Source organism: Ptychodera flava, chromosome 21 (genome assembly GCF_041260155.1).
Source record: "Ptychodera flava strain L36383 chromosome 21, AS_Pfla_20210202, whole genome shotgun sequence".
In the NCBI taxonomy this organism is placed as follows: Eukaryota; Metazoa; Hemichordata; class Enteropneusta; family Ptychoderidae; genus Ptychodera; species Ptychodera flava.
In genome coordinates, this window is record NC_091948.1 from 31,893,286 (window position 1) to 31,954,233 (window position 60,948).

Here is a 60,948-nt window from a genome sequence, read left to right on the forward strand (position 1 = left end):
TTTGTGTACCTTTACAGTACATAAACAGAATCATGTAGCTGGGGTACCTTATTATATCTCGTACTCTCAGGGATATGTGTACTCCAATATGTGAGTAAGCAATACTTGTTCGTATAGAACACAATTGGAACTAATTTGGGATAATTGGATTTTCATATTTTGCAAATTTCTCAAAAGTGTTAGGTGCCATATAGCTAAATGTTGCAATATCGCAAATTACTCATAAAAACAAGTGTGTAATATAAAAAGAAAAGCAGATGAGATTATATTTGTAGATTAAATCGACATTACTTCACCATCCAACTATCTCAAATTAGTTCCAATCGTGTTATAGATTAAATCCACAAAAGCTGCAAATTTCATGCATTATTTTCATGATTTTATTTTCAAACCAAAGTTGGTTCATGTAAATGTGCTAATTGAAGCTTGCTGATTTTGACCATGCCTACACTTTTTAACAGGTTAAATGATAAAGGGTGCCACACTTGTAAAATGGAACACCTTGGAAAAGTACAAAAATGCAGTATTTCATGCACATACAGATCGTGATGATTCAAGAAACAAGCATTATGCCATTTACTTGAATTGAAATGTAAGAAAAATTGATAACAGGACAACATTCAGGTAACAGAATGCCATTCTCATTGAAATGCAAATGACAGAATATGTACATGATTTCACACTTAGTACGGATGTTTATTTTTATGTTGAAATGTGGGAAATAAATAAAGGTCATGATGTTAGGGTAGACAACTTCATCAGATGAACAGCAAAAGTGTACTTCCGAATTGTTTTAGCTCTGAAGTCAGTGATGTGAACCTTATTATCGGATGGGCTAATTGCCTGTTATCTTCTGTCTGTCCGTCCATCCATCCATCTGTCCATCCATGGTCCACCGACATTTGCTTCATTCTGACATTTGGTCAGCTAACCCCAATATCTGGTCCCCAAGTGCTACCGACACAAAAACTAAGCAGTCAGAAATTGTGAAAGTGATGGGAAGAAAGTAGAAATTTATATTATTTTAACCTTATTAGTTAATGCTGCAAATACAAGGCATCTGTATTTGTACAGCGATTTTGACGTCATCAATTTGTAGGTATACCACTTCTTCAATGATGCTCTTCAAAGTACCTTATTAAGGGGGCGCTGCACCTGATACAGCATATTTTGCTCAAAATTCACTTTTTTGCAAATATTGATTCGATTTTAATTAATTTGTTACCCCAAGATTAAAGTATTGGTTGGGTTCACCTTTTAGCTTGTCAAGCAGTCGTAAGGTGCATGATAAGAGAGTGTTAAATTTATGCAAATATGTGAAAATCACCAAATTTTCTTGCTTCTTTTTCCTCCCAATTTCAAAATTTCCAAAGAATTTAACCTTACTGTGGCTGGGTCAAATTTTCTGAAATTTTCATATGATCTTTTACAAATGCAACAAACAAAAGGACTATTTTGTTTGGCAATAAAATTTTTACACTTTGATTAAAAGGCATTTAATTTTGCTAATCATTATTTTAATCTTTTTTTTTAGTATCAGTCTTTCAACCCTTGCTATTTTAGAATGAGGATAGATAATGCAAAATAAAATAGTCGTTTTTGCTCCATATGCTCTTCTTTCAAATGAAGTATTTCATTTTAGAAAATAGCGTCAAGTTGTTTTTTGTCATTAATACCAAGATTTAGCTTTCTTACCCCAAATATACAACCACTTCATCCTTTGAGTAAACTACTGCTACCATACTATAATTTAGAGTCTCCGCTTTTTGAAAATATAAAGTATAAGGAGGTTTCCTTGTCATCTTTGATGAGAAATATTACTTTGACAAAGACTGGTGGCAACATGTAGCTCCAACTTAAAGCTGCACTTTTCAATCCCAGGTTCTCGCATTAGTGGAGTTCTCCTTCCAGTCAAACGCTTGGCCAGTACGATGTTTGATTTCTATAACATTGATTACATAAACTGATACAGTTTGCTAATCCTGCAAACAGAGATTATGCAAGCTTTTGGTTGACGGTCGGGTTCAAATCGCCACGTTCATTGATTCCCCACCACAAACGCTCAAATTTCCTAAAAAATTGTCTTCTAGTCGCGTTAGACTTTGAATGTAATCACAGAGTTCAATCAGCAGCAACTTTGCGCTGACCGCTTGGCAGTCTGTCTGTGTTTTTGCGGCCGGGGAAAACTAAAAAGTTGCATTTTCTGGAGCGTGTGCCCACATGTTGCCTGTTTGGTGTCCACTTAAACGATGAAGGCCGCCATACCTTGGCGTCCTTTTAAAGGGAGGCTCCGCCTTTAAAAGCCGTAACAACTTTCTTGTGTTTATTGACATTGTACAGATGCATTTGCCTAAGTTTTTGACATTTCGTGGTCAATCGGTGACAAAGTATCGAGTTACTCTAGCACAAGCAAGCGATGTAATCTTTGTATATCAGAAAAGCTGCACATTATCAATGCTGACAAATCTACACTGATAAACAAACGCTCTGAGTTGGTTTCAAAATGTCGCCACCAAAACAAATCTTATTTATCAAAAGTTAACGCCACCTACAAGTATAATGTTTATATATACATATATATATATATATATGTGTGTGTGTGTGTGTGTGTGTGTGTGTGTGTGTGTGTGTGTGTGCGTGTAGGTGTGTGTGTGTATGGGTGTATTGCTTTGAAATTTGATTTGCAGTTCACTTGGGGTAACCTCCCTTAAGTTTGTTCAAATCATGATGAAATTGCTCTTACATTTGTTCACATTGTGGTGAAATTTTGCATATTTGTATTTTTAAGGCAAGTTTTGTCATTTTTTGTCAAAAAGTCTTTCAAAATCTTCCTTTAAACTAGAGGCCAGACAGCTTTGATATTTGGTACATAGGTCCCTCCCTAATGATGATCTATTTCAGATTTATTAAAATTTGGCAGAAATATGCAAATGTGTGTTTTTAAAGCAATTTTTGTCATTTTTGGTCAAAAAATTTGTTTCTTCAAAACCACTTGTTTGACAGCTTTTACATTTGGACAATTTTGTAATTTTGGAGCAATTTTTGCCATTTTTTGTTAAAAAATGTGTTTCCCAAAAATACTGGCCTGATAGCTTTGATATTTTGCATACAGGTTCCTACAGATGATTCAGAAGTGAATTTGATCTATTGAAATTATGATGAAATTTGCAATTTTGTAATTTTTGGGTAATGTTTGCCATTTCTAGTAAAAAATTGTTTCTTAAAATGTTCTGGTCTGATAGCTTTGATATTTAGTATACAGGTTCCTACAGGTGAACTAAATGTGATTTATGATGAAATCTGCAATTTTCTATTTTTGGGGCAATTTTTGCCATATTTTGGTCAAAAAAATGATTCTCAAAAATTTAATCTGATAATATGGTTGACATGTTATTAGGGATGATCTTAATGTGATATGTTCAAATTATTGTGCCGCTATTTTTGCCGTTTTTGTCTCGCCACTGAAATGAGCTATCAAAGATTTTCACCTTCATCAACAAGTGTGTCAAAAATAGTTATCATATACTTACATTCACGTGCCTTTGTAAAGCTATGGGGGAAAGCGCCTTCACATCAGTGCATTTTTGTGTTTATCATATACCTACATTCACGTGCCCGTGTAAACCTATGGGAAAAGGCGATCTTACAGGTGTGTAATAAGTTGCCGTATCACGCCCAGGCACACTTTGCCCAAATAAGGTAGTGTGCGCGCTTTTTCGAACTTTTTCGTTGTCGTTGCTACGCGTGTTGCTATCCACGTACATTCCATTCGAAAGCACGTCAGCGCGAGATTCGAACCCGTTTCTATGCGCTTCGCTCGTAGTTTTGAAGCAAATTGTAGACAGTTCGAATCTTATTCCGATCAAAATTGGTTTAAAAAAGTGCTTGATAGTCTCCTCTCAATGTTTTGCTGAGAAAGTGTATTTTAACGAGCAGGATCAACTAACTACTCATCTGTGTGTTCATTCTGTAGTGACATTGGCGTTTGCATAGAACAAGCTCGTGACGCGTTCCACAACAGAACAAATGACAACATTGTACATATTAATCCGCAAAGTTGCGTGGCTCATGTTTTTTGTACTTTGTGCCCTGTGGGCACAAGGTACTAATGTGATGGCGCGGCCCAATATGGCCAACATAGTGGGCCGTATGCTGTGGACGCAGGTATCTCAGAAACGCTTCAGTAACTTTTTCTGAAATTTGGTCTGGTGGTCACTTGGGCACATATCTCAAACGGTCTTTTTTTCTTTTTTTGATTGAATCATTTTAAAGTCACTTTTTTAGCTTTTTTCTGAAAACCACTATTTTCAATTTTTCCTCAAAACCACTGATTTGATTATTGTGATGTTTGGCATAGGTGTTCGTATAGTTGAAATGCCGTTAGAAATGTTCAAAATTTGGTGATAAATGCCTTGCATTATTTTTAAACAATATTTTTATCCATTTTTATTTTACATTTACTTGATGTTGACTCGCTTTCGCTAAAGCTACCGTCTGCGCATGCGCACAACTGTAGGACAAAATCTGAGTTGAAGAATCAAAACGGACGCCATCTTGTTTCTCGGTATGGGGACATTTTTTACGTTGTGAACGTTTCACTGTGTATTTCAATACGATCTATAGTTATGAAGTTGACAGTGATGCACTTTTGCGGCTGTCGTGTATTTTTTGGTACGAAAGGCGCCTTTGATCGACTGAAGAATGATGGCCTCCGTAGGCGATAAACACCGGTGCTGGCAGGCATATCAGTTCTACTGAGGAAGTAATCCACTGGCCCGTAGAGCATGTATAGGTCAGGGGCTCGCTTAGGGGAGAACCACTTGATTTCTGGGGGGGGGTATGGAGGATTTTGAGGAAAAAAAATTGTCACCAGGTGAAATAAAAGAAAAAAATTAAGCCTGTAATGGCTTGAGAAAAAAAAATTCTCATAACAGACAGAAATAAAAAAGGAATTGTCACAACGCTGTTGAAATGAGCAAAATTTTGGAAACTTCATTCTCATGTATTCTTTGCTGGCATGCTGCCAAAGGCACGCAAATGTTTTTACCACAAGTAATTCTTATGTGTTTTTTTTTTTACAGCACTTATGAAATAAGCATTCACTACTTTACACCTCAGTGCACTCGATGTTTTCCTTCCCTTTTCTGACCCAAGAAATCATATTTCAGGATTTCTGTTGCAATATCTCAATGGTATAGGCAATATCTAGATGGGACTATTTGACTTCTGTAGATTGTGAAAATTTAAAACACAAGATAGGAGTCAATAAACTAGTGTTAAAACCAATACATTATTCTCTCAATATAAATATGTTAGAAAGATTACAAGTTGACAATGAAAATTGAGGAACAACAAATATAATGAAATACAATGTGTGAGCCTTGTTTCACTGACCACAAAAGATAACATCTCCCCTGAGAACTTAAAAGGAATTGACTGTTTTAAAGAAAAGCAGGTATAGTACTGATCACAGTTGATTTGCCAAAAAAGTGTTCTATAATTTAAAGTTGTATATATAATAGACTTTCCATTTTGTTTGTCATTTGTTGGAATGTAAAATGAATAAATAAGAACATCCTGCAATATGTGAAACACTGGCTTAAATTTGAAAAATTGCACTGCTACTCCATTTGAAAAAAAAATTGATGCAGGTCTGACTGTAGAAATAAAAACATGCTGTCTCTCTAACAAAAAAAAGTTCCCATACCCACTTCCTGCATACCCCCCCCCCGAAATCAAATGGGTCTCCCCTTAATATGCGCATGCGCATATAACAAGTTAGCGTTGTTTTTCAAGGACGTTGAAAAATCAAACCGACACCATCTTGTTTCTCGGTCAGGTGCGAATTTTGACGGTTTAGCGTGTATTTGATGATGTTTTTGACGGTTTAGCGTGTATTTGATGATGTTTTGTAAATATGAAGTTCACCGTGATGGTACTTTTGTTGCTGTCATGTATTTTTTGGCACGAAACGCTCCTTCGATAGACTGAAGAATGATGGCCTCCGTACTCGATACTCCCCAGTACCGGCGAATCCATTGCTTTAGCGAGGCAATCCCACCGGCGGCCCGTACTATATTAGCTGGGTGAGAGCGAGGGAATGCTCTGTCCTTCTACCTCCGGCCTCCATGTCATAACAAACTAGCGTCGTTTTATGTTGATGTACTGTCCTTTCGACACAGCGATAACTTTTAGTTTTCTGTTGCTTATTTTGGGTAATTTCGACAGTTGTGAATTGATTTTGACATCATTTTTGACTTCGATCGCTAAAGTGTGTGCTTATGTTGACCGTTTTACTAAGGAAGTTAGCTCTGCATGGCAGGGCTGTGTGTTACTACACTGTGTGTTACCGTGTAACGCCGGTAACACACAGCCCTGCCATGCAGAGCTATAAGGAAGTAGGCGCACTTCCGAATCACGGCATAATCGGACATGGTAATTTGGCGTGATCATCAGATCATACATGATCCGAGATTGCACTTTAGCAAGGTCACGATAACTAATGTTGTTTGTTTCACTGTCGTTTAATACCTATATTTCCACTAAAAGACCATTAGAATTTCCTCCTGGCTACTTTGAAATCGTGCACTGGCATGCATGTTGTTGTCAACATCACTATGCTTGAATGTACTGTAGACTCTCATACTATGAATATATCGACTGTCACTGCATGTGTGCAAGTCACTCCATATCATATCAAAAAATGTAGTATTGCGACGTTTGAGCTGCCAGAAGCCAGAATTTACAGTTTACGAGAAAGTTATCTTACATGTAAAACTCAGTTCTACTGTGAACAAAATGCAAGCTATGTTGTATAACTATCGTGGATTGCATAATATTTTGTACCTATCACCGTGTCAGAAAGTCAGAAGGAAACAACCAGTCAGACCAACTGTGGTCAGGATGATACTGTCCAATTTTAATATTTGTCTCTCGGCACACACCAGATACTCATGACTGTAAAACAACATTTCCATATAATTGTATATTCAGTTTTTATATTTAGTTTGCTTTTCACCATATTGAATGTCCTTCCCTGCACTACATTATTCAAATTTAAATATTGTTTTTGGCCTATACATACTTGAGGGGTAAGCTTATTTAGTCTCATACATTAAAGATGCACTGTTGACCTACAGAGTCAAAACTTTTTATCATTGTATTGTAGATAGGTGTACACTCCAAATACTAAGTACAAGTGTGGTGAGTGTAACAAGCAAATATTTTTTAGTCAATGGCCCAAATTTATTTTCTATTTGATGGACAATAAATACATGTGTAATCAATGCCAACAATCCAGTTTAAGTGATTTGGTTTCGATTAGCCATTGTCCATTATATTACAATAGTTTGTGGCTAAATTTTCTCCCCTTCTGTATTATATAAGTTCACCGTTTTCTGTTTTAGATATTGTTGATCCTATTGAGTCCCATATCTCTTATTCTTAATTCACTTTCACACATATCAAGGTTGTTGATACTTAGAATCCACACTTCAACTTATGCTGAGCAGTAACCAACCAGTTCAAATAACTTTCATTTATGTCCAAACAATTTGACTTTTTGCCAAATTTCACATTTATGGCAATTAATAAACAGTAAGGAGGTACAAAGGACGTCGGTGCCCCCGGGCCCCATGTTTTTTAATTTACGCCCATAACTTTAACTAAATTTTATTGATAAATACTGAAACATATCACAACCGTTCAATAAGGTATATGATAAAACCTTTACTGCCCAGATAGGGTTTTGCGGACCTCGGTCGTACGGCGTACGGGCCCTCGCACGCTCGGGCCCTTCCGCCGTACAACCTCGGTCCGCAAAACCCGTATCAGGGCCGTAAAGATTAGTATCACACCCTGGTCCGGTGCCCAAATACGGGCAATCGCTTGCATTTCTGAACTACCTGTATTCAAATTACTCCGCGCGTTGCTATCTGCAGACCACGGATTAGCATAATTAGTCCTGTCGACTAATTAATTACAAGATGTGTGTATATGAGAGACATGCGTGCTTGTAATGAGGTGTAAAATATAATTAAAGAGTCAAGAGGCTAGGTTAGGCTGTAAAGTTATTTATTTTTATTTACTACGATCAGTCAGGGCATGTAAAAGGAGAAGAACTGATAGAGAAAACTGAGAAAAACTCAATAATAAGCTTATTAATAGTGTTTGGGCCGCCTGTGAGCACACTGTCGTCACCTCGCCGAGGTAACTCACAGAGATAATACTGTTGACACATCGATCGACGGAGACCTCTTTTTGTGCCGCACTCACGATGGCTTGGGCCTGTTCCTCACTTCGTCATCGAGTAGGGCTGCATTTATTGCAACATACCAACGTATGTGAAAATGTAGGACGATATGTACTTGACAACAAAAACCTGTACGATTCCTTATAATAAAACACTGGGAGTACATGAGATCACATAATATTGATTATTTAGTTACATTAGAACTATTTATTAAGCAAGGGAAGGGGCTGGTAAAAAGTTGTGTCTCAATTTTCTGTCATAGTTGTGACAATATACATCTCATCCATTCAGTTGCCACCAACAAACTAAAACAGCAACAGCATGAACATACACCGCCCAACAAATCCAAGGACAAAATAAATTCAACAACCTATACGCAACAGTATTATCAACTAAGATGTGTTCTGGGAAAAAATGTTTTCATTTTGACTGTGTTACTTCCAGTATTATTCATTGAGAAGTGGGTCTTGCTTGAATTATGCTACTCAACATTCCTAAACTATTTCACTGTTTTCTTTGTTGTCTGTTTACAAAAAATAAACATTTACTTCGATGACAGACATTTTGTGCTTTTTATGGTACTGCTTGTCCATTTCCATGCCCCTTCAATAAAAATTCTTCACAAAACCGCACTTCACATTTTGTTACAGAAGAATGCTGACAACAAACGCAAAATTATTGCCAGCTTCATCACATCCTTAGCCAAGGTCTTCATTCAATACTACAACAGCCAGTCGATAACCACAGAGGAAACTTGTGCTTCATCAGTTGGCTAATTGAATTTGGATGACAGTGCGCCAAAATAGCTAATGGCTTTGAAAACTTATCAAAGACATTTCTCATTTGCAATGTTTCTTTAACTTGGTGGCAGTTTGGGACATACAATTATAATATAGGTATGGCAGAAGCATTAACAGTGGAAGCTCTGAAGAATGCCCATTATTGCTTCTTACATTATTCTTTGATTGTGTGACCATAGACCGTAGAGAGACCAAATATTGTCAACATTAATTTCATGCATTACAATATAATAAGGGACACGTTTAGTTTGGTATGGCTGATTTTATCACTAGTTTGATGTACTAGGTTGAATTGTATTGTATAAGTGTGTGTAGTCAAAACGTTGCAAGTTGCAAACCATTTCATACTTCAATGGACAGTGCATCAAAATTTGTTCAAATACATTTGACTATGAATATCACAAGCTAAGGTACATAGAAGCAATTAAATGTTGTGTATACACTCATTCCTGCTTGCCATATGTAACCAAATGTGAGCTAGTGTCATTGACGCTATTTTTTAACTTGGTGGCAGTTTAGGATATACCATTATCATGTAGGTGTGGCAGCATATTACCAGTAGAAGCTCTAAAAAATGCCCATTCTTACATGTTACCTTTAATGGTCTCCCATTGTGCAACCATAGATCTTAGAGAAACGAAATATTGTCTACATTAATTCTATGCAATACAATATTATAAGAGGACACCTTTACTTTCGTATGGCAGATCGTATCACTAATTATGATATACTAGGTCGCATGGTATTGCCTAAGCGTGTGTTATCAACTTTTGCAACAGTTGCCAACCTTTTCATACTTCAAAGGACAGTGCATCAAAACTTTTTCAAATGCACTTGACTATGAATATCACAAGCTAAAGGTCCATAAAAGCTATTAAATATTGTGTATACACGCACTCTAGCTTGCTACGTGTAACCAAATTTGAGCACAGTGTCACTTTGACGCTATCTTTTGAAGAGTTTTCTTTGAATAATATGAGACTGATTAAAGACGAAAAAAGTGTATTACACTGTCATAAGTGTTGAAAGTGACAAGTGCATTTAAAACATTTTAACATCATTTTACATTTCCCGCTATTTTCAAAAGCTGATCATGTGACAGAGAAAATAAGATTTAATCGTGACAAGAAAATGTTGGCCATCGTGTGTTTTGCATCCAAGTAAATGGCATCATGCTTGTTTCTTGTATGATAACGATGTGTATGTGCAGGAAATACTGCATTTTTGTACTCTTTCGTGGGGGTGGCAACTTCTAAATGCGGCACCCGTTTAGTATTTAACCTGTTAAAACATGTAGGTATGGTCCAAATCAGCGAGCAGTGATACTTCTATTTATGTCCCTCAGTTAAAACACTGGCACAAACCAACTTTGGTTTGACAATAAACTCATGGAAATAATGCATAAAATTCGCAGCTATTGTGGCTTAACTTGAATAAGTTGATGATTCATAGTTTTAAAAATTGAATGAAGTATTCTTCAATGTGCCAAATCAAAAATGTCAACTTCGAAACAGAGAAACTTTTGTCACCCACTGAACACTCATTTCCTGTGTGATTTCACATCATTAGCATGTCAAGTTGATTACAATGCAACAATATAATTGTCACCTCTTTATCTTGTTACATAAGTAGAATATGCACAAACTTTAAAAAAAGATTAAGTTTAAAGTTCCTTTTGAAGGTTACATGGCCTCCAGATTTGCAACATATTATACCAACAGCATGGAAAACGTTAAAATACTGTAATTAAATGGGTATAAATGACACCTAAATAACATGCATAACGCCAACTTAGGTGTTAGTTGATGTTTATCCATATCAAGTTCTGTCACAGAGAAACCGGTGGCGTTTCCGGATGGAGAGAGTGTGGTAAGACAGTGTTTCGATCCATATTTGGAGGGACCGTGTTTGATATAATACTGAACGTGACAACTGAGAGAATTACATTGACGGAACCATGCTTATTCTGATTGTGGTATCTTTGGGCTTTCAATTTGATTCTTGTTGAAACCGATGCATCTTTTATGACATGTCAGGAACTTGTTGCACAAATCACCGACAGTATCAACTGGACGAATGCTGAACAGTCTTTCGAAAGTCTTTTCGAATGCAAATTAACACTCATGATGCACTACAAAGTGATACTTCTATTAATGTCCATCAGTTAAAACATTTACACAAACCAACTTTGGTTTGAAAATAAAATCATGAAAATAATGCATAAAATTCGCAGCTATTGTGGCTTAACTTTAATAAATCGGTGATTTATAGTTTTAAAAACGGACTAAAGTATTCTTTAATGTGCCAAATCAGACGGTCTGACGTAGTCTAAACAACACCAACACATATGTCGAAGCACTGTCCAAGTCTTATCACTTGCTTTCAGTTGTAGCTGTTTGACTACATCTGACCTGCTGCAAGACAATGTTTCAACTTTGGCAGAGTTGACTTATATGTGGTCGACTGGAATTAGGCCATCTGCTCAGCTGTTAATTACACCTGACAGTGTTGGCAACACCTCAATTTAGGGAGCCGTCATTATTTATGGCCTGTGGGTCGGAGGAATTGCTTTCGAAACACCAAGATTTCGAGTAACCTCCCTGCCAACCTTGACGTGTTTGAGTATCCCCCTCTCTGCTACAGAAATTTTGAGTGAACTCCCCCCCCCCCAAAAAAAAAAAATAAAAAAAATAAAATTGGGAAAGTTAAATATCTATACAGTGAAATGGATTGGTGCTGCGACAGGCCCTGTAGAGACCCCGATTAAACCCTGTGGTACAGATCTGTGTCGGAAAGAGGTTCCATTGCTGTGACAGGGGCTGATGAACAGGTCTGTATCCAGTGCTCTGATGACATGCAGTGTTCTCCGTAGGATTTTTTTAACAAGAGGGGGAAGATGTGGTGCGAAAGCACCACAAGCGACCGCACAAGCGGTCGTGGGGGGAGGTCAGGAGGGGGTGTCCTCCCTCCTGCCATTGGAGCTTTTGAAAAATAGAGATTAAAAAGGTGTTATTTGGTGGCACTTGGGGAGTATTTTTTCAGATTTTTTTCGTATAAAAAACTCAAAGGAACAGAAATCTGAGACGGTATTCCAAAACTTATATTCCAGTTCACTGATTTCAATTACATTTTTTGAAAACGAAAAAATAGCGACAGACATACATTTATTCACATTTATTATTTATTATTATTTTCCTGCAACAAAAGATGGGTTTGTTGTCAAGGCATTCCACTGGTTTTAAACTTTATTGAATCAGAATTAGCTTGTTTTACACTTTTCTTCCTATCGCCGTATCGGTAACCTATACAATGTAGAATATAGAAAGCAGACGTTTCTCATGAATGATCAGGCAAGTATATCAACAATCTTTAATCAGGAAATACTAAAAAATGTACTCGGTACTAGCCTCTAACATAAGGATTGCCACGTCGAATAGCTGATCATTCTCATCTGAAGATCACAATAACGTGAAACACATAGTGTAATGAGATTTTAGTTTCTACTTGAAACCACCTATATGAATATATATATATATATATATATATATATATATATATATATATATATATATATTATGTGTGTCTGTGTGTCTGTGTCTGTGTGTACACAAATACAAGGTATGAATATACATATCTTTACTATTATTGTTGTATTAATTCGTAACTCCACTAAATGCTTCAGTACATATCAACAAAATACCTGGTATGAATATACATATCTTTACTATTATCCACTAAATGCTTCAGTACATATCAACAAAATTGAGTAGCCCCCCTTCTTGTTCTCCACTTTTGAGCAACCCCCCTTGTAGCTTTCAATTTTTTGAGTGACCCCCCCCCCCTCAGACTCCTCCGACCCCCCCCCCCCCCCACGGCCATAAATAATGTGTCTACTTCCCGTAATGCCAATGCTGGGATTTACTTGCATGTGCAAAATCAACACTTTTCTTCAAGTCTATTTTGTAGCTCAGAGAAGTGTCAATTCAGAAAATTTCATTTAGCTGAGACAAAAGAGCTCGAGAAAGCGGGATTAAAGTTTCATGCTGGAGTGTTTAGCATTTTCTGGTTGACAATATTCATTGTTGTATCGTGTTAAACTTGTTGATAGGGTAGACTGCACTGGCAATGCTACAGACTGCATGCTGAAGAAACTGTTGTCGTGATTGCTGACATCGAGAGGAGAAGAAAAGTTTTTTTTTAAAGAATTTACTTGTTTCTTCATAAAGTTCTCAATTTAAAAGTAAACACCTAAAAGAAAACTGGTGATGTGCATGTAGTGCAGTGTTAAGCTTGTTGTGAGTGACATGCTGAAACGACTGCAATGATCGTGACGAGACAGTGTATGGGAAACGTTTGCCGCGCGCTGTAATCTAACACCAACCAAAGACGAAGACTGAAGGGGGTATACAAAACGAAGACCGAAGATCGAAGACCGAAGACCGAAGATCGAAGACCGAAGACCGAAGACCCCTGAATTTGGATTAAGGCACGATGCACTCTAACCGGCAAGGACGGATCGAACGTTATAGTATTTAGTACGCAGTAATTACGCTGTTTCAGACATGATACACGCCAAATTACCATCACATCGGAGTCAAACTGAAACACTCGCCTGCGCGACTTGATAACGATGGCGGCTAACATTCAAACACAATACACGAAGTTCAACCGAAATTAAGCTAATACGGCGAAATATGGTCCTTAAATACCGGAGATATCACAGTTCTTTGATTTGTACTTTTGACTTTGACAGATACGGCAAGCCGCTAGTATTGGTTTCGGATTGTAATTCTCAAATAGGCGCAACTATTTTAAGTTTTAATGTTTCATATAGCCATTTTTGATATAATTGTGGATGAATAACTCTCACCTTGACCAATTGAAACAATCCCGACGAAATATGGACGATTATTACGAGAGATATGCCAGGGTCTTCGTTTTGTACATTTGGACTTGAAAACCGCCCAAAATTAGTAGGTTTTTTTGAAATTACTCCAAAAATATACGTCCAAATTTTGTTTTTGGCACGGAATTGACTTCCTCCCACTATTCTTCACAAATTAAACCAATACCGACGAAATATGGTCAATAAATACCGGAGATATAAAGGGTCTTCGTTTTGTACTTTTGACTTTGACAGACTCGGATACGGTACTAGCCGCTGGCATTAGTTTCGGATTCTGATTCTCAAATAAATGCAACTATTTTAGGTTTTAATGTTTCATATGGCCATTTTTGATATAGTTGTGGATGAATAACTCTCTCCTTGACCAAATGAAATAATCCCGACGAAAAATGGACGATTTTTACGAGAGATATGCCAGGGTCTTCGTTTTGTACATTTGGACTTGAAAAACGCCGAAAATTAGTAGTTTTTTTGAAATTACTCCAAAAATATACGTCCAAATTTTGTTTTTGGCTCGGGATTGACTTCCTCCCACTATTCGTCACAAATTAAACCAATACCGACGAAATATGGTCAATAAATACCGGAGATATCAAGGGTCTTCGTTTTGTACTTTGACTTTGACATATACGGCTAATCGCTAGTATTCGTTTCTAATTCCGATTCTAAAATAAACGCAATTTTTTTAGGATTTAATGTTCAATATTTCGATTTTTTGATATAGTTGTGGATGAATAAATCTCACCTTGACCAATTGAAACAATCCCGACGAAATATGGACGATTATTACGAGAGATATGCCAGGGTCTTCGTTTGTACATTTGGACTTGAAAAACGCCCAAAATTAGTAGGTTTTTCTTAAATTACTCCAAAAATATACGTCCAAATTTTGTTTTGATACGGAATTGACTTCCTCCCACTATTCACAAATAAACCAATACCGACAATGAATGGTCCTTAAATACCGGAGATATCAAGGGTCTTCGTTTTGTACTTTTGACTTTGACAGATACGGTAGGCCGCTAGTATTGGTTTCGGATTGTAATTCTCAAATAGGCGCAACTATTTTAAGTTTAAATGTTTCATATGGCCATTTTTTATATAGTTGTGGATGAATAACTCTCACCTTGACCAATTGAAACAATCCCGACGAAAAATGGACGATTATTACGAGAGATATGCCAGGGTCTTCGTTTTGTACATTTGGACTTGAAAACCGCCCAAAATTAGTAGTTTTTTTTGAAATTACTCCAAAAATATACGTCCAAATTTTGTTTTTGGCACGGAATTGACTTCCTCCCACTATTCTTCACAAATTAAACCAATACCGACGAAATATGGCTCATAAATACCGGAGATATCAAGGGTCTTCGTTTTGTACTTTTGACTTTGACATATACGGCAAAGCGCTAGTATTCGTTTCGGATTCCGATTCTCAAATAAAACTCAATTTTTTTAGGATTTAATGTTCAATATTTCGATTTTTGATATAGTTGTGGATGAATAAATCTCACCTTGACCAATTGAAAAACATCCTGACGAAAAATGGACGATTATTACAAAGATATGCCAGGGTCTTCGTTTTGTACATTTGGACTTGAAAACCGCCCAAAATTAGTAGGTTTTTCTTAAATTACTCCAAAAATATACGTCCAAATTTTGTTTTTGGCACGGGATTGACTTCCTCCACTATTCTTCACAAAATAAACCAATACCGACAATGAATGGTCCTTAAATACCGGAGATATCAAGGGTCTTCGTTTGTACTTTTGACGTTGACAGGTACGAAAGCATGATCTAGCGTTGATTACAGATTACGAATCTAAAATTCACTGAATTATATTTGTTTTATTTGTTGTGAGGCATTTTTACTACATTTATAATAATAAATGCATAAATGAATATCGAAGAGTTAAATAAATTATTATTTATATTAATTAACATCATACATACATACATACATACATACATACATACATACATACATACATACATACATACATACATACATACATACATGTATACATACATACATACATACAGACATGCAGACAGATAGAGATAGATAGAGAGGTAGATAGATAGATAGATAGATAGATAGATAGATAGATAGATAGATTATATATATTATATATATATATATATATATATATATATATTATATATATATATATATATATATATATATAAAACAAGCTTAATGCTATTTGAAAGTTTTTTTTATTAAAACAAAATGAACTGTCAACTTTACGCTGACCTTACATAGTCCTTTGTAATGGTAAAACATCAAATTTGTAGCAATTCGAACTTCAAGATAACTACTGTATTGTGATCGGTATTATCTTACGAAGGAAAACAATTGCTTAGAACAATTACAGCGAGGGTCATCGGTTTATGATACTGTTGAAACATTTTTACACAAGGTACATGTGAACATGTTGCTTAATAAGTAATAGCATGGGTAGTACGACAGACCCTAACTTGGTGATGTGCATTTTAATAGCCATCCTGACATCGCCGTATAAGTAACTGTGATTCTCCTTTGATACTTGGTATACAGTTTCCAAGGGGCTATTGTAATATATGATATATTGAAATTATGGTGAAATCTGCAATGTTTATTTTTGGGGCAATCTTTACCATTTTTGGTCAGAAAATTTTATTCTCAAAAAACTACTCGTCAGATAGCTTTGGTTGACATGTTCTTAGGGATGATCTGATGAGATATATTCAAATTATGATGAAATTGTGTATTTTTGCAGCTATTTTAGCCACTTTTTTCCGGCTCCTGAATTGAGCTATCAAAGATTTCCACCTTCTTCATCAACATGTGTCAAAAATAGTTATTCTCTACATAAACACAGCGTAGCTATATCTTCCGTTAGGTTGCTTGTCTTTTTAAGTGACAAATGCATTTGTTTTTATGAGTAATTTGTAATATTGCATCATTCCGCTATAGGGCACGTACAATTTTTGAGAAATTTGAAAAATATGAAAATCCCATTATCTCAAATTAGTTCCAATCGTGTTATCAACAAAAACAATCGTCGTCCTACCTAACCAAATTTTCGGAGACATGTTACAAGAAACACATAGTTGTTTAGGTCACGTACTTGGCAATAACAATACAAAAAACGAATTTGTGTAACCACTCAAGCCATTTCAATATATCCACAATACCATGTTAAAGTAAACATTAGTCAATTTTGATGCATGAAACAAATTCCAGTACGACCATTCGATTTATCCACTATGTGCTACTTAAAGAGGCACTCCCACTTGGTAACATTTTTAAAACGTATTTTTTAATGCCAACGGTCGATATTTGACGTGGCGGCTGCGCGCGGATCGCAAGATATCGATAAAAACATGTCCTCAAAAAGTAAAAGTTTGAATTCCGGTGGCCCACCTCAATTCAGCTTCCGAACATCGAACGTTCGGCACTGGGGCCATTGTCAACTAAGCTATGGAGTACGAGTCTACGCTGACGCTGCTGTATGCCACAGTACCACTCGCGTCGGTGATCGGTCATGCGCCATGGGGGAAAGCCGAGTCTTACTGACTCGGAGAAAAGACGGAAAACAAAGTTTGCTGATTCCGCCAGAATTCGCATAGGTGACTAGCACATACGTGCGGTTGATACATAGCGGCCGCCGCGTGGTATGCACGCATACCGCGCGCGGCGGCCGCTATGTATCGAACCACGCGTAACTGTGTGGCAGACGACAAAATGTAGTCATCAGAGGCGGCTAACTAATATTTTACAGGTAAAAACTGATATCTATGTGGTATTGGGTAAAAATATAATAGAACTGACCGAAAATAATGAAAAAGACAAAAACTAAGAAGAAGTTTAAAAAAAAACCTGGCATATCTCTCGTAAAATCGTCCATATTTCGTCGGATTATTTCAATTGGTCAAGAGAGAGTTATTCATCCACAACTATATCAAAAATGGCCATATGAAACATTAAAACCTAAAATCGTTGCGCTATTTGAGAATTACAATCCGAAACCAATACTTGCGGCTTACCGTATCTGTCAAAGTCAAAAGTACAAAACGAAGACCCTGATATCTCCGGTATTTAAGGGCACTTCATTGTCGGTATTGGTTTATTTTGTGAAGATAGTGGGAGGAAGTCAATCCCGTGCCAAAAACAAAATTTGGACGTATATTTTTGGAGTAATTTCAAAAAAACTACTAATTTTCGGCGGTTTTCAAGTCCAAATGTACAAAACGAAGACCCTGGCATATCTTTCGTAATAATCGTTCATATTTCGTCGGGATTGTTTCAATTGTCAAGGAGAGAGTTATTCATCCACAACTATATCAAAAATCGAAATATTGAACATTAAATCCTAAAAAAATGCGTTTATTTGAGAATCGGAATCCGAAACGATACTAGCGATTAGCCGTATATGTCAAAGTCAAAAGTACAAAACGAAGACCCTTGATATCTTCGGTATTTAAGGGCACTTCATTGTCTGTATTGGTTTATTTTGTGACGAATAGTGGGAGGAAGTCAATTCCGTACCAAAAACGAAATTTGGACGTATATTTTTGGAGTAATTTAAGAAAAACCTACTAATTTTGGGCGTTTTTCAAGTCCAAATGTACAAAACGAAGACCCTGGCATATCTTTCGTAAAAATCGTCCATTTTTCGTCGGGATTATTTCAATTGGTCAAGGAGAGAGTTATTCATCCACAACTATATCAAAAATGGCCATATGAAACATTAAAACTTAAAATAGTTGCGCCTATTTGAGAATTACAATCCGAAACCAATACTAGCGGCTTGCCGTATCTGTCAAAGTCAAAAGTACAAATCAAAGAACTGTGATATCTCCGGTATTTAAGGACCATATTTCGCCGTATTAGCTTAATTTCGGTTGAACTTCGTGTATTGTGTTTGAATGTTAGCCGCCATCGTTATCAAGTCGCGCAGGCGAGTGTTTCAGTTTGACTCCGATGTGATGGTAATTTGGCGTGTATCATGTCTGAAACAGCGTAATTACTGCGTACTAAATACTATAACGTTCGATCCGTCCTTGCGGTTAGAGTGCATCGTGCCTTTAATCCAAATTCAGGGGTCTTCGGTCTTCGGTCTTCGATCTTCGGTGTCGGTCTTCGATCTTCGGTCTTCGTTTTGTATACCCCCGAAGACTGAATTTGTTGCAAATGTTTACTTTTCTAATGATAAGCAATATGTAGACTCGTCGAGCTCTGCAAGGCAAACCGGACACTCAATCAAATTCCACTGTAACAAGTAAATTGGCGATCAACTTCACTGGTTGGGTACAGCAATTACAAACACTAAAATCAGCGGGTAATCTCAATCGATGACAATTGTGAATTATTCTTCATTCGATTCAATTTATTTTCTAAGATACACCATGAGAGAAATGTTTTGTACCACTGTGCGATGTTTACGCAGCCTGTAGTATCAGTATCAATTTTCTGGCCAGAGTTGGGCTTTCTGCTGACTTTGGTATTACAATCGCTGTACCAGACCACTGAAGTTGACCACCAATTTACTTGTTATCTGGCCAAATGACTCTCTGTTTTACAAGGCATTTTGCTAAATGGCTTGACGGGTTAATGTGGTGTTCTCTGTAAGAGTTTTTACCACTGACTTAAACAATTTTCATTGCTATGTTGCTGTTTTCACAAGATACTGACCGTTTGATCCTTGAAAGTTGAGTTGCTTTTGCGTGCAGCCAACGCATGCCGGTGCGATGACAGACAGTACACTATGCTATGCTACGCTGTTGATCGGCAGCATACATGATGTCTTCGTTCCTTAGTTTACTTTTTATTTCAAGATGTGAGTCAAACAGGAATTTCACCAAATTGCCACTTCTGTATCTAGGGATTGTGTAATCAGTTTAATTTGAAAAGATTTCGTCAATTAAGAGCGGAAATCGTCGCTGACTTTTGCTATCTTTTGGCTATCGTTGTAGGCCTATATCAATTTTTTTCTGTCCTTTACAATTTCTTTGGATGGGTCGGTGGAGTTAAATGCCGCCGGTACCGTCAAGGGCCGGACGTGTGAAATTGTTCTGTTGTTAACACTATTCATACAAATTGAGAGCAGTAATAACTAGTGACATTGTAAAACCATGGAGGTAGTACCTCCATGGTAAAACAAAGAAGCTACAAATAATCTGTCTTCCTTTCGTGTGATCGCCTGGTGTGATCGTACGGGAGTTGACCAGTCGGTGCCATCGTGAACATTTTGCGGCTGAACCTCATGTAGCGTCGCGGGTAACAATGATAGCGTTGTGGTGAGATCGAAAGCGTCGCGGGCCGCGACGTTGTTTTCGGCTGGGCAGAACCCTGTCTGTAAGAGCTCAGATTAGACATACTGAGGGCCTCTGATATAAACCCCAAATTACCGGCATGGCGAAATATAAGTGCCAGTCACATCAAAATTATATTTTCAGCAGAAAGGGAGATGTATATACATGCTGGTCTTGTGAGTCTCCTGTGAAATTTGTTTTGTGTTGGCCAAAAATTTTGCTGAGGATTGGGAACAGAGGTATATCCAATCAAGAAAACATTATTCGTACTAATCATAAATGAATTGTGGGCTTACGTAAAGTCCAACCTGATCAAAATTCAAGTTTGAAAAATTCAATGGCTAAAAAAGTTTAGTATCAAGTTAGTTTCCTGTCCGCCTTTATTTTCACACAATCAGCCCTAAGGGTGATAACTTTTGGAATTCATAAAGAAATTAAGTTCTTTGTTGACCGATAAGCATCAGACAATAAGGCTTTGTTTGTCGATTTTGTGTTATAACACGACTCCCTACAGTACCACTTATGTATTCACACAGCGAGGCCAAGGCATGGTGGGAAAGAATAACCGTAGTTTCTGCGAAAGTTTTGGGTGGACATCGGACGAAGAGATAGGTTTAAATCTCTGCTGCAATAGATCTAAGGCCCGATAGTCTCAAAGCCGGCCATTTCACGCTGACCATTGTTTAATTTGCTGTTCGGAAGGCGATCGCGCTCACGCTTACTTCCTCAAATCAGGCAGCCACTGCAGCTATGCTAATTACGCTACACCATGGAGGTAAATGGTTGCATTATGTCGGATTTCCCAACTGCAAATGATGTTATCTCCTACGGTTTTATCACCCGTTCATCGGTAAATACTGATGGTGACAATCCTACGTTACAAAGTGTAATACCAAACAACTAGGTGTTAGGTGTTAGTTGATGTCATATTCATATCATTTCTAGATCTGTCACAGAGAAACCAGTGGCGTTTCTTGATGGAGAGATTGTGGTAAGACAGTGTTTCGATCCATATATGGAGGGACCGTGTTTGATATAATGCTGAACGTGACAACTGAGAGAAATACTGTATAAATTAAAGTCTTTATCGATTATTAGAATATTTCCTGTATTGTAACTCTAGTCACAAGGAAAAGCACGAATTTCACACGATTCTTGGATGATATCTCAGGTATGTGAGAGGTTTTGTATTGGTACTCTGTGCTAACGTACGTACGCTGATACAGAACCTCTCACATATATCTGTAGCATTTCCAATGAAGAACTGTATCTTTATGTTTTCTATCAATCGTACACTAAAATAATATCGCAACATGTTGACTGACTCATAATAGCTTGAAGTAGCTCATTAGGCGATGTTTATCGACTAACTGGTGTGACTGTGTGTAGTTACGTGTCAAAGATTGCGATAGAAGTGCCAAGCACGGTCCATTCACCGTGTGTCAAGTCATGGTCCTTCCATCATGCTTAAGTAAAGGGAGAGAATATAAGGATATCGTAATATCTTGATTTTCGTGCAGGCCCCAATGGGTCGGAGGAAATCTGACACACGATTTCCAGATACGTCATTTATAAGCAAAATCTTCAGATGCTGACCCAATTACACTATTCCCAACCACTTTTGGAGATAAAGTCATCCAACCAAATCGTTCGACATTACCCGTGTAGAAAGATTTCAAAAAAAATGAAAAAAATATCACGGAAATCATGGTCTGAAACCTAGTTTTCCCTATAATAAAGCATAGTATGACCCGGTCTTGTAACCTCAAACGGAGTATCTCCTTTAGCAGAACGGGAAAAGAAATCGGCACTTCTCGTCTAGACAATCGGATAATATAACATATCATAGTACTGCTCCTGTGAAGACTATCGGCTTGAAGTCTTATAGAAAGGGTGCAACAACGTGCAATTATCTCTACAAATGGACTCGGAGGTCGATAGCCTATCGAGACACCGATGTAAAGTAATTTTTACAACTAACCAGATTCCGATTCTAGATAGGCATTTCATTTTACATGAGAAAGATTGTACAAGTCATCTTTCTGTCTTTTCAACATGTATGAACGCAAATGTGGTATTTGTGCCATTTCAATTCACATATCGTAATCACCTTGACAATGGCAGTAAGTGACAATGACGGCTTATATTATAAGTATGTTCCCTTCTTTGAAATGGAACCTACCATCGGAAGCTCTTTTTGTATATAATTTCGCCCTGAACTATTCATTCACAGTTTTTATCAAGTCGTTGAATTTCTCAGTCGTCCGCGAGCTACGATGTCGAAGTCTATAGCCCAACCAGAAGTCAAGTACACACAGGTAAGCCAAGAGAAAAAAAATATTGAAAACTAGCCGTATTTTCTACCCTGGGTTGATAACTCTGCTGGTGGACAGAATTGTCCCCGAGGTTATCGTTCGCCAAGTTAAAGCGATGAAATTCGTTTCTTCGCTTCGATATAGTTTGTATGTGCGATGTGTGATAGTGAGCATGCTTGCGCGAGTGCTTCACGAACACTACAACGTGTGGAGCGGTCTCAGTCAGAAAAATGTAACAACTTAGCCGGCTATTGAACCACTCTTTTTTGGGAGTGGAGATTTAGCCGAGCAGTTCTCTCTGTGGCCTCTCCGCTAGGCGACTGATGCCGTATGTTGTGGGTTCGAACCCGATTGAAAACTAGCCGTATTGTTCCTTAGATTTTTCTTGGCAAAGCTACAGAGACGACGAGCGAAACTGTTTTTATTTTTGTTTACAAACAAGCAAAATCTACCGCTAGTTACATTGTTACTGATGACATGGAGTCTTGATTTTACAAACTGTCCACAATAATAAGCATTACATGTACAGTCATGACAGTGGCAGAACACATTCTCAGCATTTCACACGCTCCCAGAAAAAAATGTAAGCGATGTGCAGAACAAAAGTGTTCATGAGGTAAAACAATTGCAGTATTGTCTTTTAACTTCCTTAGAGTGGGGTATAATATTTGCGCTTCTCACTTTTCGTTCAGCCGACCGTTGCGTACCTTCACACAGGAACTAATGCGCAGCGTCTCGGAAGCTGTTATCCAATTGTTTAGCTTAATCTTACCGTTATTATTGAATAATACAAATAGACTCCCAAAGCTGGTGAGAATATAGTGACGATCGGCCAATAAGATTCACATAAACAGTCACACATCGCTGGAGAAAACACATTTTGCATGAAAAAGTTGAAGATGATTTCGCTGCAGAAGGACCACTCTAATCAAGCTTTGACATTGACGAAACCATGCGTATTTTTTATTTTGGTATCTTTGTGCTTTCAATTTGATTCTTGTTGAAACCGATGCACCTTTTATCACATGTCAGTAACTTGTTGCACAAATCACCCATGACCGACGGTATCAACTGGACGAAGGCTGAACAATGTCTTTGGAAAGTCTAATCGAATGCTGGTTATCAAGTTAACACTCATGATGCACTACGAAACAGGGATATTACTAATAGAAGTTAGAGTACAATTCGCTTTTTAGAGGGCAAGCGTGTGGGCGGTGGTCATAAAGAGAGAGGAACTGATAGAGAAAACAGTGAGAAAAACTCAATAATGAGCTTATTAATAGTGTCTGGGTAGCCTGTGATGCAATGAAATGGTCTCGTACGGTTTTATCACCCGTTGATCGGTAAATACTGATGGTGACAATCCTTCAGACCGTTACAAAGTGTAATACCAAACGATTGCATTGGTACAAACAGTTGCGAAGAAGTTCAGTTTTCTTCTTTTTCCACGTAAATAAAATGGATTCCTGACAACACATTCGCATAGTTTTGGCGTGTGTTTTCCATCGTTTCTCGAGAAGACCACGGTCTTTTGTGGAGGGACCGTGAGAAGACACAATGTGGAATGATCAATGTAATGGTTTAATCCTATAATGAATGCAATTAGCGACTCGTGATACCTTAGCCTAACCACAGACATTGACCATTTTCTATGGTGTATGTTATCTGACCATAGGCTATAGAAAGGATTGGACAGGAAACAGTGGCAAACACCAGGGAACTTTATTACTTCCGCTGTGCGACTTTTGTTTTAATGAGCCAAAGTTGTAAGGGGCGTGATAAGTGACTTGCGGATATATCCGCCTTTTTCTTTTGATAGTGCAATATTGGTTGTGTACCGGATTTCATGCAGCTTTTTCCTAACAAAGATGCAGTTTACAGATTGCTTGAAGATACGTAGTTTCGTTGAGAACGCATTCAATCACAGGCATGATAAACCGGTAAATCTGGGCAATACAGCATTATTGTATTCATTTGTGGTAACGGTTGTCAAGGTCTTTAGTCATCTACATTATTTGCTTTCGTTCTAAAGCTATGAAACAACGATATTTGTCTGAAAAGACCGTAGACCTAAAATCCGAAGTTTGTATATCATTGATACTACTGATTAACACCCATGATCAAACTTTAAAAATCCTCAGTTAATGTTAGATCATTGATGAATTGTTAAAAGTTTTGGGCGTGACGAAAATTTTTCGACATTTGCGAGCCCAAACTGAAAAAATAAATCGTAAATGTGTTTCATTGCATTAATTATTAACAACAATAATCAGCAGCAACTAGAAAAGAGATTCTTTCATTTCATGTATGTGTCGCATTCTTGTTGTGATGACTAACATTCAGGGATACATCATAACATGGAGGTAGTAGTACCTCCATGATCATAATAATGGAAAGTGGATATTGCCCCTGTGAACGTCTGCCGTAAACAAGGAAAAGGCGAAAACGACTGTCAATGCAATCATCGTAGCCAAAAAAGTTCTCGCCACGACAACTTTGTTTCTTACGGTTTGTGCTTCCGACATATTCTGTAATTGAAGCACGATGCTATGAGGATTTCCAGGCTTTCAGGCGCAAAGTATCTGAATCGCTGACCATTCTCTGGTAGCAGACAATACTCATTTCAGTAAATAATTACTTTTTTCCCTTGCAATTGTGCAAATATTCCCGAATCGTCGGCATGATTTTTAACCAATATTCCTAACTGCCGCTTTCACACCCTCGTGCGCTCAGCATGTTCGTGATTTGGATTCACAATCAACCAAACGACAACAGTTTTCTACCTAAAATGTCGTCGAACCGTGTAGGTATGTATCACCTCCACGGTCAATCCATGTAGCTGAAAAAGATATTCTCTTTTAAGTACCATGGTAAAACACTGTCCCGTGCACGTGGCATGCAGGATTTTATGTTGTGTAACTTGTGGCAAAGACGGGTGTATGCGGCCGCAAACGTAGTATGAATTCTGGAACCGTCTCGAGGCACCAAGATCAGTTCTAGACTTGGTTCAAATCTGTGATTTGTGAATGTTTGAGTGGGGTAAACGCCATGATTTGTACTGTGTTCTGTTTTCATGTGAAACGCGTGAGTGGGGTGAACGCCATTAGTGGGGTGAACGCTGCACAGGGGAGTTTCTCCCCGAATCAAAGGGTGCAGCCAACGAGCTATTCATCGAAAAAGCTATTCCAGTAGCAATTTTTTAGGGCAGGGGAAATTTTAATTTTGCTAGGGCAGGGGACATGTTTTTAGGTGGTAGGGGAGCAAATTTTAGGTTTTTTTGTAGGGCAGGGCGGATATCGGTTGATTTTCCTGGGGACAGGGCTTGGCGAAAAACTTTTTGAAGGGAATTGTTTCCAGGGCAGGGGAAATTGGCAAGTTTTTTTCGCTACAGGGCGAGGGAGCTTCAAAAATTCACAGTGGGGAGGGGAAACAGGCAAAAATAATTGGAGAGTGGGTAAAAATGAAGTTTGAATGTGGGAGGTAAGTCGAAAAATTTTTTGTGGGAGGGCAAATTATGAACAGCTAATTAATTACCCTCTTGACTTAAAATTAGTCAGTTCACATTATTTGTCATGCACAATATATCTTATCATAGTAAGGACCTTTTTAAAAGTGCATTGTTCGTTGGCTGCACCTGAATCAAAGGGTATAGGCTTTCTTGCACGATCTACATTGCTATAAATCACTGATGAGATGCAGTTTGTATTTACAAGGACACTAACTTGTAGCGTTTCTTACGACATCTACATTATGTGTGACACAACAACAACACAACAGTTATCTTTGTTGAATTTTATCGGTCAAAAACAACAACACGACTTATAAACATGAATAACAATACAAACAACAACAACCACATTTCTGGGTTCCCTATGATATTTTCTGGGAAAAGAACTCTCGACAACGATACAGGTGTGCGCAGATTTCCCCCGGCCCACCCCTGTAATTACTGACGGCTCCCTAACGCACTCGATGTCGAAGCGCATGCGTTCTTCTTATCAGCCAGAATAACCGGGGGGGGGGGGGGGCTGTCAAGCATTTTGTATTTGTGTCACTGTGTACACGTTCCGTATCGCCGCCGGTACTATGCAAGAAGTCAAAGTCGGTGAATCCGGTAGAAACTAACTCACTACTGCGCAGACTCAAAGGTAACGCGTTCAATCGCTGGAGAAAACCTGGCATGGGCTGCCAAATTCCAAATAGGTTTGAATGAAATAGGAGAGACACAGGAGAAACTATTGCAAATGATTTTATTTTTTTTAAATTCGCCGACCTGAACAAGTCTGGATCAGTTCATACACAAACTGCTTTGACTCTTCTATTTTCTAAAGTTTCCGTGAACACAATTAACATACCTTGTCATATATGACCATAATATCCATTGAATTTACTTGTACATGTTTTTACGTATTTCAGTGTAAATGTGATGATATAAATGCCTTTCGGTTTAAAAATGGATATTTTAAACAATAAAACGTTTAATCACAATTGTTGTTAACATCAGCCTCTACAAGCATAACAAACTTATTTTTTTAGTGTCTGACATTGGTCAACAAGAAGTTCGTGCTTACACGAATGTACTTACTCATAATAGTAATCTTGGTTTGTTTGAAATATGGTTTATATGATACATATTTATTTTTTCTTTTCATGTATGTTATTATAGCTCTTCATCGACAATGAGTTTGTTAACTCAATAAGTGGTAAAACATTTCCAACTATCAACCCATCAACTGGAGAGAAGATCTGTGATGTTCAAGAAGCGGATAAGGTCATTTGCACTATTTACATAAAAAATCTTCACCAACCATGGATAATTAGCTTTACTCCGAGTTGATAGCTCCGCTGTCAGTGACACGGGGCCTATTTTGTCCGGCGTACAGCTTCTATTGTCCGTCGTCGTCCGTCAACTTCACACTAAAACCGGTTACCCCTGGTCTGAAAATGTTCATACTCTGACAACAAGTCTTCAAGAATGACCTTACTCAGATAATGATATGATAATGAAATGCTAATTTTGAGTTTATTCTTATTTTATGATGGCGTCACAGTTGTCAAATTGGATGAGTTATTTTTGCATTTGTTAAATTTTATTTTTTTCTCACGTTTTTGTCCACTTTTTAAAAAATCTACTTCTCTAAAACTACTTGTATGCTGCCAAATTTCACGTATAAAGGTCTACATGGATAACTTTATTCAGCGTATTCAAATAACTGAATTTGCATATGCCACTTTTAGTGTCATTTTCTGTTTTTAGATTTCTCTAATATAAATACAATATAAAAACTGTAAAATTTAATATAATACGAAACTTTCGAGCAATGTCCTCATTCAGATTGGTTAAAATTTCAGGTATGAATTTTCCCAGGGATGACGTGATTCAGTTTTGTTCAAATTATGGTGAAATCTGCATGTCGAAAGTCTGTGCATAAAATGATAATACTTGGAATTTTTTATTTTTTCCTCAGTAGAGCCAAACTGTAACTTCCGAGTAAAATGTTAACTGAGAAGAAATACTTGAATCGCAACTGTGGCTGGTATATTATTCTTTTAGAATTTTGCATGAGCAGCCGTACAATAATGCATTATTTGTATAAGTTTGATGATGTATTTCGAATATTTCATTGCCATTACACATTTTTTGCTCACGTGTGAACACGTGAGCATATGTCGCAGCGATGTCTGTCTGTCTGTCTGTCTGTGTGTCTGTCTGTCTGTCTGTCTGTTGGTCCATTTTCTCAAAAACGGCTGAACGTATTTCAGTCAAATTTGGTAGACATCTTCAGAATTCAAATGGCTAGAACTGAAAAGGTTTTGGTGGGCGTGGCTTGGATATTAATGAAGTTATGAAAGTTTTAATTTTTCTGTTACGCCGCGTATAACAAGTGAAAACAATCGACTGTTTGAGGGCGCTGTGAAATGTGCTTGTCCAGGTTGGCTACAGCTGGATACATTTTACCCACAAACCCTAGCGGCATAAAGCCAGTCTTACTGCACTTACTGTACTTGTACATTTCGTCTCCCCGCCATCGTCGCGTAAATCAAGTTATACCGTCGTATCATAACGAGCACATAGTTCTTCGCTTGTCTCCACAGCCTTTCTGTGCTGTGAGTACGCTTATCCGGCTTTTTGCTGTACAAATTCTGAAGCGTGATTTTGATGGACTGTCGGTGTGGTGTCGGTAAGTAATTCAAAGTAATTTGTGTGTGATGTGTTGATTCTATGTCGTGATTTGATGTATGCACCTTTGTTCGATACCACGATTTGACTTGGACGCTTTGAGTTTACGGTTGAGAAAGTAATAGTACGGTACATGCATCAAAAGAATTGAGAAGGAGCGCGACTGTGACTCGATCGCGACTGGGAGCTGTAGTTCCGAACTTGACTTTTTCATGGCATAGATTTGTACGGTCGGCTCTTGCCCTGCGTACCCTGTTGTGTGTTCGGGCCTTCCCCGGCCCCCGCCACTATCATCTACATCATCACATCTTTCATCTAGTCTAATGAGGTCTTCCAAATCCTTTGTATTCATTTAGACCCATATTTTTGAGCAACGGCTTTTGAGATTTTCTGGCGCACGTTTTTGGCTCATTATAAAGTGAGTCTTGGGGTCGACTGTTCAGAGATGACAGCTGTAGTTGCTTCATTGTAAGAAGGCAGACAAGGCCCTCTGTCACAAACCTTAAAAAGTCTGTAGCATGATTGAAAGAATCCATTACTTACGCTTCACTGTTCTGTGATTAAATGTTTTCTTGGCGTGCGCCAATGTCAGCTACGCTGGCTCCTCTGTAGAATTCATCCATTAGATGTGGTGGGGCCGTGTAACACCTGAAACACACAGCACGGTACGCAGAGCTAGCTAGGTCGGGTAGATTTCTGTGTACGCTGCACTGTCTCCAAAACCCACGTGGGTCCGGCCCGACAGCGTATCCCTTAGCGTACACGAGAGGTCCTGCACGAAGAATAACAACTGACTGGTGTCAATGTTATTACTATTTCATAAAAATAGTCCACGTAAAGATTGTTTTGTGACAATCGACGAGAGTCATAGGCTGGTTAGGCTAATTTTGTCGTGGCAAAGCCATAGATTAGGGTTAGGGATTTTAGATTGGGCAATAGTTTTCGTTCTCGTAGATGTCGCGGGGACATGGATATTCTAGGTACACTGGTAGCAATGATGAATAGTTACTATTATTGTTTGTGTATAGGGTCTGTTGTGGTGCTCCGAAAGGGTTTCAGGTAATATTTTCATGATATCGTCATAATAATATGTCTGATCATTTACATACTTTTTAGTTTCCTATAATGTGGGACAAGCTACTGAATTTCGATGGTTGGTACTCAGTGGCAAAGACTTTGCTTGGAAAATGCGTTACCATCAAAAGCGAATAAGAATGTAAAATGCCCCCAAAAATCTTCCAGACCCCCCCCCCCAGGATATCAAATGGTCCACCCCATAGGTGGGAAGGCTTGTATAATGAAAAAATGACATTTATTCATCATATTATAACTTCCAGACAAATATTGCTTGCAAGATCCTGTGAGTAGGCCACCACTGTAATTGTTGATAGATCAATAAAGCCTGTCGGCTGGTAGGAACTGATCAATTTAGTGTGTGTGTGTAGTGTGGAGATTTCCTGACTTTCCATCCTGTAAATTTTGACAATTTCTAAAGTACAGCTTGTAAAAATACACAAGTTTAGTAATATGCAGATTAATTTTAGTGCCCTTTCTTATCCAGCTTTGAGTGTTGAATGAATCATTATGAGGACAAAATGGTAATGTGATGAAATGTCACAGGACAAAGTGATGATAAACCATGAATTCATTTATTATTCATGAAAAGTATACTCTATGAGTGAACTAATGAGGTTTAAATGGGTCCTAAAAGATAAACTTAATTTGATGAGATTTACATCCGTGTGTTGCCCTTATATTTCATTAAAACAAAATGACATGTCATACACACATCAAAAACATTAAGATAGCTATTTGAAGAGATTGTTGGACATGGAAGTTGTGTGAGAAATGTTAACAGAGCTTTCGATAATGTTGTATCACTGTTCTAGTAAATGATATGGCACTTCATGGAGTCAACAAAATTTATGACAGTGGTCATTTTAATCCTTGGTGTTATGTTTTTTTCATTTGCAGAAGTGGTCTATTGATGATTACATCACCACAGGGCATTCATTAGGACATTCCAATTAAATCCACATATTTTTTTGTGTGAGTTCATTCACTTTTGCCATTCTTTGTTAGTCCATGCAGCTTTTCATTGTGTGTGCATTCAGGCATCTAGGTAGATATTTCAGACATGCCCAAACCGATTTCAATTTGTTCTTTGATACTATCAATGCCATCAGGCAGCCATTATGTTATATTTTGTGGCCATTCACAAAGATATGTCTGACATACCTGGACCAATGTCATGCAAACTTGCCTTTGTAGGAATGGTGTCGTGTCATCAATGATGAACTTGTTGGTCAATAATTTCCATGAAAAAAATGGAATAAGTTCTTTACATGTTGTAAAACATCAAATTCATCTTTTTTGCCAATTTTTTTCACTGGTACAAATATGTATATTTAACAGGATGCAATGGATGTCTTACTTTGATTTTTTGTTTCTTTAACAGATTATACCAGGAGGCCATATACGTGGTGAAAATTCACTCGCCCATAGGAGGCACAGCAATAAATTGCCCACAGGAGGCGCAATAATAACTTGCCCATAGGAAGGGCGCAATAATAACTTGCCCATAGGAGGCGCAATAATCATTTGCCCATAGGAGGCGCAAACAATAACTTGCCCAAAGGGGTACAACACAATCACTTGCCTATAAGAGGCACAGATTGCCCAGTTGAGGCACAGTTGCCCATAGACGGTACAGACTGCCTGTAGAGGCGCGTTCAAGATCACAAATTGATAGTCAACAAGCATTGGTTACAACATTGCTGATAGTACTTTGAGCAAACACTGTTGTGGTTAATTTCGCATTTAGATCACAACTGATTTGACATTGATAATATTCAGTATTAACTTGCAGAAGAAAAAAAATAAGGCAGTAAAGTTTGTCTTTGTCTTCCTCAGTGTACATTGTGAAATTATACCGTGAATATTTAACAGCACACAAGTTAGTGCTCTATCATTTACTTCCTGATAGGAAACAAGAGTATTGTTTACAGGCAGATTATTTGCAATCAAATAGAATTACTTCAGCGTACTGAATATATAAGGAAGACTGACATTTCTCTACAATTTCTGAAAATTGGCATTCATTTACTTCATAATAAACAAGAACAGTCATACCACATTCTATCATTGTCTACTTATAACTGACAACCCTTTTAACTGCTTTTTTCTGTCTAGGTCCAGCTTCCCCAATAAAGTTGGACCTAAATTTTGTAGTGAAAGGGTTCAACGTCTAAACTGCACAATATTGACAAGCAATAACACATTCATAGTCTACAATCTCAACAAACACAATCATTCTTTCATCAATACTTCAACTTTTAAGGTTTCACTTTTCATAGCATCAGAAGAAATCAAGGAAGCAATAAGCAACATCAGTCAAATTATTAATTTTTCTTCCTATACAAGTGCTTGAATTGACTGTAAGAATATTATAATATTAAGCACACCCATAACACAACGTTACTATAAAAGTACAATGAGAGTAAAAAAACTGAGCATAAAAGCAAAAAATGAAAGAAGTAAATTGTACATGCAACGAAAAAGACAGTTGCAGACTCCTCACAGATGTTACAGAAAGGTTAATGTCGAAGGTGATGGTAATTGCTTGTTCCGTGCTATAAGTCTAGGACTCTATGGAACACAAGATCATCATCATGCAATAAGATTAGGTACCGTTGACTGTGTAATTGAACATTGGGACAGATATGAGGATCCAATTAAAGGTGAATATGAAAGATGGCATATTGTCTCTCAAGATGACTATAGGCAGTATATGTCCAGATCTGAACCAGGTAATGCAACTTATGGAGGGGACATTGAAATAAATGCTGCAGCGCTTGCATATAACATTAATATTGCAGTTCATCTTGACACTTTAAGTGAACCATTAGAGACTGTTGGTAATTCTTCTGTAAGTATACATCTTTGTATCATGCAATCCGTGTTGAAGGAGAAATTGATAGTGGTCACTATGACTTTCTGCAAAGCACAGAGCAAAATTTGTCACAAGCAATAAATGTAAACAGTTTTGGACCAGTACAAACAGAGAAATCTTCTATGCCGACAAATGAACATTGTGTAAATTATAGAGAAATAGAGAAACAGAGAGACATGATTGCCAAGAGAGAAAGAGAGAACAAATAGAGTTTAGGCAAAGCGAAAAGCAAAGAGATTTAACAGCCAAGCAAAATAAACGAGCTGATCCAGCATACAGGCAAACTGAAAGGCAAAGAGATATGAATGCTAAGAAAATTATGAGAACTGATGAGCTGTACAGACAAACTGAAAGGCAAAGAGATGTCAATGCTAAGAAAACTATGAGAGCTGATGATGTGTATAAACAAACTGAAAGGCAAAGAGATGTCAATGCTAAGAAAACTATGAGAGCTGATGATGTGTATAAACAAACTGAAAACAAGAGAAACAGGACATCAATGAAATTGAGACGGTGTGATGATGAGTACAGACAAACTGAAAGACAAAGGAATGTAATTGCTAAGAAAACAAAGAGAAGTGATGATGTATATAAACAAACTGAAAACAACAGAAATAGGGAGTCAAAGAAATTAAGACGGTGTGTGATGATGAGTACAGACAAAATGAAAGGGAAAGAAATGCTAATGCTAAAAAGACAAAGAGAACTGACCAGGTCTTCAGGGAAAGCGAAAAGATCAGAGATGCCAATATTAAAAGTATTAAAAGAACTGATAAATCATATAGAGAGAGAGAGCAAATGAGAGATAGATTAAACAAACTAAACAACAGAAGATGTAGTGCTGCCAAATCTATTGAAGAGCTGATACAAATTTTTCACGGTGCAGTTCAGAATGGCCCAAATTTTGTATGTGTGTGCTGCCAACAGCTGTGGTACAGAGAAAGTGTTTTGAACTACAATAATGTTAAAGAAAAGTTAAACACCTTTGCATCATCTCAGGCTACAGATAATGATATGGCACCATTATGTAAAACTTGTTATTCATATTTAAAAGAGTCAAAGTTGCCTCCTTGTTCTGTGGCCAATAACATGTCATTTCCATTAATTCCCCCCGAGTTACAGTTACATCCACTAGAAGAAAGACTTGTTGCCTTACGCATTCCATTCATGCAAATAAGAGAATTGCCAAGAGGTAGACAAGTTAGTCTCAGAGGTAACATAGTCAATGTTATAGCTGATGTATCAACTACTGTCTCTACATTACCTAGAACTTTAAATGAATCGCAGACAATACCTGTTAAATTTAAAAGAAAGATTAGCTATAGTCATGCCTATCAGGTAGAGAATGTCAGACCAGTGAAAGTCTTACAAGCAGCTAATTGGTTAGTTAAAAATAGCCCCTTATATAAAGCAGAACTGATTACAATATCTACAGATTGGGTTGTTTGCAGAAAGGATGAAAACCACAATTGGCAGGAATTTTGTGAGGAAAATGACGATCATGATTATTCTCACATGTCTGACAAACAAACATGTAAACAAGATGACAGTAATGATCATGATGATCATGATGATGATGATAATTGGACTGAAGAAATAAAATTGGAAGATCATCCTGCTGGCACATTGGATACAATGCTGTCACCTTTATATGATCAACACACAGACTCTGATGGCGCAGTTTGTTATGCACCAGGCGAGAACAATAAACCACTAGGAATATTTCAAGACAAATATTCTGAGGAGCTCTCATTTCCAACAATATATTGTGGTCAACCCAGACAAGAGAAACGCATAGTCCCTGTATTATATAGTACATTGTGTAAATGGGAACTTCGACACAAAGATAGGAGAGTTGCAAAGTCGATGCCTAACATTTTCTTTAAACTAAAAAAATTACAAATCAAGCAGATTAAAGACAAGGCAACATTATGTTTGCGAAAATGTAATCTGAAGGGCCGCAAATTAACAGCTGGTGAGCTTCAATCACCACAAAATGTTGATAAAATTGTTCGACTTGATGAGGGATTCAGAGTGTTGAAGACACTTAGAGGTTCACCACCATACTGGGAGAGTGCAAAGAAAGATATATTTGCCATGATACGTCAACTTGGTATTCCAACATTTTTCATGTCATTTTCATCAGCAGAATCTAAATGGATACATCTATTGAAAATTCTTGGAAGGACAGTTCACAACAAGGAATACACAGATGACGATGTATTGAACATGTCTTGGAATACAAAATCTGATTTGATAAAATCTGACCCTGTTCGTGTGCTCGACACTTTGACTATTCATTCAACGATTTATGCATGATTTCCTAATGAGCTCACATCATCCAATTGGTGAAATACACGATTACTTTTACAGAGTGGATTCCAACAAAGAGGATCACCACATATACACATGCTTGTATGGATTAAAGATGCACCACAATATGGTGAAAATAGTGATGATGACATCACACAATTCATAGATCAGTATATTACATGTTCAAATGATACCAGTAATGAATCCTTCGCTGAATTGATAAATTATCAAATGCACAGACATGCAAAAACCTGTAAGAAAAAAGGCCAATGTGTTTGCAGATTTGGATTTCCTGTGCCACCTATGCCAAGAACAATGATATTGCAGCCATTGCCAATGGATACTGATGAAAGCACAGAACAGATCCTTCAAAAGCACTATGAAAATATCAAGACTGTTGTTACTGATTTACAATTTGGAGAAACTCTTTCTTTTTCTGAATTCTTAAATAAACTACAACTTGATGAACAAACCTATATTAATGCAATACAGTCATCTCTAACATCAGATAAAATATTCCTCAAGAGGTCACCAAATGAAATAAGAATTAACAGCTACAATGAAACCCTACTCAAAGCTTGGAGAGCAAACATGGACATTCAATTCATTCTTGATCCATATGCATGTGCCATGTACATCGCATCTTACATTAGTAAAGCTCAACGTGGAATGAGTAATTTGCTCAGTAGGGCTGTGGAAGAAGCAAGGGAAGGATGTCATGATATCAGAGAAAGTGTCAGGCATATAGGAAACAAATTCCTTAATCATGTTGAAGTTAGTGCTCAAGAAGCTGTTTACCTTGTTATGCAAATGAGACTAAGAAGAGCTTCACGCGGCTTCACATTTATTAACACATCACCCCTGATGATAGAGTTATCCTATTGAAACCTCTTGATGACATACAAAACATGCGTCCAAATGCTACTGACATAGAAAGTGATAGCATCTTGAAAAAATATGAGAGGCGCCCAAAAGCCTTGAGAAATTGTGCTTGGCAGACTTGGCAGCATGGTACAGTTTTCAAAAGTTAAAAGATAACCCGCAAGATCATTATCAAGATAATGATGACTTCTACAAACTGATGAAGAGGATGATGATGATGAAAACAACACAATATATCAGATACGTGGCCTTGTGTATAAAAAACGCACCAAAAGTAAAGTTATCAGATATGTTCGTTTCCATAGGGAAAAAGACAAAGAAAATCATTACAGAGAGTTAATAATGTTGTTTTATCCTTGGCGAAATGAAAATGAACTCCTTACAGGGTGCAAAACATACTATGATCGTTACATGCAAGTGAAATTTGAAGTAGATTCTAAAGAAAAGGAGTACAATAAAAATGCTCAGGAATTAGATCAAGCTATTGAAGCAGTACAAACACAGCCATTGATATGTTTGATAATGTTGCTCCAAATACACAACATCAGGAACATCAAGACATTTTAGAAGGATCAAGGCCAAGTGACACATTGAGTATGTTTGCACCATGTGATGAGAGTCATTCTAAATATGACATTGGACAGGACATTGGCATCAGTACAAATAATCCCATTATTGAAGATCTTCAACAACCACGAATGGCTGATAATGAATTATATCCACTTTTACAGAAACTCAACAAGAAACAAAAAGAAATATTCTATCACATAGTACATTGGATGAAAACAAGGACAGAGCCGTTAAATATTTTGTAACAGGTGGCGCTGGTGTAGGGAAATCTCTTGTTCTCAAATCATTGTATCAAGTACTTTTAAAATATCTTTCAAATCTTCCTGGTGAAAATCCTGACAACATACACTTATTACTAGTTGCACCTACTGGAAAAGCTGCTTACAACATTAAGGGTACTACAATTCATTCAGCTTTTCAAATTCCTGCATCCCAAGGTTTTCATTATAGACCACTGACATCAGAAAGACTTAAAGGCGCCCTTCTCAATCCCTGGTTCTCGCATTAGCGAATGTGTCAACAGCCCATTAACAGTTTGTCATTCTTTTGTTTCCATTGAATATTTTATCAAGGAAATAATATTTATTAGATAAATCTGATAATTGAGTGGGGGCTTTAATACTCTACAAGCAAAATACAGGAACTTAAAAGTCATATTCATAGATGAAATCTCCATGGTTGGTAATGGTATGTTAAATTATATCAATCTCAGACTACAACAGATAATGGCCAACAATAAAATCTTTGGTGGTGTCAGCGTTGTTAGCTTTGGCGACTTATATCAATTAAAACCTGTCTTTGATGGTTGGATATTTAACGACCTTCAACATGATTATGGGCCATTGGCTGTCAACATCTGGAAAGACCTGTTCAAAATGTTTGAATTAACAGATATTATGAGGCAAAAGGATGACCAGAATTTTGCTAAATTACTCAACCGTATACGTGAGGGAAAGCATACATCTCATGACATAAAAGTTCTGCAAACTCGAATAGTCAGTGTTGATAAAAAAACTTCATCTATTGATGAGTCGACAGTACATCTTTATTGCGAGAACAGACTTGTTGATGACCACAATGCAATAGCATATGACAGACTTACAGGAATAAAAACATGTATACCTGCTACTGATACAGTCATTGGCGATGTCTCTGAGATCATAAAACACAAAACATTAGGTATTGTTGTCATGCTTCCTGCTCAAAAAACAATGGGGTTAGTTTCTAAATTATCAATTGGAACAAATCAGCGTATTGAGCTTTGCATTAATCTGTCTGTAAATGATGGATTGATAAATGGTACTCCAGGAGTAATCAAATACATCGATGGACCTGATTTGCATCATGTTACTATTCTATGGATTTTATTTGATGACGATTGTGTTGGCAAAAACCTGCGACGTGAAAAACGGCATTTAATACATGACAAAGTATCTCACAGATGGACGCCAGTTTTACAGATATCACGGCAATTTAGAGTGGGAAGACACAAAAATGCAGAAGTTGTGAGAAAACAATTTCCACTCAGACCAGCTAGTGCCAAAACAATACATCGTTGTCAAGGTGATACACTTAACAATGTGGTTGTGGACTTCAGTACAGCAAACAAGAGAAATCAGTGTCATGTACACTATGTTGCTTTAAGCAGAGTGACTAAACTTACAGGTCTCAACATAACCACATTACAAGAAAATCAAATATCAGTTAGCACTGATGTTACACAAGAGATGCAACGCATGAGAACCCATTCCATGCTACAACTCTGTTTCACATTACCATATATTATATCGAACAGATTCATTATTACTTATCAAAATGTGAGATCTCTTCATTGCCATTTTCAAGATGTTGCTAGTGATTTCAGCTTAACTTCAGCTGATGTACTAATTTGCAGTGAATCAAGACTACAAACCGGCGATCACAATGATGACTTCAAAATAGCAAACTTCAACCTTTTCAGACATGATGATAAAAACCGTCAAAACAACACCAGACCATATCATGGTATGGTTATGTACAGCAAAGAAAACACTCTTGAAGCTACCCCACAGACACTGCATTGTTTTAATACAGATTTCTTAATTGCAATACACAAAACAACATTTGGTTTAGTTCAAATAGTTGGTGTTTACAATCCACCATCATCACCTACATCAAACTTACAACATGCTCTTCTTCAGCTCATCCATACACTTGAGTACAATCTACCAACCGTGATCATTGGTGATTTCAATGTTGACTTACAAAAGCAAACACAATCTACAAGACAACTATCTGAACTTATGACAAAGCACTTCAACTACACACAAGTTATTGAGGAGTCAACAACAGACTATGGATCATGCCTTGATCACATTTACACTAACATCCATTGCATGCAAAGTGGTGTACTTGAGTCATACTATAGTGACCACAAACCAATTTGGATTGCATTGTAAAATAGAATTAAATCAAAAACTGCGGTCATACTAATTACTGCCCGTGACTACCCGTAGCTGCCTGAGAACTGCCCGAGGAAAAAGTGGGACAAAACAGGTTCAGTTTATTTCATGCCCAGCCAACCCAAAATATCATTGATTTGACGTTAACCTGATGTTTTCTCCAGCCGTTTTGAAACACTGAAGACACCGCGCTTCGAGGACGTCGCCAGCTTGACATTGAGTTCATACCATTCAGTCCGAGAGATGGTACAATAATCTCGCCAAACGCTCACAGTTTGACAGCTTACCACCCCTTGCACTGAATGGTATGATCTCACAATCAACTGTAAAGAAAAAAAATTGAAAGATTTCTGCAGTGATGTCAATTACACTTAAGGATTACTCAGCAAGGGCACTTTGCAAGACCAGTACTGGTTAGCCACTTTCATACAGAGGAATTTCTCCTTACTACTCTTACACAAAAACACTCCATTATTTCTCCGTACTACTCATACTAACTCTCTATTGCTATTTAAACTATGTCCTTCTCAATGGCTCATTTTAATCTATTTTCTTGAAAGATTTATCAAAAATAGCCATGTTGTTTATCTTTTACTTGAGTTCGTAAAAAATAAAAATGGTTTTCTGAAAGAATGCGTATATGGCTTTTCATTACTTTATGGTGATATCACTTTGGCCTATACAGTGTGAAGCACTGTACCAATCAATTGCACTTGTTATGTAAATGCTGATACAATGCCAGAAGCCAAAGACATTCAGCATTTTTTCCACCGAATTCATATTTGTAAATAAAAAGGCCGTTGTCATTGGTCTGTCATGATAATGTCCATGATCTTGATCATCACAGCTTAAAAAACTTTAAAACTATTGGCAAAAGTTTAAATTTACAGACAAATGCAATATCTATGAAAACACGTGAGCATTTTCAGTTCATGTCTGGTGTGTTACAGCAATGCAGTCTTCTCGAAATATATCTTCAGATCCATTCGTTCTCAGACTGGTTCAATGAGATGTATGGCTGTTAACTGTGTGCAATATTAAAATACTGAATGCGAGTTTACTTTTTGATATTTATCGGATACACACACTGAGTACATATATTGTTTTTTTTTTATAATGCCATCAGTAATATAACGTATCTGTGTTACAGTATATTTTAACTGGAAGATCGGAGAACTGCTGAGTTTGATCACTGTCAAAAATGTGGTAATGACATCGATAATACATTTTTATTTGTTTAACTCCGTATTTTGGCGATTAGACGATTAGCTTTGAGTACATCTACAATGACGTCGGTAATATACTTTTATTCTGTGTTAGGTCGATGTGGATATTGCAGTGAGAGCTGCCAGAAAAGCGTTTCAACTTGGCTCGCCGTGGAGAAACATGGATCCCTCCGCCAAGGGAAAACTTCTGTACAAACTTGCAGATTTGATTGAACAGGAAAAGGAATACTTGGCTGTAAGTAAGAAATAATAATTTTTCTCGACATCTTTTCAAACATCGGTGTTAAGCATTTTAATTTACTTACTTCAATTTTTCCTCATTTTTTCCGTACATATGTTAAGCCTCATCCGACTTGGGTTCTTACATTTATTTATTCATTGAATCGTCGAATCAGCATTTTTTCATCACTCGGATATTTGGATATAGTACAACTATATTTGTTTTTTGTGTTTAATTTGATTTATTTGGCAAATTATTCATGAAACAAAAACAGAGGAAGTACAAAAAGAAAACACTGAAATCAACATTTAAAAAATCACTTGCCGATTATTACACAAAATAGTTAAAACCTAATGTCCATTGTGGTACTCAAGTTAAATTAGACCAAGCAAATACAACAATTGATGTAGGACTAGCAAAAAACCCACATAAATCAAACAGTACAACAAAAGGAATATAAAATACTCTTAGCCGTCGAGTTTTGAGTACAGGTAAATTTAACCTATTTGAAAGCCCGTAAGCATTGGCTTGTGTACTAAAATACCCACGATTTAGCTCCTGAAATCAGGAATGAATGTTATATATGAGAACCAAAAGCAAGTTAACGAAAAGAATTTCAACTTCATCTGGTGTGGTATTTAGATACTATTCTCTAGTATTTTTCTTCCTTCCGCTCGGAAAATACTCGTGACGTAATGACTGTGTCACCACGAATCTAAGACGAGTGGTCATGAGTATTTTCCGATCCGAACGAAGAAATGTACTAGGGAATAATATACTTATCACATGCACATGCCAAGAATTGATTATTTTTTGCAAAATAAAAGGAGTTTTTAACAACAATTCAGCGTTTAAACTTCTGAGCTACTTTTAAAAAAAAAGTAATACGCCGGGCGAGTTATCAATCATCTGGTCGTCGGTCGCGTAGGTGAGGAACACGGCGTCCGGAGCAAATGCCAGATGACCTTGCACAACGCGTGCCTTCTGCGAAGTTTTACACGATTTCAAAGATAGCAAAGTTACGTTTTTTTCGAGAACAAAAATCTACTGAATCTCAACAGCGCCAACACTGTGTAAGGTAGCTCCGAACAGTACCCTGGTTGCTACACTTATGGAACCCACTGTGATTAATGCGACAAGCTTTTAGAAGTTTAGCATGCGGCCTTGCACTGCGCAGTTGAAACTGCATGTCTACCGCATGAAAGTACTCTGTGTGTCGAAAGTTCTGGCAGAGGTTGGATCTATACGGATACGAACCCCTATATTGGTAACAGAACTAACACATAAGGCCTCAGAATTTGTGGATGTATTATGACTGACTTTTACATATTTTCACGTCTGACAATATTTTTATCGCGGGAGGACTACGGGCCGCCATGTTGTTTGTTTACGTCGACAAGCACATCTAAGATCGACGTAAAAATATTGCGGCTCACCAAAATCGATGATATAGACGCGGTAGTCGTGACGTAGAACGACCAGAGTATAAATCCCGGTATTATCTGCTCGAGACGACAAACTTGCTTTGACTTGTGTGTGTGTGATAAGAATCATTATGACACTTTACTGTTAATTTTAAAATGTTCAGAGAAATAATTGTATAAGTGATTTATTTTAAGCTGGTCAACTCTTTGTTCACCAGGCCGTAACCCTAATTTTTTGTTGGTAAATTGAGAACAAATCTGACTAATTTGTTTTTGGAGTACTGTCAGTTTGACCCAGTAAGCTTTGCTAAACTTGAAAACTAGCCAAACCAAAAACCAAAGTATAGTCATAATGACATTGAATTGGGGTAGGGACGCCGATGTTATCGTTGTTGCTATTTTTATGATCACCATCATAAGTACAAGGAAATAAAAACTTTATAAGAATATAGGAAGGTAATTTACTCACGTCATAACATTTTGCTGGAACCTCATCAACGGACACACAGCTGCGTATAAGCTATTTTTTAAATCGGAAATGTATAATAACAAAGTTCGACAAAATAATTTTGGACGAAATACTTTTCTGGTTGATATTTGTTACTAATTTTACCATTTAACTCATTTTACCTTTACTTTGAGAGAAGAGTCAGTTGACAGTAAATTTTTATACCATTACGGTAAATATTTCAGAATCATTTGGCACGCCGTAGCTCTATAGTCACTTGAATCAGATTTATCAGAAGATTTAGAAATTTCGCCGGCCAAGCGATGTTTCTTCAGGCAGGGGATCCGAATCCCCGGTGACGGCCTGTAATCGTGTGATTGATAAGCGGCATCACATGGTTGTAAATAGCATATGATAGGCTGATCATAAAATTCATGCTTCATGATTAAAATGCCCATGAGATTCGAAAACCTCGGCTTACATTACCTCGCATTTGTTTTGTTTTCCGAAAAGGTTATGTTTGACTGACAGTAAAGGGACGGCAATAAAATTCAGACTTTAAATGGCAATTATACGTGCAAAAGTAAGAGTATCACTTCCTCAGCGATGCCGAAACCACTAAGTTTAACAGTGTTTAGCGTGGAACGGCAGTTATCTGGAGAACAGAATTTTGCGATAATACAAGCAATGTTAAGGCAATGTGTGATTTTATGGCAAAAAAGGAAGTAGATCGATATTATAGGTACCACGATCATTGCGATGTTTGGATGTCCAAATTATCCAAAAAGGATTTTTTTGTTGACTTGACATTCCAACTTTTCCTCACATAGAAACTAGCCTTGTTAGGATTATGGTCCACTAATACTACTGTTCTCGATATTTATCTACAAATGTAAGATCAGCTCAATATTTTGACACTTTCACGAAACGCATACGTGATTGGATAAAATGGCTGTCTTTAGCATTTGTAATGAAACCTAGGCCTATGTTCTGGTCAGATGTTAATGTTAAATTATGCCTGTAATTAAGTTCTAAGTTACAAAAAGCTGTTATACTATTACAAAGTGCCGTTTGACACGCCATAACAATTTCCTTCTCAGTGGGTTGTACAGTAGAGGTGGCTTTAGATCAGACGCTACAAGACAGCGTCAGATACAGAAAGTGTGTGACATAGAGTAGAAGTAAACATTCATGTACATTGAAACTATAAATATATTGTATAGTATAGCAGTCGAAAAACCCGAACTTCGATCATTTGTTCTCGCCGTGGTGTGAAGCAGAAATGACTCAATCGTTAATCGCGACGCAACAACCTGGATGCTCCGGGGTGAGAATAGAGGGAAATCGTCGGTATTGGGGGTTACACAACTGCAACAAATCGATGCCAAACTGTTCAAGTTGGATAGTGTCATATCAGTTCAATAAAGATAAAAATACAATCAAATTTGCAACACACGTGGCTGGGCCAAAAAAAGACATTAGAAAACTGAATTCCAATATGTCAAACTATTCCACATAGTGGATGCGTTTTAGTAAAAAATGTCCCCTAAATGCCTTGCTAATACTAGAGGAAGTACTTCAGATCAGGTATCAGTTTGTGTTCTCTAACAGGTTGCCAAAAGCTTAGACTTGTTCCAAGTATTTGGGCATATAAGTATCAAAACATATAAGAAATTGAAGGACAAAACATCAGCAGACCGTCGCGCTAATGGGAAGCTGTTGCGTAGATCGTGGGGTGATTGCCTTGGTTATTAAGCTGCCTAGAAAAGCCAGGTGACTGGGGCCAGTCTACCACAAGCTCTAACCATTGGACTAGGTCCGTTTCTAGCACCAAGCTCTAACTAGATGCTAATTGTGTGCAATAAACTCCTCTCTACAGAAACACAATTGTCATGTTTTACTCTACCTCCCTTACAGTGCAGTGTAGATCTAGACTTGGTTCAAGCATAGACCCTTGAGAATGTTTCAAGTCGGTGATATTATGTTAAATAAAGTCATTTCAGCAGACCCCTTGATGATACTTTTTGTTTGAAACCTTTTTGAGTTTGATCGCAGTAAAATCAGAATTACGCTTTTATCGCATCTGAACTTGCTTTGCATTTGCACATGCGTGGAGTGACGAGGATCGGCAGTAAATTTCTCCCGGAATCATCGGCACCTCAACCAGCGATAACTCTACTACGTCGCACTCAGAAAAAAACTCGCGATTTCTCTCGTACACTACTTTTACCAAATTACTTTTCTTCGAAGACTTGGATCAAGTCGAAGGGCAGTGGTACCACTGGCCATTAATAACCCCAAGAAATCTGGGTAGCCTACTTGCGGTTTCTTGCATCAATTTTAGTCGCATTGCATGGTGGCAAAAAATCACAATGCTTGTGAACGGGTGAATAAAAAGGGCGAACTTTGGATTTCTCTCTGTACCATTGCTCTCGGTTTTGTTAGCGCTAAACTTGATTGTAATAATTTTTGCTAAAGAGCTGAATGCCTCGTGGCTTGTAACGTGGGTGCACGATGCAATTTAATTTGCTAGGCGAAGGAAAGTCCATTTTAAATAGTTAGCCTAACAATTACTTCAAGTTCATTCAGAAAATGTCGTCAGCTAAAAGGTGGGGGGGGGGGGGGAACCGATCTACCGGTAAAGCCAAGCTGTGATTTTTTAGATGTCATTAGTTTGGTCTGCTGTACACATTTACATTTGTCATATTTGTTTGATGTAAGTGTGTTACTTAGTTAGTTTTTTAGTTTGTTTGTTTGTCAGCTTGTTTATTTGTTTGTTTACGTTTATTTGTTCATGAACTTGTTTGTTTGTTGTGGTTCTGATGTCTTGACTACACATATTATAGCTCAGGCTGTATTCAATCATCGATAACAACATCTCACGATTAGACACACACAGGCTGTAGATATTTAGACATAATTTTGGGTAGCCACGTGATGGCGTACTCTCGAATAAAGAAAAAAATACGTAATAACCTGAGAATTTACATCTTCGGTTGTTATAACCGTATCTGTGCTAGCATAACGATACTTAAACCTCTCCTTTTGTATTTTTAAACAGTAACACTGGAAAGTTTTTGACTTATTTTCAGGCACTTGAAAGCCTTGACAATGGCATGCGATATTTTGATGCATTGGAACAGGCAGAGGAAGGAAGCAATATTCTTCGTTATTTTGCTGGATTTGCCGATAAAATCAATGGACAAACCATTCCTGTCGGTGAGATACTATTTTGTGTTTGGTGGAGGTACAATAGGAAACATGTTAGACTGAATAGGACGACTATAGATTAGCGGACACACCTTTGGTTGCCAACTAAAACAGATTTTCTTAGGGCTCTAAGTAATGAGTACTGTATGAGTGGACTCCCCAGCTTACTTAATTTTCAAACACAGATCCTCTGTGTCCACTTATCTTCAGTTTTGCCGGCTCAAAACAAAATAAAACAATGATCTGTCCTAATCGATTGAGGCCGATGTACATTAGTAAGATAGAAGGAAAAGCCGAGACGTGGATGTAAACTTATCAAGTCTCGCTCGTATGTATTCTGTACCCTGTATACAGCACAATTACCACAGCTCGTCTTTTCAATGACTTAGACGTTCATGTTTACATGAAATTCCCGCTATTTTCACTATTGTTAACTGACTTGGCTCACAATGTTAGGCACCATAAAATTACGCAGATTCAGAGCAGGAAAATCTAGAAAGAAAAGATAGGAAAACTTCGTTGTTTTTATAGCAAATGAGCACATTGCAATGCCTTTTCTATCTTTAAATTACGAGTTTGCGATGTTCCTTTCGTAATGAAAGAATTGTATTGTAAACACGCACATATTTATGCATATTTAATTATCGTAAATTTATGGTATATATATATATATATATATATATATATATATATATATATATATATATGTCATTCACGTGTTCTATTCATAAAGTTGAAGTGATTAAAATTCATGTATTGCTGAGATGCTTAGTGCCTTTTGAAGCAGCTCTATCTGTAGTTGTGTCTGGCAAGTTATCTTCTCTAGTATCTTATATTCGGAAATGTTCATCACCTATAGGGGTTTTTCTTAATTTTCATTATATTTGTGCATTGTATAGTGTATTATGTAGGGTATAAAATAATATTGTATGTTTCTGTTAACATGTCCTCAGATTTGGTCGGTCGGTCGGGAATTTTTTTATATGTTTTTTCATTTTTATTTAAGTAAAACTAATCAAAACACAGCAAAATTTGTCATATTCATGAGTGAACTTTGAAAATGCGAAAAAAGTTAAGGGTGAGAGGGTTTTAAAAAAGTGTCGGTTGAATTACCAGAAACACACTCTTTTTCTTTTATTTGGGGGTAATGCAGCAGTCCATTATTGTAGGAGATATTCTCGTTTTTGCCGTTTTGTTGGAAAAGTAAAAGCCAACGATTATATGTCTCCTTATTTCTCATTTAGCTCTTTATGAAAAGTTATGTAGAATGACCAATCTTAGTCAAAGACTTGCATGTCGATTAACAACGATCTGCGATTTCATAGATGTTGAATTTTAGTGTATTTTGTTGGATTCTTACATATGACTCATGTTCACACCAAGGAAGCCAATTTAAAACGACAGATTTAATAGTAAATATGTAAGAATCATTAAATTTAACAATTTGCAAATTTTACGTTGCACAATTCTATCTCGTTAACAGATGGTCCGTATTTGAGTTACACTCGTATTGAACCAATTGGTGTTTGTGGCGCGACCATATCATGGAACTTCCCCTTGGGAATTACATTTTGGAAGATTAGTCAAGCTTTAGCATGTGGCAATACAGTCATATTGAAGCCATCAGAGGAAACACCACTCACTGCATTATATCTTGCATCTTTAGTTTTAGAGGTACTGTACGTTCAGATTTCATCACAATATACTTTGCCTGAATAGAGTCACTTGATAAGTTAAAGCTGAAGGTGAAGCTGAAAGAATCCTTTCGTACGCGACAATTAAACATCGAATGAAATGGTTTGCTCTTGCATGATGAAATTCGTAATCTGTAGAACATCATTTGACGTTTGCTGCTTTGGAGATGACATGAAGATTAATTACAGTTTATACATGTTGGAATGTATAATTAAAATGGTTTCATTTTTTCAAGCCGTAGGACAAAACACCAACAATATCATTTTCTTGTGAAACATAGTCACTTCACACATACAAAACAGAGCATTTGCTCGCTAATTCATCACTTTCTTCTGCGGTTTCTGTCACAAGGCTGGATTCCCTCCTGGTGTTGTCAACGTTTTACCAGGATATGGCTCGACAGCTGGTGCCGCCATTGCAGAACACATGGATGTGGATAAACTGTTCTTCACTGGAACTATTGAGGTATGACTGCATCTTAATTCTCGATCACGGTAAACAATGTGGAACGCATTCTGTGGTATCAATAGAGACGTACTATATGATCCATCTGGTGCAAACAAACTCAGAACACAATGCTGTTTTCGTTTCCCAACTAGTCACCCTCACGATTGTATGGTTGCGTGAATATGAGCCTAGAATTTGATATTTCGTACTTATTTTGTTTTAAGTTACAATAATGCCTATGTGGGACAAAAGAAAAAGTAAAGAATTATCCCTAAATTATTTCTATTGTAAATTTCAATGTTCAACAAGAATCACTATGCAGATATAAGTCGGTGTTTTTTTCTCGGAGACTCATTCATTCAATGGAAGCCCGTATTGTGCCGTGGCCACAACTCAGCTAGATGCCTAATATGCGTCTCAATCATATTAAAGCCCAATTAGATGCATCTTTTTTGGGTTTTTATTGATCAGATGGTTTGAAATAAAATGTAACTTATGTACAAATGATACTTTTTTCAAACATTTGCGACAAACGCACAACGCAGATTTTAACGATCGGATAATTTTAGAGTTGTACGTCAACAATAAGCGCAAAAAAAATCCCATAAGCGCCCGTATTTTATAGAGGAAATCCACCACTTATGATGAAATATTGATATTATCACAGTCTTCATTCGAAGAGGATACATTCATACTGTACACCTTGTGAGATCCCTTTCCGTACTGGAAGATTGGTAGTCACACTCGGTCATTTTAAATAGGACGTACACAAATGGAATAGTGTAAGCACTCTGACTGGCCTTTCAGTGACAACTCAGATTTATGGGTGAGAATAGGCCGTTTACATAACCCAAGAGTGACATTACTCTGTGTATATAGCTGTAACTTTTGGTTAATTTTTTGTGACTTTGTATTGTGTATCTACTGCAGTTCTTTGTTATACTCCCCAAAGCGTGATGAAAAGTTCAGTTTTTAGCTCATCAATATGCCATATGTGTACAGCCAGCATTGTTATTATTTAAAATTAAACTCAAGTCCGGACTAGAATTCATTTGTCATCGATAACAATGTTTACTGTCTTTATACATGCACAGAGTATATTGCAAAACAGAATATTTTATTCTAGCATGCTGTGAGGAGTAGAATAAGAAACTGCAGTTAATACTCAGAACAAAACATACTGAAAAGTTGCCCAAAGTTAATGTCCACAGTTACTGTCCTTTTCTCAATTATGTTAATTATGTACGGTTTTCCTGATGTGTGAGGGAAGTCATCCTGTTTCCACGCCTTTTTCATGTGATCGTTGTTTTTCTGTTTTACAAGTTTCCTGTAAGAGAAAATATGTCAAAACAACGCTTTCCTTCCGACCGAAAAAGTCGTCCATTCCCCAGTCTTCAGGCCTATTCTAATTTTAAGGGCAGATTTCAAAAGATTTCAAGTCGGAAGGCGAGCACTTGAATGCATTTTCAGTTTGTTAGGGGGACATTTGGAAAAATCGAAGACCTTTTGGGGGATTATCTTGTTCCTGTTCAGAAGTGTTTTTTTGAACGCAGCCTAAAGGGCATTCCCTTCTCGAAACCAATTTCAACACCGAACACACTGGTGGCTTTACCTCTGCAATTATCACTTGATGTAAACAAGGTCTTGACCTTATACCAGGCTTTTTGTACTGTTGTTGAAATTTTAAACACCTTCTATAAACTATTTCTTTTTCAGTATTATTATGAGCACTTCACTGTAGGTAGTTCATCTTGATTATCTTATTGCCGTTACTTAACCATCTAAAACTCCTTCAACTCATTAGGTTGGCAGGAAAGTGAAGATCGCTTCTGCAATGAGTAATCTTAAACAAGTGGCATTAGAACAAGGCGGCAAATCTCCAATTATCATATTTGCGGACACCAGAGACCGTATGTATGACTTATTTCTATCTCCTAGATATTTTTCTTACGTTGTTGTATTTTATAATTTCTCTCATGACGTAATTTTGTTACTTTTAAGTACTGGCTAAAGGGCCAATAGCTCTACAATTGACCATGTTTTTTTCACTATTTTTGTATCAAGACATGTTGAAACACCTACTACCTAGCTTGTTAGCACAGCTTTTATGAGAGTACAATGCAATGCTATGTTTACATTTGAATTCGAGTGCGGGCCAGATTTAGCTTATCAACAATAGCAATGCAGATCGAGACCTGGTTCGAGATCTGGTAGGTCCAGAGTAACGGACTCACTGTCAGAGGACGGTGAGTTCGAGACTCTAGCACGGTGTAATGCCCCTGAGCAAGGCTCTTTACTCCCCATTGCTCCATTGGGTTGTGAGTAAATTGTGGGTACCTCATCCTGTAACTAGGTTCCCCTGTCGGAGGATGAATATAAAAAATGTATACATGTACAGACTGAATTGACAAGCTAAATACTGTCTATCTCAACATACTTTTGGGAGTAGAACAAGTAACTGTATTTGGCATAGAATGAAAAATAGTGAAGACATTCCTCAGAAATTACTGATGAAAATCTTCTGGTCATTTAGATGAATCGAAGATTTTGAAGGTTGAGGTGATGGTAACACGTTTTTCAAACTTTCTCCAGACTTATAAGCGGTTATGTTACGATCGAATTTGTTCACCACAACGGTTTCCACCTATAATGGCAACAAATTCGCCTCGCACTCTGGACTGGTGCGTAGACCATCTTTTTGACACTTGCAATGCAAAACAATTTTATTAACCCCTACTGAGTAAGTGCACCATACCTTCTATTCTGAGGTACTCGCAGAAAGTGTTAAGATGTTATTTTCTTCAAAGAGGCAGTTTATGAATGTCCATAATAGACAAACTTAACTTGACTTCGGGTTTTTTATCTCAGTGGATGAGGCTGTGTTCATGGGTCATGATGGGCTGTTCTTCAACACGGGCATGATTTGCAGTGCTGCTTCTCGCACATTTGTTCAAGAGGAAATCTATGATGAATTTGTGAAACGCAGTATAGAAAAAGCCAAAGCCAGATCAATAGGAAATCCTCTGGTCAATACCGATGCTGAATCGGGTCCTCAGGTGAGAATTTTATATCCTTCTCATTTGACCAAAGCAAGTACCGTATGTCCTTACAAATCCCTGTGCATATTAATTAGGCTGATTTTACTGCAGATTAGTGCTACTTAATTATCAGCTTTCACAATTGTCCTGCCGCAAAGAAAGAGAAAAAGTATCATGTCACGTAAAGTTTCAGAGAGAGTGTAATATTGTTTAAATCACATGTACATTTTATGCAACATCCCTTCGGAAGAAATATAATTCTTAGTTAAAGATAATTGTTGTTCATGGTACAACTCTACCATGCATGCATCAGCAATGTAAGAGTCGGGCATGGATGATCTGTTCCATCTCATTGCTCCTGTTCGCGTATTCAAATATGTGTCAATGATCTGCGTCCTCTAAAACTTAGACTAGTATACTAGCCCCAATACAAATACTGTAACTGGGACAGAGGTTGACGAGAAAAGAAACAACCGTATCATAGGAGTCTCTCGATCGCGCGCGTTTGTTTATCTAAAGTACTGATGCCGCTGTGTACATAATTTTTGTTTTTGTACTTGACGAAGACGTCGTCAACTGCTTCATGTGAGAATAGTAAAGGTGTTGATTTCTTCGTCTCTGTGTTTTGTTGGATTGCTATAATCTTAGACTGCCACACTGCGTTCTCTTCAAAATGTTTACATCAGTGTTATGGGCGCCACTTAAAATAATTCTTCGACCTTGGGACCCTTGCAAGACACTTTCGGGCAAAAGATAAAGAAATCGTAATCAGGTACAATAAGCGACTAAGACTGACATAAAATGTTCATCTCTCTCTCTCTCTCTCTCTCTCTCTCTCTCTCTCTCTCTCTCTCTCTCTCTCTTTCTGAGCTGTATAAAGTTCTTAAATTAGCAAGTGACAGGATTAAACCGCTACATATATCTTGCAAATCGGCTGATAAAGTGAATTGTATAACTCAAAAATTGGTACAAGGCAAGAGCCTTTTAGACGTCGAGTAAGTTGGCAGCGCAAGATTGAAATTACCACAATATAATTACCACTTTTCAATTTGAGTCGATTTGAGGCAATGGGACTATTTCAGTGTACCGCCAAAACGTTATTGGTCTATTCTGTGATAAAATGAACATGTTTGGATCAATGCGTGCCAGTACAGTTTTCAGAGTCGTGATTATGTCGGTCCATTTAGCACATTGCTTTATCAGCTTTTGTAAAACAGACTATCTTTTTGTAGTAATCAGCAATTTACAATGATTCTGTCATTTACATGACGTCAAAATCCTCTTGAAAGATGTGATCAGAGACACTGAGTGAGAAATAAAGAACTGCAATTGAAAAAAAACAGCAACATTTTTGCAAACTAAACAGTGGAAAATTCAGCAATCAAAAAGTACTCGCACCATATAAAGAAATACTTGAAAGGTGAGAGAGAGATGTTAAGAGAACGTCAATTAATGCTGGATTAAAAAAAGAAACGTTCACATTAAAAGCTTCCTTGAGGGCAGTAACTGAGTGGTTAATGCAAATGGGAATAAAAATATAAAGGTCAAAGATATACACAAGGAAATCAAGATTGATGTGTACTAGACAAAAGATTTGAGGGTATGCTTAGTGTGTTCGGTGTATGTTTCTTTTAGGGAGTTACCCTATTCTAGAATGTAGCTATGCTATAACCAGTCTGTTGACCAAAGCAAAGTTTACATTGTGCTAACAGAAAGAACAAGTTAGAAACTGATCTGTTACCGTTGTATATTTGTAAGTCAGAACAGAGAAAAGTTATTGACTCTTGAGTAGATTGCTTGACAAATTATCATGAATAAATCTCCCTATTTGGTATTGAACTGATAGTTGTTCAAAATATTCAATTCCTTGAAGATCGCTCCACCGGGAGTTATGGGTGATTTGAAGGTAGCATATAGTTACTATTTTTATTTGTAACTGGGCTTGTTTGAAAAGTTTTATCTGTTTTTCCGGCTTACCGTTACAGAATGGAACTAATGGGTTAAATCTGCGATATTCGTATGTAGAGCCGTGTTAATTGCCTTGAAAAACGGCTGCAAAGATGTGTCATTTAAAATCAAGCTCGTCGTAACCAGAGCTATTCGTACGCAGATATGACATTATGTTTGAAAGGAAAAAGTGGTCGCAAGTTACACAAATAACAGCCAGGTTTTGCAAAATCTCTAGTTGAATGTTCATTATTTGATATATTTGTTTCCGAATTTCCCAAAATTAAGCCAAGTTGATCGGCGGGAGCGATCGAGACGATCTGCTGATCTGGCAGCGCAGCCTTGCGGCGTAGATTGAAATGCGCCGGCGCAATATTGGTGCAGATTATTTCTGAGAGCTTACATGCCTCAGTGAATATACTTGATAAGCAAAGAGAAAGCAGTCACATTTTGAGGACACTGTCTTTCTACAGATTAACAAGAGGCAGTTTGACAATGTTATGGAGCTAATAGAGAGCGGGAAAAAAGAAGGTGCAAAACTTGGATGTGGGGGTTGTCGTCATGGTGAAAGCGGTTATTTTGTTCAGCCAACTGTCTTCTATGATGTTACAGATGATATGAGAATCGCACAAGAGGAGGTAAGGAACAATGGAAGAATTTGAAAAGCCTTCCAACTACATATAAGGATTTTCTAACTTGAGAATGTAAAACTGACTAAGGCCAAGAAAAATAAATCCTCGCGCGCGTCAATTCAGACCCACAGCTTCAACCTTTTTTCTGCTCATGAGGAAATAAAATAAAAAATAAACCCAAAACTACGCGACGATAGTGCATTACACAGTGGTGTATAAAACAGAACCGTAAACAAAATAATTTACACTAACATTCCATTAAGAACTGTACACATACGTCACTGATATATTACGCTGTCGAATTGTGCATTGCTGCATTTAAAGTCAGACCGCAGAACTGTAGCTATACAAAATCAATAAAGCAACACTACTGGCTGTGCATTTATCTCTGCGTGCATTCCTATGTTGTTTTCATATTTTTCCCGCGTTCTTGTTGATTGAAGAAAAAATGAGAGTAAAAAACAGAGTCACCGCATCATTTTTGAAATATGTTTAGGATGAGAAACAAATTTTTATTTTTCTTGGCCTAATCAACGTGATTTTTACACGATATTTGAAAGAATGAAACAGGGTTTGTTTAACAAGAAGTTTTCAACCATTTGTATTAAGTTGTCTATACCGAACATTTTGCTTTTAATGTGTTTTGCTCTCATTTTCCAAAATGTCATTTCCCTCGAAAAAAACTGTTCTGTAGTTTCGTGGAAATTGTTCATCCATCTTGTTCACATTATTACATGACATATCTGTGACCCAATTGACTTTACATTACAATTGCTAGGGTCCCAGCCATAGCTCACGCGATTGTATTTAAAATCGATTCGTTTGAGGTCAAAGATACCTGATGAAATATGGTCAATATATGTACATGTACTGTATGTTTATTGATTTTGATGAACATACGGCGTTATCGTTTATCGTAGTTTTTAATTATGTGTATCTGTACCAATGTTAGTTAAACAGATTCAGTCACTTCAAATAAAGGAAAGTGCGTTCTGCGAAGGGCAATACGGAGACGTTATTGCCATAGTACTTTTTGAATATTGCTCACTGAAGTTTGAAAAATAAAATTATCGTAATTATGATATTTGTTTAGAAACTGTGACACAAACAATGAGATCTTTATCGTTGTTTTATGTTGATCTCTTACAGATATTTGGTCCAGTTCAGTGCATTTTAAAATTTAAAAGCTCAGACGAGGTGATTGAGAGAGCCAACAATACAAAGTATGGCCTTGCTGCAGCAGTCTTCACAAAAGATATTGATAAAGCTATCAAAGTCTCAAATTCCATTGATGCAGGAACTGTATGGTAAGTTTGGATCAAACACCATATCACATTACCCATTCTTTATATTTACCCCATTTTGCAAACAGGCGCACGTCTTGCACTTTGGCTCTTATGCTCTATTGTTTGCATAGAATAACAGCAGATGCCCAAGACATGCACCTGTGATCTTTGACCTGTCATTACGTTTAAGGTTCATTTGAGTCATACTTGAATCTAAAGTCAATCGTGCTAGGTGCTTGTTCTTGTGTTCATTTAGTGTCTGGAATAAATTGCATTTTGATAGCTGTTCAACTACAAAATCAGTATGAGCAGTAGACATGCGCCTGTTTAAGTTGTATTGATGACACGTAGAAGATCTATGTTATACAGCTGCGTGCAGCCTGCGTTGCTATCTATGTAGAGAATTTCTCACCAACTATCGACCAGACTGAAGTATGGCAGATGCATATATGTAATAAAAACAATCACACTAAGGTGTAGAGATCTGGTAAGAGTTGTTGGTATAATTGTAACTTTGAAAAGAAATATTAATTTGCATTGGTACTCTAAATATAATGTTTTACTCAATGGCTACTCTAAGTGTAATGCTACTCGGCGGAAATCTTGATCACAGAATGCTATGACGGTACTGGTAGTCTTCGCTGTTGTTTTGTGATTTGCCGGCTAACTTTATAAATGAGACAAGATTTAAATTTACTAAAAGTCTGCCTGGCACACAGTGTTTGTCGCATTGGTGTTTTATGACTTCTCTACCTACTTTGATAACATGCTACAGGTTGATTTCCCTGATGTATTGTTTTTACCTCATCTAACGTTCTTTAGACTTACTTTTCGATTGTGTTGTTGAACAAATTACATGCGCAACGACCGTATCTCCGAATGGAAACAGTCCTCGTCCGTGTTTCTGGGAGCAGTCTCAAACAATGATGAATACCTTGACTCGTTAACCCTTGGTAGTCGACAAAGGTAGCAGCCCTGACCAAATTGTGTAATATTTTAGAATTACTGATATTTAAGATAATATAAGTGTATTACTTTTCTTACCAAATATGATGCAATTGAATATTCAACAAGCAAACAAATCTGATGTCTGGTGATACTGCAAGTATAGTAGCTTTTTCCCGGAGAGCAATCAGGCTAGGGGTGTGTTTTAATTTCCGTACAGTTAATAATCATACTTGCAGTCTATGAAGTACTACACGTTAACATGTTAAGTTACATGCTTGTATTCCACGTCGTGTGTGTGTCTGTGGGAAGTTTTGGATTACTAGATATAATAATGCATCGCAATGAGAGGGTGTAACTGCTCACCGCCTCCCTTCGGGGAATACCTAGGAAGAGTACTTCGGGATATAGAAACAGAGTAGTGGCTCAAAGTCTTCAGAGATAGAAACAACGTTATTTCTTATACATGGGTGTTACATACTACCCCGTGTCGTCCCTTCTTCCTTTTGCCTTCTGCTCCCCCTGTCTTCGTAAACATATCTCTCAAGTACATGGTTATTTACATGCAAGTAAAATATAAACTCATATCATAGCCTGTACATGCGGACGTCAGGCATGATCAGAGCCTCTCACACTGCTATGTCAATATCATTATCATTTAATGGTTTTGTTTACGATTTCTTGACTTGTTGGTCATTAGGCAAAGGTAATAAGTGTAGATATTACTCGATAATATCAAGTGAATAACCTTTGTAACAAAGGAATCAGTCTTTTTATCAGTAAGGAACATTAATCAGATGAGAAATATAAAAATATTGGAGTAGATCTCACATCTACAGTGCATGCTAAAATCATTCAAAAACAAGCTGATAAATGCAGAATAATTTCAATATAGAGGGATTTTTATATCTCATAAAAACTTCATCGCGTTTCTTCTTATCCTTGCATGGACTTGCTAAGTGGCGCGAACAGAAAAATTCAAACATGAGTCTTCGCCCATTAGAGCGTGCAATAACTTCACAGTTGATAGCCCATCAGGTGGAGACTCAAACTTTGCCAAAAAAACCCAACGGCAACTGTACCATAGTGTAAAAAGTTGGTCAAAGATTCCCAAGATTTCCTTTGGAATGACTACATTAGTTTTAGTGCATGAAAACTGACGCTCAATGTCAACAGACATTATCCAACATTCCTGTAAAGATAGATTTAGAAGCATTAAAACATGCATTCTTGAGTGAGTGTACGGCATGATGTTACACTGACCAATGCGTTTGCTTTATCATTGTTTTTTGTTCCAGGGTGAACACATACAGCATTATTCACTTCGGGGCGCCTTTTGGTGGCACTAAAATGTCGGGTGATAGTAGAGACCTGTAAGTATCATTTGGAAAAAAGGGTCTTCGATGTGTATTCAACCCCTTTCATATGCTGTATACTCTAACGATCAGTTTCACAAGAGAGTTGCCGTGGAGAGTATTTCCTCTGACACTCTGCTCTCACCGGATTGGTGTACACACGAATCAGCATTTAAGTCACGTTAACAGAATCAGAGGGGTTTCTCTATCCTTTGCATGCCACATTAGCCTTCAATGCCTCTGCTGTCTTTGCAAAATGACAGAACATGAAAGGTCCCTACTAAACAGAGAATTATGGGGAAACGCGATAATCAAAAACCTATTGTCTATGAATATCTTCATCTTGCACGGTAGAACCATATCCAGAAAGCGTACCATGTGTGTTTGAAAAACAGGCAGATTACTCTAAAATTTCCGTTTGTAATATTTTCTGATAGAGTTCAGAGCAAAAAGCTGGGAACATACGCAAAACCGATATTTGGTTAAACCATGCGCGATTTTCGAAAGCAGAGAGGTGGGTCAGCAGATTCAGTACAGATAGGGTTAGATTACAGACACATATTTTCACGTCTTATCAAGCTGCAGTGTTGACATCACCCCATTGCAATGGGAGTTATGATCTTGGCAAACTCTCACTGGCACTACCTTACATTAATTCAGCAGCGTTTCTGCATACGACAAATTTGTTTGCATCAATTTTCATAATGATACGATTTTTTTTTCAATCGGCAGAACACTCGAGAACTCCCTGTTGTTTGTTAACATGACTTGTTCACAACAAATTAGGGATAGCTTGGTCACAAATGACAACCATCGATTGGCCCTAACATTTATTTGAATTGTAAAATGTAAAATCACTGAGACATTGACCTTCGTAAGCATTGTGTTTTAAGCAAGTGAATCGTCTACCATTCTGTTCTAATCTATGAACCACCGTGGTACCGAAGGTTCTCTATTAGGCAGACAGCAACACTGTCATTTGTCGAATATTATGCAAAACAATGCTCCTGCAATAGTAGCAATTAAAACATGGTTATTTTTTTTCAATTTTGCAGCGGCGAATGTGGTCTACGGGAATATACCAAAACCAAGACAGTAAGTGACTTGAATAATTGATGTGTTATACTACAAGTTATATTATGATACCAGTATATCGATGGCGCAAATACAGCGATCTGATTGGTCGAGACGCGAAAAGAACCGTGGTATATTGGCGCACAGGCGCTCCTTAGTTGGGTAGTCTGCTAAGTAGATCGATTTTCGGATCGATCTATTGATCCCGTAGTCGATATGCCCGCCACTGCAACCTAAATACTCACAAGGTGTGCAACACAGTCACTCAAAAAACACACCACCCGATTTGTAAACTGGCCGTACGCTCGCCCAAAACATTCAGAACTACACTCCCATATACCTAGTTGGATCACAAATTTAACCATCTCCTCAAAAATTATGCCGATGAATGTGTTACTCGCGTCATCTTGAAGAAATCGGCTGTGCTTTGTGACCAAGCGCGGTGAAATGCAGCCTGCAGAACGATTCTACCATATGACGTCATGGCGGGCATATCGACTACGGGATCAATAGATCGATCCGAAAATCGATCCACTTAGCAGATTACGCAACTAAGGAGCGCCTGTGTATTGGCGATATACCACGGCTGGCATACGCGTGAGCTCTCAGCTTGAGTAAAAGTCCGTTTTTGACGTTCCACGCCAGAATTTCAATATACTGTTATGATATAATAGCAATAAATCACACCAAGAGACGGTATATCACTCGATTTTGACCATTTCACTGCATATATGAACTCGCTATCGCTCGTGCATATATGTCGCGAACTGGTCAAAATCTCGTGGTATACCGTCCCTGGGTGTGCTTTATTTCTTAATCAATACATGTGGATGCTATATATACTTACTGATCCCAGATCATCTCACACGCTGTCGAAAAGAATTATTTGCTTAAAAGATGTGCTGGAGTTTTATCTATCAAGGTGATTTCAGCTTAGATCTATGAAAGGGCAGGAGTAATTATTGACACATCAAAATCATGTACATCAATTACGATTATGAAATGTATTTCTCAATAACAATTGTAAGGGTCAATAAATATAGTCAAGAAATAGAATGTATCTTTATGCGCGAGGGGAGGCAAAACAGGACAAGTTTCTGTAGTGTACACCGACCAAATCATATTTTATGAATTTGCATTCATTCCAAATAGAATAATGCTTGTTCTTTCTTCAGTTGCCGTTCGCATTCACAAACAGAAGCCTACCAGAAAAGTTCGTTTAAATGGCTCCCTCGTTCCTGATTGCTCTGTACATCATATAAGATAGTCATTGTGCAATATCAAAATGATCCAAATTTAGCAATGGTTTGGTAGTGTTTTACAAATAAAGAGTACACAACTTTGAAAGGTATCATATGATTTTCATTCTTTTTCAACATTTCAGTACAAACGTCTTCTTCCCACAAGTAAGCTTACATTATTTTTTTCATCCTGCAGGTGACCGTAAAATTGTCCCAGGATTGCTAGATGTGCAGAGGGAACAACCAAACAAAATTTGTACCAAGCTAGCGATGCACATGTACCATATTTCTGTTTAATATAGTTGTTTTAAGGGATACATATTGTAAAACTAAAAAGATACATTGTAAATCTCTCCGAAATCTATCCTTTACTTCACTTTAGATAATGAAGAATAATGTTTAATCGTGAATTTTATTTGAGAATTTTGTGATTTCACTATATCCTTTCGGTCTGAAAATCAACCCCTATGAGTCTTAAGACTCAAGGTCGTGGTTTAGTTTTAATGTTAAAGAAGAGATGTTTCTGCTTTCACTGTCAACCGAAAAAGGTTGTTTACTGACTTGACATCCTTGCACAGTACCAGCGGCTAGACGGACTGTGTACACAGTCACGTAAAGTAAATACAAAATGATTGACAGCTCCGGGTAAAACTCCCCTGTGTCGCATTCATTCAAATCATCGCGGTCACACGTTTCATGTGAGAACAGAATACAAATTATTGTGTCCACCCCACTCACACGTACACAAATCACATATTTGAACCACGTCTACATTCCTGCCAAAATCAAAATGTTGCAAGCCGGACAATTTTTTCTGCGGTCAGAAAGCATAATACTACTTTAAAAGTTCAAATTTGAAAATTTGGAATCGTATTGCCTGGAATTTAGCATCTGCACAGTGCCCTTCCTGCATATTCAAAAGATATAAAATATATGCCGTAAAGTTACTAATTGGCTATCGTTTTGCCATATACCATAAGCATTCATTTATTTGATCATGTTTAATCGCATTTCCAATACCTTTGTACGCGTTCAGTTAATAATTTTGTCAGTTTGCTACAAATTACGATATAAAAGAGTGGAAAAGGATATACAGCGCCGGGCACTGCAAGTGAAGCATATGTTATGTAATCTGAGTTTTGCAGAAGTGTGGTTGCTATAAGGTGTTTTAAATGAGAACGTCATTTTACAAACATTTAACGAGCGTTGTCAAAATGTACAGATGCAAAATATCATGTCTGACCTTCATGTTAAATCCGTAAGTAAGTTGAGTACATCATTGTTATTTAAAATATAGCCAAAGCATGGAAAAATATTTGTTTTTAATAGCAAAGAAGATTTACAGAAGTGCTTTGACTCGCTTTCGACTATTCAGTCATGTAATGCGCATTAAAAACAATGTACACAGGAGTACCCACTAATGCGTGATCCTGGGATTGAGAACGGCGGCTTTAAGATTTCAATCAATCCTCTATATGCCAATTGTATTTTTTACATGGTTTATAGAGCCCGGTAAAAAGAGGATTATATTAGGAAATAAGTATCAAGTTCTAATTCTGCTCATTGTAGGACACTATGTAGCGTACCGCAGTTGTCTGAAACATTAAAGTCATATTACAACCATAATGGAACCATGGAGTATATATATGGTAGTAAATTAAGCTATACTTTAAACCAAGGAACAGTCTGTCTGTGTGTGTGTGTGTATGTATGTATGTATATATGTATGTATGTAAAATATGTATGTATATGTATGGATGTATGTATACATGTATATATATGCATGTATGCCTATTCGTATCAATGTATATGTATGTATGTGTCTGTATGTGTCTCAAATGTATGCATG

The 60,948-nt window shown here is 37.3% G+C and overlaps 2 protein-coding genes and 1 long non-coding RNA gene across 5 annotated transcripts in view; all 3 read left to right on the top strand.

Moving 5' to 3' along the window:
* The window catches only part of LOC139122034 (aldehyde dehydrogenase 1A1-like), a 32,443-nt gene extending 31,655 nt beyond the window's left edge, over nt 1-788 (top strand). For all 3 annotated transcript variants that reach the window (XM_070687398.1, XM_070687399.1, XM_070687400.1), the window contains one exon: nt 1-788. This exon is cut by the window's left edge and continues 275 nt beyond it. The gene's annotated coding sequence lies outside the window, so the exon portion shown is untranslated.
* Nucleotides 789-22,430: 21,642 nt separating this feature from the next.
* Nucleotides 22,431-60,725, top strand: LOC139122035 (aldehyde dehydrogenase 1A1-like). Its single transcript, XM_070687401.1, has 13 exons — nt 22,431-22,575; nt 27,239-27,343; nt 40,232-40,372; nt 45,322-45,448; nt 46,923-47,113; nt 47,486-47,599; nt 49,386-49,491; nt 50,450-50,637; nt 53,040-53,204; nt 54,348-54,505; nt 56,728-56,802; nt 57,840-57,879; nt 59,296-60,725. Exons 1-13 carry the CDS (start codon nt 22,534-22,536, stop codon nt 59,323-59,325), a joined length of 1,482 nt encoding a protein of 493 aa, XP_070543502.1. The 5' UTR covers nt 22,431-22,533; the 3' UTR covers nt 59,326-60,725.
* LOC139122037 (uncharacterized) lies at nt 28,486-31,889 on the top strand. Its single transcript, XR_011549382.1, has 3 exons — nt 28,486-28,754; nt 30,728-30,802; nt 31,212-31,889. It is a non-coding gene; the product is annotated as an uncharacterized lncRNA (long non-coding RNA).
* Nucleotides 60,726-60,948: the final 223 nt, after the last annotated feature.

Coding starts and splice junctions, on each gene's coding strand:
- LOC139122035 (XM_070687401.1), top strand. CDS start 22,534: ATGTCGAAGTCTATAGCCCAACCAGAAGTCAAGTACACACAG. Junction 49,492..50,449: donor ATTTGCGGACACCAGAGACC/GTATGTATGACT, acceptor TTTTTATCTCAG/TGGATGAGGCTGTGTTCATG. Junction 57,880..59,295: donor AATATACCAAAACCAAGACA/GTAAGTGACTTG, acceptor TTCATCCTGCAG/GTGACCGTAAAATTGTCCCA.